The sequence below is a fragment of the Emys orbicularis genome, chromosome 20 (genome assembly GCF_028017835.1).
Source record: "Emys orbicularis isolate rEmyOrb1 chromosome 20, rEmyOrb1.hap1, whole genome shotgun sequence".
In the NCBI taxonomy this organism is placed as follows: Eukaryota; Metazoa; Chordata; order Testudines; family Emydidae; genus Emys; species Emys orbicularis.
The window spans coordinates 13,497,015-13,569,103 of record NC_088702.1 but is presented as its reverse complement, the minus strand read 5'-3'; the positions used below and the strand labels follow the sequence as shown (position 1 = coordinate 13,569,103).

At 46.6% G+C, this 72,089-nt stretch overlaps 1 protein-coding gene and 1 pseudogene across 1 annotated transcript; both read right to left on the bottom strand.

Moving 5' to 3' along the window:
• Positions 1-32,401: 32,401 nt before the first annotated feature.
• Positions 32,402-33,271, bottom strand: LOC135892766 (olfactory receptor 6N2-like; annotated as a pseudogene).
• Positions 33,272-44,492: 11,221 nt separating this feature from the next.
• LOC135892654 (olfactory receptor 6N2-like) lies at positions 44,493-45,446 on the bottom strand. Its single transcript, XM_065420449.1, has one exon. The coding sequence runs from the start codon at positions 45,444-45,446 to the stop codon at positions 44,493-44,495; it is 954 nt and encodes a 317-aa protein (XP_065276521.1).
• Between the last annotated feature and the right edge of the window lie 26,643 nt (positions 45,447-72,089).

The following is a 72,089-nucleotide window of genomic DNA, read 5'->3' as shown; positions in this document are numbered from 1 at the left end:
AATTCTGCTGCTCGAACCTGCGTCTGTGATCTCTAACACCAAAGCCACAGGCACTCAATATTAAGATGCAAAATGTGACCTTGTACCGAAATCACATGTGCTATGTAATGTGAATAGTGTTGTTCACCGTGAAAGAGTATAAGCATTGTTCTGTAAAATGTATCTTTTAAAATACTTCTCTCCCTTTTTTCCCCTCCCTCCCGCAGCTGCAAATTGTTCAAGCATCCCTCCTCCGTCCCGAAGGCTATCTCAGATAAGGCGTCGAAAAAAGAGGACGCGAGACGAAATTTTCTTGGAATTCATGGAATCCACCTGCAATGAAAGAGCTCATCTGAATGAGTGGATGGACACGGTAGCAAAGTACAGGAAAGATGCCAGTGAACTTGAGGCCATGAGGGACGCTCGATATGAGAGGTGGCAGGCTGCAACGCTGGGGCTGCTGCGTGATCAAACGGACATGCTCCGGCGTCTGGTGGAGCTTCAGGAACGGCAGCACGAGCACAGAGTGCTGCTGCAGCCGCTGTATAACCTCCCTCCCCCTCACCATGTTCCATAGCCTCCTCACCCAGACGTCTAAGAACGTGGGGGGGGGGGGAGGCTCCGTGCACCCTCCCACTCCACCCCAGTGGACAGCCCAACCAAAAGGCTGTCATTACTTTGAACTTTTTAATGGCCTTTTCCTTCCCTCCTATCCTCCTCCCAAACCCTACGCGGGCTACCTTGTCAGTTCTCTCCCTCTTTTTATAATCAATTAATAAAGGATGCATGATTTTTAAACTATAGTGACTTTATTTCATTTGAAAGCAAGCTGGGATCGAAGGGGGAGGGTAGGTTGCTTTCAGAGAACGAGTCAATCAACCTCCCACCCCTCCATAAAGGTCTCCCCCTTACTCTCACAGAGATTGTGGAGCACACAGCAAGCAGCAATAACAATGGGAATATTGGTTTGGCTGAGGTCTGAGCGAGTCAGTAAAAAGCGCCAGTGACGTTTTAAACGTCCAAATGCACATTTTACCACCATTCTGCACTTGCTCAGCCTGTAGTTGAACAGGTCCTGACTACTGTCCAGGCTGCCTGTGTATGGCTTCATGAGCCATGGCATTAAGGGGTAGGCTGGGTCCCCAAGAATAACTATAGGCATTTCAACAGCCCCAACTATTACTTTCTGGTCTGGGAAGTAAGTCCCTTGCTGCAGCCGTTTAAAGAGTAGTGTTCCTGAAGACGCGAGCGTCATGAACCCTTCCCGGCCATCCCAAGTTGATGTTGGTGAAACGTCCCTTGTGATCCACCAGTGAAAAGTACCATTGAAAAGTACCCCTTTCGGTTTATGTACTGGCTGCCCTGGTGGTCCGGTGCCAAGATAGGGATATGGGATCCATCTCTCGCCCCACCACAGTTAGGAAATCCCATTGCAGCAAAGCCATCCACTATGACCTGCACGTTTCCCAGAGTCACTATCTTTGGTAGCAGCAGCTCAGTGATTGCTTTGACTACTTGCATCACAGCAGCCCCCACAGTAGATTTGCCCTCTCCAAATTGTTTCCCGACTGACCTGGAAGCTTGCAAAGCTGTCTGGCTTTGCAAGCTTCCACAGGGCTATCGCCACTCGCTTCTTAACTGTGAGGGCTGCTCTCATCTTGGTATTCTGGTGCTTCAGGGCAGGGGAAAGCAAGTCACAAAGGTGCCCTTACGCATGCGAAAGTTTTGCAGCCACTGGGAATCGTCCCACACCTGCAACACTATGCGGTCCCACCAGTCTGTGCTTGTTTCTCGGGGCCAGAATCGGCGTTCCACGGCATGAACCAGCCCCAGTAACACCAAAGCGCCGGGGCCCGCGGTTTGAGAGAATTCTGTGTCCATGTCCTCATTGCTCTCGTCGCCGCGCTGCAGTCGCTGCCTCCTCCTCCCCTGGTTTTGCAAGTTGTGGTTCAGCGTATACTGCACGATAACGCGCGAGGTGTTTACAATGTTCATGACTGCTGTCTGGAGCTGAGCGGGCTCCATGCTTGCCGTCGTATGGCGTCTGCACTGTTCACCCACGAAAATGGCGGGAAACAGTTGTCTGCCATTGCTTTCCCGGAGGAAGGGGGAGGATGTACCCAGAACCACCGGCGACAATGTTTTTGGCCCCATCAGGCATTGTGATGTCAAACCAGAATCCCGGTACATGGACGCACACCGCCGAATTAATGTGCTTAGTGTGGCCGCATACGTTCGACTTTATACCAAAACCGGTTTCTTTAAAATCGCAATAATCCCGTAGTATAGACATACCCGTGTCAATAAAGGAGGTTGTGATAAACTAAACAGTACCAGGACCAGATGGGATTCACCTAAGAGTTCTGAAAGAACTCAAATGTGAAATTGCAGCATTACTATCTGTAGTTTGTAACTTATCGTTTAAATCAGCTTCTGTACCAATAACATAATACAAATTTTTGAAAAAGGCTCCAGAGGTACTCCTGGCAATTTCAGGGCAGTAAGATTAATTTTACTACCAGGCAGATTGGTTTAGACTATAGTAAAGAAAAGATCCTCTCATAGATCAATAACTTGTTAAAAGGTAGGAAACAAAAGGGCAGACTGAGCTGTCAGTGAAGCGAGGTAAATTAAGGTGCCCCCAGGAAGCTGTCCTGAGGTCAGTGCTGTTCAAAGCAGACTGTGAAGACATGAAAAGGAATCTGAACAAAAATTGAGTGACTGGGCAACAAAATGGCAGACGAAATTCAATGTTGATAAATGCAAAGGAAAGCACATTAGAAAACAATCCCACATACCAAACGATATGGTCTAAATTAGCTGTTACCACTCAAGAAAGAGAGTTTGGTCATTGTAGCTGACTGTAAATATGCCCTCAATCTGCAGTGACAGTAAAAAAAGCTAGAATGTTAAGCACCATTAGGAAAGGTAATAAAATAGAAACTATCATAATACTACTGTATAAGGCCACGGTATAACCAGACCTTGAATACTGCACAATTCTGGTTGCCCCATCTCAAAAAAGATATATTAGAATTGGAAAAGGTGGAAATAAGGGCAACAAAAATGATTGGGGTACAAACTTCTTCTATATGGGGAGAGATTAAAGAGATTCGGACGGTTCAGCATGGAAAAGAGACAACTAAAGGGGATATGACAGAGGTCTATGAAATCATGAACAATCTTGAAAAAGTGCATAAGGATCTTTTATTTATTTCATCACATAACACAAGAAGGAGGGGGGGGGGTCACCTGATGAATTTAATAGGCCTCAGGTTTGAAACAAACCTTCTTCACACAATATAAAATATACCTGTAGCATTCATTGCCTGGGGACGTTGTGAAAACCATAAGTATAACTGGGTTCAAAAAATAATTAGATAAATTCATGGAGGTTAGGTCCATCAATGGATATTACCTAAGATGGTCAGAGATGCACCCCCCCAAATGCTCTGGGTGTCCCTAAGTCTCTGATTGCATGATGCTGGGACTGGGCAACAGGGGTGGCTCACTCAATAATTACCCCATCGATTTCCTATGAAGCGCCTGGCTATTGTCAGAAGACAGGATATTGGGCTAGATCAACTAATGACCTGACCCAGGGTGGTCATTCATACATTCTACTCTTATCAGTTTAGCTATTGTTGATCTGAACTTCCCAACTCTACAGTTATTCATTTTGTTCATACACCAACTGAGCTAAATGCCAAGTGACTGAAATTAGTTGGTGGACAAGCTGAACCATAGTTTGATCTCCGTGTTTATAAAATTTGCAGATGACACCAAGCTGTGAGGGGCTGCAAGCATTTTTCTGGACAGGATTAGAATTCAAAATGACATTTACAAATTGGAAAACTGGTCTGAATTAAGACAATTAGTTCAAGAAAGGCAAATGTAAAGTACTTCACGTCAGAAGGAAAATCAAATCAACAACTACAAAATGGGGAACAACTAGCTCAGCAGTAGTACTGCAGAAAAGGATCTGGGGTTATTGTGTATTACAAAACAATAAGCGTCAACAATGTGATGCGGCTGCAAAAAAGGTTCTATTAACAGGAATTTAATATGTAAGATACTGGAGGTAATTGCACCACTCTACTCAGCACTCATGAGGCCTCAGCTGGAGTACTGTGTCCAACTACTAGGTATCACACTTTAGGAAAGATGTGGAGAAATTCAAGATAGTCCAAAGGAGAGCAACAAAAATGATGAACGGATTGGAGAACCTAACCTTTGAGGAAAGTAAAAAAAAAACAGAACATGTTTAATCTTTAAATAGAAGACTTTGGGGGGGGGGGGGCACCTGAAAACAGTCTAATTGTTCTCCATGTCCACTGAAGGTAGGAGAATAAATAATCATATAAATGTAGGCCTGGAAGAGGTCCTGGATAGCTCATCTAGTTCATGCCCCTGTACTGTAGTGGGACTAAGGCTAGGTCTACACTGGGGGGGATCGATTTAAGATAAGCAAATTCAGCTATTCGACTTACCCCGCTGTGAGGACGGCGGCAAATCGAGCGCCGCGGCTCCCCCGTCGATGGCGCTTACTCCTCCTGGCTACATCTAGACTACGGGGGGATCGATTTCAGATATGCAAATTCAGCTCCGGGAATAGCGTAGCTGAATTCAACGTATATGATCTGACTTACCCCGCTGTGAGGATGGCAGCAAATCGACCGCCATGGCTCCCCTGTCCGCCTACCTGGGCTGGTGGAGTACGCGTGTCAATTAGGGGATCGATTATCGCGTCCCGACGAGACGCGATAAATCGATCCCCGAGAGATCGATTTCTACCAGCCGAGCCAGGCGGGTAGTGAAGACTAGCCCCCTGATGAGGTGGGAGTACGCGCGTCGATTCGGGGATCGATTAATCTGTCTAGATGAGACGCGATAAATTGATCCCCGAGCAATCGATTTCTATGAGCCGATCCGGGCGGGTAGTGTAGACTAGACCTAAGTATTACTAGACCATCCCTGACAGGTGTTTTTCCCAACTGTTATTAAAAAACCTCCAATGACGGATATTCCACAACTACCCTAGGTAATTTGTTCCAGTGCTTAACTACCCTTATAATTAGGCAGTTTTTTCTAATGTCTCACCTAAATATCTCTTCCTGAAATTTAAGCCCATTACTGCTTGCCATGTCTTTAGTGAATAAGTGGGGGCAATGGGAAGCGGTGGGAAATGCCATGAATCAGCTATTGTACGTAATTGGGTGCTGTGGCTGGCTGGAAGAACAAGAACTCAAGGATCGGGAAGAGTTGCTGCTGGCCAGAGTAAAGGGAGCATGAGTGCTTGGTAGCGAGTGCTCCAGGTAATGGCGTTGCTGGCAACGGAAGAGAGTGAAGGGACACATTTTTGGCAGATACTCTTGAGAATAAAGACCAAGGAACACTTGGGACAGTGGGCTGATGGGGTGGAAGTGGTTGGAGAACAGGCAACTTGGGAGAAGTGGTAGCGAGGAGGGCTGTGGGCAATGCGAGGGAAGACTAGAATACAAGGAGTGGTTGCTCCTCTGGTCCGAGGGGAAGAGGAGGGCTGACCTGTGAGAGGAAGTGATGTGGGCATTATGTGATTGACAGGCCTACCTGCATCTATGTGCATTTCTTAGTCTCTCTGAGTGCCCCAACCCCCTCAGCTTCAGGACGCATGCCTTTCCCTCTCCCGCAGTGTGTCTGGGCTTCTATCTCTCAGTAAGAAGCAGTTCCAGGGGGTTGTCCCCTTAGACTAGAGTCTCCCCTTTCTGGGATATGGAATTACCTGTTCTGGGTTTTAGAAGCCCTCGAGTGTCTGGCTGTGTGTGTGTTCCCAGGAGAGATAGGGATAGTTAAATCCCTCATAAGAAGAGTGTCCTGCACCATTGTGCACCTGGGGCTCTGGCCCCTGTATTTTACTGCTGGTATTAAAGGAAATTCTGTGTGTGACAAATGTCCCATGAATTCACCTGAGCTCACTTGTCTTCTTTCCCCTGAGCAGGGTTTCCAGCTTCCAAACCCAATGTCATCTCCTACCTGGAATGAGGGGAAGAGCCCAGGGCTCAGAGAAAAGAGACAACCTGTGAGGTAGCTGCACAACAGCTAGGCTTGTGAGACCTTGTGAGGGCTCTGAGCGCAGGATTATCCCCAGCAGGTGTCATATCCTCAGGCTAGATATTGCTCATGGCTTCCTACCATAGGAGGTGACTTTTGGTTTTGCCCGTGGGTTCCCCATCCTGCTCCTGCCCCTCTCCCAAGGCACCCCCCCACTCCACCTCTTTCTGCCCTCGCTCTACCCCCTCCCCCTTCCTGAGCACCTTCATTTGCAGCTCACTGCTTTCTGCCTCCTCCTCCCTTAAGGGGTGTGTGCGTTGGGGGCGGGTGCTCTAACAGTTTTGGGGAGAGGCTATTTTCATATTCTAGTTATTGAATCTGTGCCTATCATTGGTATCGCCCCTTCCTGCTCCCCACCTCCCATCTCGCTCTGATCCCCTCTGCTCTCCATCTCCTGCTGGCGCTGTACGCCTGCTTCCACCCACGCACTCAAAGTGGCTCTCTCCCAACAGCCCCATCCCCCGAGGCCAGCCTAGAACCTGCCCAAGCTGACACAGAGAGAGACATTAAAGTCAACCACGCAGCATAGAAACGGCCCATTCATTCATGCTGCTGTGCTGGCTGCTGTGTAGCTCAAGCTCCTCCCAGCCCCAAGGCTGCACCCGCCCCCTTCCCCAGTTTTGAAGCTCACTTGCTGATTCCCTCACACACTCTGCAACTTTTTTGGGAGGGAAGCAGCTGGTGGGACCATGGCCAAAGGTGATTGGGGGGGCTGCTTCCTCTACCCGGCTGCTGCAGCCGAGCATCCTGTAGCAATACGAGCTCAGGCATCTCAAGGTGAAGCAAGGCAGCATCTCCTGGCTTGAAGCTGACCCCGGGGTGGTGGTGGATGGAATCCCCTGGGAGCGGAGGGTAGGTGTGGATCCAGGGGAAGGCAGTCAATCCTTCCTGATGCATGAAGGAGGGAGCGCTGATCTGAGGGGAAGTAGAAACTTCATAAGAACATACGAATGGCCGTACTGGGTCATACCAAAGGTCCATCCAGCCCAGTATCCTGTTTACCGACAGTGGCCAATGCCAGGTGCCCCAGAGGGAGTGAACCTAACAGGTTCACTAACAAGTGATCTCTCTCCTGCCGTCCATCTCCACCCTCTGACAAACAGGCTATGGACACCATTCCTTACCCATCCTGGCTAATAGCATTAATGGCCTTAACCTCCATGAATTTATCCAGTTCTCTTTTAAACCCTGTTATAGTCCTAGCCTTCACAACTGCCTCAGACAAGGAGTTCCACAGCTTGTGCGCTGATTATGAAGAACTTCCTTTTATTTGTTTTAAACCTGTTGCCCATTAATTTCATTTGGTGGCCCCTAATTCTTATATTGTGGGAACAAGTAAATAACATTTCTTTATGCACTTTCTCCACACCACTCATGATTTTATATACCTCTATCATACCCCCCCTTAGGGTATGTCTACACTACAGGATTAATCCGAATTTATATAATTCGAATTTAGGAAACCGATTTTATAAATTCGAATGTATTCGGCCACACTAGGCACCATTAATTCGGTGGTGTGCATCCAAGCTACCATAGTAGCATCGATTTCCAGAGCGTTGCATTGTGGGTAGCTTTTACATAGCTATCCCATAGTTCCCGCAGTCTCCACCCCCCTTGGAATTCTGGGTTGAGACCCCAGTGCATGATGGGGCAAAAAACATTGTGGCAGGTAGTTCTGGGTACAGCCTCCCCCTCCCTCCCTGAAAGCAACGGCAGACAACCATTTCGCGCCTTTTTTCCTGAGTGAACTCTGCAGACTCCATTCTGCATCAAGCATGGATCCCGTTGTGCTCCAGAACGCAGTCTTGAACATTATAAACACCTTGCGCTTTCTCGTGGAGTTTATGCTTACACAGGACCAGAAAAAAGAGGCGAGGAGGAGGAGGCGGCGATTGCAGCGCAGCGACCAGCGTGATGAGGACATGGACACGGACACAGAATTCTCTGAGACCGCGGGCCCCGGTGCTTTGGAGATTATGATGTTAATGGGCCAGGTTATAGGCTTTGAACGCCGATTCTGGGCCCGGGAAACAAGCACAGACTGGTGGGACCGCATAGTGTTGCAGGTGTGGGACGATTCCCAGTGGCTGAGAAACTTTCGCATGCGTAAGGGCACTTTCATGGAACTTTGTGACTTGCTTTCCCCTGCCCTGAAGCGCCAGAATACCAAGATGAGAGCAGCCCTCACAGTTGAGAAGCGAGTGGCGATAGCCCTGTGGAAGCTTGCAACGCCAGACAGCTACCGGTCAGTCGGGAATCAATTTGGAGTGGGCAAATCTACTGTGGGGGCTGCTGTGATGCAAGTAGCCAAAGCAATCACGGAGGTGCTGCTACGAAAGGTAGTGACTCTGGGAAATGTGCAGGTCATAGTGGATGGCTTTGCTGCAATGGGATTCCCTAACTGTGGTGGGGCAATAGATGGAACCCATATTCCTATCTTGGCACCGGAGCACCAGGGTACCCAGTACATAAACCGCAAGGGGTACTTCTCAATGGTGCTGCAAGCACTTGTGGATCACAAGGGACGTTTCACCAACATCCATGTGGGCTGGCCGGGAAGGGTTCATGACGCTCGCGTCTTCAGGAACACCAATCTGTTTAAACGGCTGCAGCAAGGGACTTACTTTCCGGACCAGAAAATAACCGTGGGGGATGTTGAAATGCCAATTGTTATTCTTGGGGACCCAGCCTACCCCTTAATGCCATGGCTCATGAAGCCATACACAGGCAGCCTGGACAGGAGTCAGGAGTTGTTCAACTACAGGCTGAGCAAGTGCAGAATGGTGGTAGAATGTGCATTTGGCCGTTTAAAAGGTCGCTGGCGATCCTTATTGACTCGCTCAGACCTCAGCCAAACCAATATCCCCATTGTTATTACTGCTTGCTGTGTGCTTCACAATCTCTGTGAGAGCAAGGGGGAGACCTTTATGGCAGGGTGGGAGGCTGAGGCAAATCGCCTGGCTGCTGATTACTCGCAGCCAGACACCAGGGCGATTAGAAGAGCACACGATGAAGCGCTGCGCATTAGGGAAGCTTTGAAAACCAGTTTCATGACTGGCCAGGCTACAGTGTGAAATTTATGTTTGTTTATCCTTCCTGAAAACCCGCCCCCTTTATTGACTCATTCTCTGTAAGGAACCCACCCTCCCCCTTCCCCCAGCTTGCTTTCAAAGGAAATAAAGTCACCATTGTTTAAAAATCATTTATTGTTTATTAATTGATTATAAAAAGAGGGAGAGAACCTGAGTGGGGTTTGGGAGGAGGATCAGCGGGAAGGAAAAGCCCAGTAAAAAAAGGTTAAGAAAATGCCAGCCTTTTGCTTGGGCTGTCCACTGGGGTGGAATGGGAGGGTGTACGGAGCCTCCCCCCCCCCCGTGTTCTTAAACGTCTGGGTGAGGAGGCTATGGAACATGGTGAGGAGGTAGGGGGGTTATACAGGGGCTGTAGCGGCACAGAACCTGAGTGGGGTTTGGGAGGAGGATCTGCGGGAAGGAAAAGCCCAGTAAAAAAAGGTTAAAAAAATGGCAGCCTTTTGCTTGGGCTGTCCACTGGGGTGGAATGGGAGGGTGTACGGAGCCTCCCCCCCCCCCCGTGTTCTTACACGTCTGGGTGTGGAGGCTATGGAACATGGTGAGGAGGTAGGGGGGTTATACAGGGGCTGTAGCGGCCCTCTGTTCTCCAGCAGCCGTTCCTGAAGCTCCACCAGACGCCGGAGCATGTCTGTTTGCTCACGCAGCAGCCCCAGCGTTGCTTCCCGACTCCTCTGATCTTCCTGCCGCCACCTCTCATCTCGAGCGTCTCTCCTCTCCTCACGTTGGTCCCTTCTGTCCTCACGTTGGTCCCTCATGTCCTCACGTTGGTCCCTCCTGTCCTCACGGTCACTGGCTTCTTTCCTATACTTGCAAACCGTCTCCTTCCACTCATTCAGATGAGCTCTTTCATTCCTGGTGGATTGCATGATTTCGGCAAACATCTCTTCTCTCGTCTTTTTTTTTACGACGCCTTATCTGGGATAGCCTTCGGGAAGGAGGAGGGAGGCTTGAAACATTTGCACCTGCTGGAGGGAGTGAAAAAAGGAGAGAATTTTTTTAAAAGACACATTTTTCAGAACAATGCTTATACTCTTTCACGGTGTATACTATTCACATTACATAGCACATGTGATTTCTGTGCAAGGTCGCATTTTGCCTCTTAATATTGAGTGCCTGTGGCTTTGCTGCTAGAGATCACAGACGCAGGTCCGGGCAACAGAATTCACCTTGCATGCTGCCATGGTAAGCCACTGTCTTTAGGCTTCTGCGCCCTGCTTTCCCACATACCAAGCAAAGCCCGTTGTGCTGCAGTTTTCCTGTTAGCTTGTTTTCTGCTGCTGAAGGTTAACACCCCCCCCCCCATCCAATTCTCTGGGATGAGTGCTTTCTCCCTCCCCCCACCGCGTGGCTGGTATCAGGGAACATCCCTGCAGGAACCAAACTAACAACCCCCCCCCACCCGCCATGAATTCTCTGGGATGAGTGCTTTCTCCCTCCCCCCCATCGCGTGGCTGGTATCAGGGAAGATCCCTGCAGGAACCAAACTAACACCCCCCCCCCCGCCATGAATTCTCTGGGATGAGTGCTTTCTCCCTCCCCCCACCGCGTGGCTGGTATCAGGGAAGATCCCTGCAGGAACCAAACTAACACCCCCCCCCCCCACCCGCCATGAATTCTCTGGGATGAGTGCTTTCTCCCTCCCCCCACCGCGTGGCTGGTATCAGGGAAGATCCCTGCTAGCAAAACGCGAAAAGCTCTGGGCCAATCCTCCCCCCCCCCCTTTGCACTTGGCTAAATGCAGGGAAGGATTTCTTTTCAGCCACAGGCAAACAGCCCAGTAGGAACGGCCACCTCTGTCCCCTTAATTAAATTCCCTTATTTCAACCAGGTTACCCTAAGCGATATCACTCTCCTGAGGATTACACAGCAAGATAAAGAACGGATGTTGCTTGAATGCCAGCAAACACCGGGACCATACGCTGCCAGGCTCTGTCAGGCAATGATACCAGATTACTTGCTACTAGCATGGCGTGGTCAAGTGTCCTACCATGGAGGACGGAATAAGGCTGCACTGCCCAGAAACCTTGTGGCAAGGCTTTTGGAGTACCTCCAGGAGAGCTTCATGGAGATGTCCCTGGAGGATTTCCGCTCCATCCCCAGACATGTTAACAGACTTTTCCAGTAGCTGTACTGGCTGCGAATGCATCCCAAGTGCTCAGGGCAAATTAATCATTAAAAATGCTTGCTTTTAAACCATGTTTTATATTTTAAAAGGTAAACTCACCTGAGGTCCCTTCCATGGGGTCATGGTCTTGGGTGCTGGCTTGGGAGGCTTGGGAGGGTACTTCAGTCAGGGTGAGAAACAGATCCTGGCTGTTGGGGAGAACGGAGAGCTGGGTGCTCTCTGCCAGCTCGTCCTCCTCCTCCTCCTCTTCTTCCCCTTCCACGGAATCATCAGGTGTACCTGATGAGATTATCCCCAGCTCGGAATCCACAGTCAGAGGTGGGGTAGTGGTGGCGGCCCCCCCTAGAAATGCATTTAGCTCAGCGTAGAAGCGGCATGTCCGCGGCTCTGACCCGGAGCGACCGTTTGCCTCCTTTGCTTTTTGATAGGCTTGTCTGAGCTCCTTGACTTTCACGCGGCACTGATCTGTGTCCCTATTGTGGCCTCTCTCCATCATGCCCTTGGAAATTTTTTCATAAGTTTTGGCATTTCGTCTTTTCAAACGCAGTTCTGCTAGCACTGAATCCTCTCCCCATATAGAGATCAAATCCAGTACCTCCTTTACGGTCCATGCTGGTGCTCTTTTTCGATTATCAGCCTGCATGGTTACCTGTGCTGATGAGCTCTCTGTGGTCACCTGTGCTCTCCACGCTGTGCAAACAGGAAATGAAATTCAAATGTTCCCGGGGCTTTTCCTGTCCACCTGGCCAGTGCATGCGAGTTCAGATTGCTGGCCAGAGCGGTCACAATGGTGCACTGTGGGATAGCTCCTGGAGGCCAATAACATCGAATTGCGGCCACACTAACCTTAATTCGGATTAACAATACCGATTTTGACGCTACTCCTCTCGTCGAGGAGGAGTACAGAAATCGAATTAAAGGGCCCTTTAATTCGAATTAACTGGCTTCGTTGTGTGGACGGGTCAAGCGTTAATTCGAATTAAGGCAGCTAAATCCGAATTAAAGTCGTAGTGTAGACCAGGCCTTAGTCTCCTCTTTTCCAAGCTGAAAAGTCCTAGCCTCTTTAATCTCTCCTCATATGGGATACGTTAAAAGCCCTAATAAATTTAATTGCCCTTCTTTGAACCTTTTCAAATGCCAGTATATCTTTTTTGAGATGAGGAGACCACATCTGTATGCAGTATTCAAGATGTGGGCGTATTGAGGATTTATATAAGGGCAATAAGATTCTCTTCGCCTTATTTTCTATCCCCGTTTTAATGATTTTTAACATCCTGTTTGCTTTTTTAATTACCGCTGCACACTGCGTGGACGTCTTCAGAGCATTACCAAGCTGACTCCAAGCTCTTTTTCCTGATTAGTTCTAGCTAAATTAGCCCCCATCATATTGTATGTATAGTTGGGGTTTTTCCCCCCCAATGTGCATTACTTTACATTTATCCACATTAAATTTCTTTTGCCATTTTGTTGCCCAATCACTTAGTTTTGTGAGATCTTTTTGAAGTTCTTCACTGTCTGCTTTGGTCTTAACTATCTTGAGCAGTTTAGTATCATCTGCAAACTTTGCCACCTCACTTTTTACTCGTTTCTCCGGATCACTTATGAATAAGTTGAATAGGATTGGCCCTAGGATTGACCTTTGGGGAACACCACTAGTTACCCCTCTCCATTCTGAAAATTTATCATTTATTGCTACCCTTTGTTCCCTGTCTTTTAACCAGTTCTCAATCCATGAAAGGATCTTCCCTCTCATCCCATGACAACTTAATTTACGTTGTCTTAATTTACGTTGCCTTTGGTGAGGGACCTTGTCAAAGGCTTTCTGGAAAGCCAAGTACACTATATCCACTGGATCCCCTTTGTCCACATGTTTGCTGACTCCTTCAAAGAACTCTAATAGACTAGTAAGGCATGATTTCCCTTTACAGAAACCATGTTGACTGTTGCCCAACAATTTATGTTTTTCTATGTGTCTGACAATTTTATTCTTTACGATTGTTTCAACTAATTTGCCCGGTACTGATATTAGTCTGTAATTGCTGGGATCACCTCTAGAGCCCCTTTTCAATATTGGCTTTACATTAGCTATCTTTCCGTCTTTGGGTACAGAAGCCGAGTTAAAGGACAGGTTACAAAATAGTAAATAGTTCCGTAATTTCTCATTTGAGTTATTTCAGAACACTTGGGTGAATGCAATTTGGTCCCGGGGACTTGTTACTGTTACGTTTATCAATTAATTCCCAAACCTCCTCTAGTGACATTTCAATCCGTGACAATTCCTCAGATTTGTCACCTACAAAAGCCCGCTCAGGTTTGGGAATTTCCCTAACATTCTCAGCCGTGAAGACTGAAGCACAGAATTCATTTAGTTTCTCCGCAATGACTTTATCGTCTTAAGTGCTGCTTTTGTATCTCGATCATCAAGGGGCCCCACTGGTTGTTTAGCAGGCTTCCTGCTTCTGATATACTTAAAAATATTTTATTACCTTTTGAGTTTTTGGCTAGCTGTTCGTCCAACTCCTTTTTGGCTTTTCTTATTAAATTTTTACACTTCATTTGGCAGTGTTTATGCTCCTTTCTATTTAGCTCACTAGGATTTGACTTCCACTTTTTAAACGTTTACTTTTTAATCTCTCACTGCTTCTTTAATTTGGGACTCTGTGATGGTCCATGCAGCTTGCAGGGATTTCACTCTAGTCACTATACGTTTTAACTACCTCTCTGGGAGTGGGCGGAAAAGCCCCTCAGGCAGGCTTGATTTGGGTGGGGTGGGGGAAGAGGGATGGCTCTGAGATGGGCAAGTGTTACTTTCCCAGGCATGAGCGCTGGCCGTGGGGGAGAGCCCGCAGGGAGGATGGGGATAGAAGTACTGGCAGTGTGTAGCCCCCTCCTGTCCTCCCACACATGAGGGAAGAGATGGGGAGTCCCAGGTCCCAATCCGAACTGGAACCATAGGGAATGGGATCGGGTGAGGGTTGGGAGCTCCCAGAGCCCGCATGGGAGGGGTCCGGGCAGGGTCGGGGCTGGGGAAGGTGGTACGGTGTGACTGTTTGCACCAGGGGCCGGGACTGCAGTGAGGCCCCGCTCGCTTTTGACCCGGGCCAGGTTCAACCAGCTGGCTGGAGTACAGGTGTGTGTGTGTGGGGGGGGGGTGCATCACTGGCCCCAGCCAAAGTTCACTCATCAGACGCAAGGGGACATTTTTTTAAAGGAGCCGCATCCTTTGGTTACCCCCTCCTCTGGCCAGCACTAAGTGGGTCTGCAGCTAGTTCCTCCTGGCTGGAGGAGAGCAAGGGTCCTGGGGGAGACACCAGTGTGGTATGAGAATGGCTGGCTTGGTCCTCCAGAAACTCCCAGGCCGGTATTCCCCCCTCAACCTCGTGCGGCCAGCTCATAAACTGCCCACCTGTCTCCGCGCAGCCCATGTGGCCAGTGGAGAAGGTGCCTCCCTAGCTGCAGGGCTGGATTAGCTCTCCTGTGGGTATGGGGCTATTAGATTTTGTGGGGCCCCTGTATACACGCCTTTTTCCTGGGAGGGAGTTTGGTGCACTAAGGGGTGCGGGGCTGGGAGGGAGTGTGGCGCAGCAGACTGGGGCAAGGGATTGGGTTTCAGGATGGGGTTTAGGGTTTGGGAAGGAGTTTGGTGCAGAAGGGGATTCTGACCTGGTGAAGGGGAGTGGGGTGCAGGAGGTGGTGAGGGCTCTGGGAGGGAGTTTGTTTCAGGAGGGGATTTTGACCTGGGGCAGGCGGTTGGGGTGCGGGAGGGGGTGGAAGGTGTAGGCTCCAGCAGGAAGGTGCTTACCACACAGGCAGCTCCCAGCCAGTGTAACAGCAGGGCTCAGGCAGGCAGGCTGCCTGCCAGCCATAGCTCCATGCCGCTCCCAGAAGCGGCCGTCTGCTGGCACATCTCTGCGGCATCTTGGGAGCCGGGGCAGCGCGCAGAGCCGCCCCATCCCTGCCAGGGGACATAGAGATGTGCCAGCAGCCATCCACTTCCGGGAGCGGCGTGCGGCCAGAGGGAGGCAGGCAGCCTGAGCGCCTCTTTTGGCTGCCCGGAGATCGCTGCCTGCGGTTTATTTTTTCGGGTCTCCCATTGAGCCAGGGCCCTGAGTTGCAGCCCCTAAAGCCCCTGTGCCTTAATCCGTCCCTGCCTATCTCCCCCACCCAGCTCCCTGCAGCTAGCTCAGAAGCTGCCAAGTCCTGGCTGCTTGTCCCCCTAGCCCAGCACCCTCTCTTCTGAAAAATTAAATGGACTCACCTGCTTGGGAGCTTCAGCAGCAGCCACACACACTGGGAAACAGCTGATAGGCAGCGACTTGATGCCAAACAGCTGATTGGCCACAGCCAGCCAAAAAGCTGATGGGAGCTGCTGCACATGCCAAATAGTTGTTTGGCAGTTGCCCACAGCTGATCTCCCCAGTCAGTGCTGAACACCCACTAATTTTTTTCCATGGGTACGCCAGCCCCAGAGCACCCACGGAGTTGGCGCCTATGCTGCCTACCTATCCAGACTGACCCCTGGCAATAGCTCTCTTCCCAAACTCCCTTCTTCCTGATTGTATGGACGGCTGGGGGGGTGGGGTGAAGGGCAGAGCCCCTTAGTGCCAGGCGGGGGAAATGGGGCATGTACGGACACAGAACTGATTCCCCCTATCTCCCATATTAGGAAGTGTTTGGGGGAAATTAGTCCCTGATGTTTTTCCATGTTTCCAGCTTTCCCTGGGAATGCTTTTACACCCCACTCTGCCCCACCGCACCTCTTCCCGATCCATTCTGCATTCTCCCCAAGTGTGCCCAACCCTTGCTCCTCTCCCTTCTTGCAGGCTGCTAAACAGGTAATCCACGGCATGTGGGAGGTGCTGGGAGGGAGGAGGCACTGATAGGCCAGGCCTCCGGCAGGCAGCAAGGTTGGGAGGATGGAGAGGAGCCTATCAGTGGGGCTTCCGGTAGGTGCTCCAGCGTCAGAGCACCCATGAAGTCGGCGCCTATGTCTCCAGCTGTTCTTTTGGTTTGTTCTCCCCTTTTCCATCCCTGCTCCAAGTGTGGGACATGTGTGATTAGAGATTATCCCTCCAAGTGTGAGTAGAGATCATCCTGTAAAATGTATCATAACGGAAGCTGCAAGGGCGATATATCATAAAAACCTTGCTTAGGGCTGAGAAAAGATTTCCCCCCCGAATTTCCATATAATGAACCTTAAGGCAGCATTTCTGTCACTCTGGTTGCTCAGCTGCCCCAGGTGAGATGTGTGTGGGCTTGTCTACATTACCCACGGGGTCGAAGGGCAGCGATCACTCCAGCGGGTCGATTTAGCGTGTCTAGTCTAGACTAGTCTAGATACGACAAATCAACCACCGAATGCTCTCCCGTCGACTCCGGTACTCCACCAGTATGAGCCACGCAGGCGGAGTCGATGGGAGAGCGTCAGCCATCATCCTACCACACTGAAGACACCACAGTAAGTAGCTCTAAGTACGTCAACTTCAGCTACGTTATTCACAGTGTAGACCAGGCCTGTGTTTCCCTTTTGTAGCTCACCCTTCCTTGGGGTGAATCCCATGGTCTTTTTCATCAATTTCTTTGTTCTTTGTCATGGAAGTGTGCGGCATGTCCATAAGTCACAGGTGGAGGAATCAGGGGTGGCCTCAGTTAGCTACATAGAGGTGAAGTCTACCTGGGCCTTGTCTCCAGTAGGATTTTCCATAAAGTTAGCTAGCTTGAATTAGCTATCCTGCTGTAAAAACACACCTCTGCTTACTCTAAAATATAACCAGTTTTTTTTTTTTTTTTTTTTTATGGAGATAGCCTGTCTCCTAGAACTGGAAGGGACCTTGAAAGGTCATCGAGTCCAGCCCCCTGCCTTCACTAGCAGGACCAAGTACTGATTTTGCCCCAGATCCCTAAGTGGCCCCCTCAAGGATTGAACTCACAACCCTGGGTTTAGCAGGCCAATGCTCAAACCACTGAGCTATCCCTCCCCCCAGTTATAGTGCCCAGGGTAATCTAACAAGTTTCCTCATGATCTGACATCCCCTCCAGCACTTTTTCTAGACAATAAACATCTGGATCATCAAATTATACTTTTCCTCCCACTGCAAATTCCCCAAATTCCCCCACTGGGAACAGATTGTCTCATTCCCAGTTCTTCTCACATTGCACTGGGTTGTGCTGAATACTAGCTGTGTTTTGAACCATTTTTTTCATTTTTTCATTTTAAATATAACAAAGAGGAGGAGCAGGATTGGGAGGTTGGGGGGGTGTGGGAGGTGGTTTTTCAGCCTCTGTGACACCTGAAGCCGATGTGGTGATTCGGAGAGATTCCCAACTCCCAAATTACCCGAGTAGTGTTTCCTCTGTTTGAGCCATTCTGTTTGAGCCATTCCTCTGAGCCATTCTCCACATTCTACACCTCCACCTCACAATGTGTCTTGTGATTCACTGTGCTCAGCCCTCTGCTTGGGAATAACACTTTGTTTTCTTTGGTCCTAAAACATAATAATTTAGCACCTGAGATGAAAGTGCCACAGTCCTGGGAGGGGAATGTGAATGGATCTCAAATACAGTATGATCATTCAGAATTTAAATCCCAATTTCCAACAGTTGGCAAAGCCTCTTCTAGGCTTTTTCCTGCTGAGTTGGGATTGTTTTATGGGTGGAAAGGTTGGCTGGATTTTCCTCCAATGATGCTGATTCGGAGTCAGAAAATTTAACCTATTCTGGAATTTCTGGTTATATGAAGCTGGAAGTATGTTATATGCATACTGTGATATGGATTTTTCCTCTTTCTTGAGGCCATTTGGTCATTTAGATTTTAAGATCAGAAGGTAAAATCATAATCATATAGTCTGACCTCCTGCACATTGCAGGTCACAGAACCTCACCCAGCCATTCCTGTAATAGACCCCCCCCCAACCTCTGGCTGAATTATTGACGTCCTCAAATCATAGTTTAAAGACAAAGTTACCAAGCATCCACCATTTACACCAGTTTAAACCTGCAAGTGACCTGTGTCCCGTGCTGCAGAGGAAGACGAAACCCTCCCAGGGTGTCTGCCAATCTGACCAGGGAAAAAAATTCTTTCCAGACCCCAAATATGGTGATCAGTTAGACCCTGAATGTGTGGGCAAGCCCAACCAGACAGGCACCTGGGAAAGACTTTTCTGTAGTAACTCAGATCCCTTCCCATCTAATGTCCCATCACTGGCCATTGAAGATATTTGCTGCTAGGAGTCACACATTGGGTACAAATCACTGTCGGCAGTCTCATCATACCATCCCCTCCATAAACTTATGAAGCTCAGTCTTGAAGCCAGGTAGGTTTTTGCCCCACTGCTTCCCTTGCAAGGATGTTCCAGGACTTCACTCCTCTGATGGTTCGAAACCTTCACCTAATTTCAAGGCTAAACTTGTTGGTAGCCAGTTTATATCCTTTTGTTCTTGTGTCCACATTGATGCTTAACCTAAATAACGCCTCTCCTTCCCTAGTATTTATCCCTCTGATGTATTTATAGCGCGCAGTCACATCCCCTCAGCCGTCTTTGGTTAAGCTAAGCAAACCAAATTTTTTGAATCATAAGGTAGGTTTTCCATTCCTCTGATTATCCTAGCAGCCCTTTTCTGCACCTGCTCCAGTTTGAATTCAACTTTTTTAAACATGGGAGACCAGAATTGCACACAGCATTCCAGATGAGGTCGCACCAGTGCCTAGTATGGTACTAACACGTCCCAGTTTTTACTGGAAATACTTTGCCTGATACATCCTAGGACTGCATTAGACTTTTTCGCAGTCATATCAAATTGGCAGTTCATAGTAATCCTGTGATCAACCAATACACCCAGGTCTCTCTCCTCCTCTGTCACTTCCAAATGCTATGTCCCCAGCAAAAATTCTTTTTGTTAATCCTTAAATGCATGACCTTGAACTTTGTACTATTAAATTTCATCCCATTTCTATTACTTCAGTTTACAAGATCATCTAGATCTTGTATAATATTCTGGTCCTCCTCTGTACAGGCAATACCGTCCAACTTTTTGTGCAAAGGTCAGTAATAAAAATGTTAAATAAGATCGGTCCCAAGACCGATCCCTGAGGAACTCCACTAGCAATCTCCCTCAAGCCTGTCAGTTCACCTTTCAGTATGACCTGTTGTAGTCTCCCCTTTAACCTATTCCTTATCTAGCTTTCAGTTCTCATATTACTCCACATTGTTTCCAATTTAACTAATAATTTCCCAATGGAACTATATAAAAAGCCTTATTGAAATCCAGGTAGATTAGATCTACTGCGCTTCCTTTGTCAAAAAAGTTGTTATCTTCTCAAAGAGGGCCGATCAGGTTGGTCTGCCTTTTGTAAAATTATGTTGTATTTTATCCCAATTACCTTTAACCTCCATGTTCGTAATAACTTTCTCTTTCAAAATTTGTTCCAACATCTTGCATACAATTGACGTCAAACTAAGAGGCCTGCAATTTCCTGGATCCCTTTTGTTCCCTTTCTTAAAAATAGGAACTATATTAGTCATTCTCCAGTCATAAGGTATGACCCCGCAAGTTTACAGATTCATTAAAAATCCCTTGCTCTTGATCTTGTAATTTCAAGTTCCAGTTCCTTTAATATTCTTGGATTTTTCCAAGCACCCCACCCCCGCCCGAATTTGGTCCCATTAAGCTGTTTGAGTTTGACTTCCTCCTCGGAGGTGGTAATTTCTGCCTCCATATCCTCATTTCCATCCTGCCACTACCTCTAAGCTCTTCATTAACCTAATCAAAAACTGAAGCAAAGTATTCATTTAGGCATTGGGCCATACCTAGATTATTTTTAATCTCCACCCCATCCTTACTTGTTTAGCTGTCTCACTTCTTTCCCTGTTTTCTTTTTATTTATATGGCTATAGTACCTTTTCCTATTGGTTTTAATTCCCTTTACAAGGTCCACACTTCTCGGCTTTTGGCAGGTTGTCTGAGAATAACAGAGTTCTCACTTTTTGTTTGGGTACAGCAAATCAGATACTTTATTTTCTTTCTCTCTATCAATTGCGTAGAGGGAGAGAGCTAAGCAGGTCTCTCAACAGGTAAACAATTACAGCAAGCATTTATACCTTTTGTTACAGACAATAATGAGCAACAGCTGCATTTTGTTTATACATAGGTCATTCTGATATCTTGTTTTGCTCACTAATGTAGACTCTTAGTCTACATTCCATATTATCTACACATTATCTACACAAGGTCGCAACAACTTCTCACACAGTTCTTTCCCACTCGCCTCATACATTCCTCGCTTCTACAAATCTCACGTTATTAGGGTTACAGTTAGCCTAACTCTTGCTAACGAACTGTCATGCATTGCAATCCCCTTCCTGTCAGTTCTTTCTCTGCTTCCACAAGGTCTTACTTTATCCCTACACTTTCTGACTTCGAAGAGGTAGCTTTCCTTGCTGATCCTTGCCATTTTCCATTCCAAATAGTCTTTCTGCTTGCCCTTAATCACCTATTTGAGATGCTGCTTGTCCAGCTTGGTCTGCAACCCTTCCATACATTTTTTTTAACCCCTTGCTTGTGATGCACATTCAGAACCTTGAATTCTTCAGTCAAGTCCACTTCCCTAACTCAGTCCCTTCTTTTTTTAAAGTTAGCCCTTTTGAAATCAAGGACCCTAGTTGCAGAACTATTTTGTTTATTTTTCCATTTATTTCTTCTATGAGGTGGTCACTACTCACCAATACCAAATCTAAAATGGCATCAAATCTTTTTGCTTCAGCAAATATTGGTGAAGCAATCTGGCAGCTATTACAGCCAGGAAAATCTGAGTCCTGATTGTAGTAGTAGTAGTAGCACTTGTCCGCCAATCTCTATCTGGAAAATTAAAATCTCTCATAACCATACAATTCCCAATAGTATTTGTTTCATTAAAATAATTAACGAGTTCTTCATCCGTATGCAAATCGGATCCTGATGGTATGTAGCACATCCCATAGGATTTCTTCCCCAACGTGATTTTTGACCCAAACAGACTCTGTCTTATCCAGTCCATCACTTATAATTGCTTTACAGTGTGTTTAAACTCAAGTTTATGACTATTTGAAATACTAATCTGGCATATTATTATTTTCAAGCAATATTGGACCTAAAATGTTTTGTATTGTCCAGGAGAGGCCTGGGTAGTACAGGAAATACATTTCTGGGGGAAATCTGGGATTGAGGGTGTGTTGGGGGGGGGGGGTGAATCACCCTGCAGTATAACCAAGGCTATCGAGTGCCAGAGTGTAACTCATGTGTGGCTGCAGACTGCAGTTATACAGAGACACTCAGGACGTGGCTTGCATGCTGACAGGCTGTTTGTGCGTGGCCCAGGTGTGAGCTACTTCAGCAAGGCATTATAAGGCACCCAAGGCTGCAGGGCAGGCGTGATACAGCTGCTCATTAGTCTGTCTTGTACCCTGGTATGTCACAGCTCCACAGGAGGTTACTCCTGAAGTCATCTCCTAGCTAATTCTATGGTTTGGGAAATATGGAGGAAATAGAAATGTGTTTTTGTTTTGTTACAGCCCCAAAGACCAAAGTGGGAAACAATTGTCCTTTACCATTTGGATCCAAAGAGTCAGGAGGCAAAGAGAGTGTAGGGGAGAGAGTCTGGAGAACTTGGCCTGGTGCAAAGCCTGCTCCCAGTTTCAGTGGTGGTGGTGGTCTTGGGTCTTGGGGATTTAGCTACAGAGTGGAGCGCTGGGGTAGAAAGCTGCACTTCCCTTGTAGTTAGAGCCCTGAGCCCCAGCGCCTTCCGCGGGGCTGAAGCTGGGAACAGAGCCGTGGGGCTGAAGCCCCCAGCCCTGGTTTCCCCCCACAGGGCTGAAGCCTCGAGCCACAGGGCTCCCACCAGATCTAAAGCCCTGAGCCCTGGTGCTCCCAGGCGTCAGAAACCCTGACACCCTCCTCTTCCTGGAGCCCTAACACCCTCCCTCCCCGCAGCTGCAGCCTCCCCTAGGTGTGTGTAATTCTGAAATTAGTGTATAAAATTTGCAGAAAATAAAAAGGTGGGAGGGGGTTGCACCTCTTTCCATTCTGAAAACAGACCATGTATTCCTACCCTTTATTGTCTGTCATTTAACCAGTTACTGATTCATGAGCGGACCTACCCTCTTATCCCATGACTGCTTAATTAGCTGAATAGCCTTTGGTAAGTAATCTTGTCAAAGGCTTTTTCAAAAGCCAAGAACATTGAATCACCCTTGTCCACATGCATGTTGATCTAGAATTCTAATAGATTGGTGAGGCATGATTTCCCTTTACAAAAGCCATGTTGAGTCTTCCCCAACAAATTGTGTACAGCTATTTGTCTGATCATTCTGTTTTTACTATAATTTCTACCAGTTTGCATGGTACTGAAATTAGGCTTACCGGCTGTAATTGCCAGGATTGCCTGTGGATCCTTTTTGAAAGCGTGGCGTCGCATTAGCTATCCTCCAGTCATCTGAAAGAGGCTGATTTAAGAGAAAGATTAATTGTGCAGGAGGGTAGGAGAGATCCCAAGGCCAGGGAGACAAAATGAGAAGGAAACTCCTGTTTTTTTTCACTGTCAGAGACCGCTTTCAGTGAAAGGCCCCAGTTTGGGACCCAATTCAGGTCCCCGATCTACCCCAGCTTTGTGGATGTCTCTTTGGACAGGTCGCTTCAGTGGTCTTAGTTCCGTGCCTGTAGAATGGGGATAATAATTCCTACCCTTCCGGGGTGATGGCAGGACAATCCCATGGTCCGTGAGGGGCTCAGACACTCTGGGGACAGATTGTACCAGGTGAAGGAAGGGCTGTGGAGTTTGGTCCTACAGCTAGGGTAGAAGGATGGGAACAGAAGGACAAGGAAAGGGGGTAGGGTAGGAACTCCTGCCACAGAGGGTGGCTCAGGATATGGGTCAGTGCCAAGGGCTCTGCATCTGCGTTTACCACGTCATTTCCCACCCGCTCACCATTGGCTAATTTGCAATGAGACAGGCAGGATCTGCAGCAGGGAGTACAGGCTGAGCGGCAGACATGACTTAGCTGGTATCCTCCACACACACAGGCACATCATCCATCATTTGAAATCGTAACGTAAGGTGTGATGGGGAGCTGTCAAGTGGTGCTGTTACCATAGAAACAAGCAATTATACCATCAAAATTACCAGGTTAAATTACCACTGAAATATTTGCATTCCTGTCTCCTAGTGTAATGTATGATTTGAGACATCTAATTGGATTTCTTTGTGAGCTCAAAGCATCAGAACAATAATGTAGAGTGTAAAACAAAATCTAATAATAAATGTGTGTCGGTCAGATTGAAATGTAATAGTTCACGTGACATTGTTAGTCAACATCATTAGCCACAAACCATAGGCAAATTCCCCAGGTTCAACGGTACCATGGAGATTTAATAGATTAGATTGGCATAGCTGGGTCTCTTTGCATCAAAGAAGTATGGATGCATGGCTACAAATGTAGCTGGCATCTGTAAACAGCAGGGTCCTGGCTTTGGATACTATTTAGAGGCTTTTATTTTGGCTATTTCAGACCAAAGGGTTGAAGCAGCGTTATAAGAAAACTATTTCTCCATTTGCAAGCTGGTCATCAGCCTGACTTGCCAGAACAACATCCACAAAACATTTGGATGACTTAAATTCCTGCTTTAAATTACCAGCAGCTTGGATATAATCAAAGTTCTAGTGCTGCATAGAACAATGGTAGACTTGCCTTGTCCATGCTGTGCATGGTATGAAATTTAAAAGCCATAATGTTTTTTCTAATCTTGCCTGTAGTTTGCTACTGGAATAGCCTGCAGTGTCTACATCTGAGGGGAGTCTGGTGTCACCGTGCCTCAGTGGGTCACGGCTGAGGAGCCCAGATTCAGGATAAATTGCTGCGAAATAAGGCAGACTTACCACTAAACTGGTGGTTATTCTTCCATAAGCTATACCAAACCACTATCAAAAGTAAACGTCTGTCTCACTACACTGGCTAAAAGGAATCCAGAAATGCAGCCTCCTTAGGTATTCCAGCCCGTATTACACCACCCAGACACAAGACTTAATGATGAGTGGTTATTTAAAACCAACTTTGTCAACCAAAGGATTCTTCTGATCCCAAAGGACCAGCCACATACCCAGATCAATAATTCAGCTCTGACCCAACAATCATGCTGTTGCCAATCCTTTAGCATCTTATATCTGAAGGTTTATTTATAAGACAAAAGAAAGAGGAAAGAGTTTAAATGGTCAAAGGAATCAAATACATTCACTCATTACAAAGTTCTTTTATCAGATTTGAAGCAGGGATGGAATAAATTGCTGGCTTTAGAGTCTCTGGTTACTTCCAAAAGACTGGAAGGTCCCCGATTCCTTGTTTAGAATGGTCCCTTTAGTATAAATCCATAGATCAGAGCAGGAAAGAGGCCAATGGAAATGCTTCCAGGGCCCTTTAAACGTTCTCTCATATGAAGGGAAAACTCTCAGTCTTAGTTTTTGAAAAGTGCAAGCACAAGAGTTCAGGGTCACATGAGCAAGTCACGTGTCTTTGCATGGTTTCCATAACTCAGGAGACGCCATTACCCATATTCTGGCTGACGTGTCCTCAAGAAGGCCTATTGTGCAGGAATACGTTTCTTCTATGGCCTATTGTGTTTGTTCACAATGTGCTGGCTAGACTAGTTGTAAACTAGCTTCCTTGTGAGTGTTACCATAGGAGCAAATATATTTGAAATACAGGTATATGGTCAATATCCATAACTTCAGATACAAAAATGACATACAAATACAAACAGATTAGTCATAGTCAGCAGATCATAACTTTTCCATTGACATCTTACATGACATATTTTGCACAAGATTTGTTGCAATTGTATAACAATCGTAGCAACAATGACATACATAGTCATATTTTAATCATATAACATCACACAAGGCTTTATTGTTTTGTATACGCTTGGACAGGAGAAGAGTCTTCTTGTTATACATAAGAAGGGCCGGCTCTAGGCACCAGCAAATCAAGCAGGTGCTTGGGGCAGCACATTTGCAGGGGGCGGCATTCTGGCCATCCTTTTTTTTTTTTTTAACTCACTTCCTCCCCTCTCGCAACGCTGCAGAAGTGGAGAACCCATGGGACCCTGGGAGCTGTAGTTCCTTGCCTAGCTCCCTGCCTATAGAGCCAGCCCTGGAGCAGGGAAAGAACTACATTTCCCAGCAATCCCTTGGCAGCTATCAACAGGAAAGGGAGGGGGAGGGAGTGAGGTAGCTGAGCCATGCTGCAGCTTGCTGTGAATGGAGAGCTGGCTGCTAGAACGGGGTGGCACTGTGAGTGGGGGACAAGTGTGCCCAGCCCAAGGAGTAGAAGGCTTTGCCCCAGATAGCCCCTTCAGAAGACTTCCCCAGACTGGATTAGGGATACTGGTGTGACCTCACCTTGCAGCCCCCAAAGAAGGAATTGGGTGGACTAAAGGGACAGTGCACCTCTCTATCTGAAGCCTAGCAAGGGAGGTACGTGGATCCCACTAGAATTTAAAATGAAAAGTAAGGGAGGGGAGGCTCTGCTAGAGGACCTGGGCAGCTTTAGATACAGTACCAGGCACGTAGGAGGATTTCCACTTCTGAGCCATGGAAGCAGAAATTGACTTTTCCTTTCCAGATATAGCTAATATTCAGAAAGGGAATCTAGCACCTGCCTTCCAGCTTTGAACACCCTCAAAATTCAGGAGTGCTCAAGCTCAATTTGGGCAGCTGTTACTTCATTTCTCCCAAATCAAATATACTGATCCACTGTAACTTGCTGTAGAAAAGGTAGGATAAAATTGAGCAAGCAATGCTTCCCAGTGATTTTTAGGACTGGAATTGCTAGTTTCAACAGCCATTGCTTTTTTTTTTTTTTTTTTTTTTTAGTTTTATTTGTTTTAAAGGAAGTCAGTGATCGCACTGGCAAATTCCCTATAGAAACAAAGAGTGGAACAAAAGAATAATAAAGGCACCTCAACTTTTCCTCATTTATGTAGGACAGTCTTATATGCATCCTCCAATCACACAAGCTGAAAGTTGTTCCACTTTACTGCAGTTCTGTAACCATATGGGAACCAATCCTGTCTGTGTTCTGTGCACATCCAAAATTCCTGCTGAATGACCCGCCCTGGGAGCGAGTTACCAGTGACCCAGGGCTGGGACAGCAGGAGGGTGCAGGTTGGGGGGGAGAGCCCAGGGCTGGGGCAGCAAGGAGCGGGGGGGGAGCCCAGGCCTGGGGTGGGGGGGCAGCCAAAAAATGTTTTGCTTGGGGCGGCAAAAAACCTAGAGCAGGCCCTGTACATAAGCTCATTGTCTGTCTCGTTAAAGTGCTGATAAGTGCAATATCATCAGATTACAGTATTATTGCAGTGCACCTAAATGGATTTGCTTTAATTTTGGATTTACTTAAGTAGGAAGAAAGCCATGCGGAGTGATAACCAGTCTCCTTAACAGTCAAATCTTCTACAGAAATTCTGTGCATGGCAACATCTCAATTTTTAACTGCTGCCTCCCTTAGATTGGTTGCTCTCTCAAATGTTTTGTTTTTATGAAGTTTCTTGTCTTTCTTGTGTGTTTTTCTCAAGGAAACCAGTTGCTGTAGGACGTGCTTGCTCTGGTGTCTATAGAAGCAGGTGAAGTTGCTCTGATGAGATTCATAGTCTGCTTTCATTCCTGTCTTCAATACAACTCTGATATGTGCCACATTAGACTTGCTTGTGTATTTCTGAATGCAAACCCTTGGCGCGAGTATTGGTGACACACCATCTAAAGAAGACTCATCCCACAGCTGACAGTACAGTTCATCTCTCCAGCCAGCTGCTTCCAGCAGCACAGAATTCAGTCCATCACTCGTGGCTTGTGACAGTTTTACATTCTTTTGACTTTCTTAACAACATATTTTTAAAAGTTTCTCTTTGATGCAAGCTTTAATGAGCTTGTATCCACCATGTCTCCATGTACTGTAACTGCCTTGTAGAGATACACTTCCCAAAATATATTGTTACCATTACTACTACACTATCATTTTTCTTTTTGGACAAGTACACAGATCTTGGCTAACTCAGATACAAATTCAATCTATATGTTAAGAACAAAACTGCCATTTTTGTTTAGGACCCTTTAAAGCCAGATGCTGATTCACCTTGCCTTTTTCTTCTGGCTGGGGTCACCAACCCACCTTTTTGAGTTTTTCCAATGCCTCTTCTAATTTGGGGTGTCCCCCTACAACAGAACCATGTATTCATCCTAGGATTCAATAATGCATTTGATGAGATATGACTAGGACCTATTCATGGTCTGGTTTTGCCAAATTAAATTTTATTCCTTTTATAAGGGCGAGTCATTTCGAGGGCGAGTCTATAATTCTTTGTTGAATCAGTTCATATTTTCCTTCCATGTCCTGTAACAGTTTCAAACCCTGCTTGATCCCCTTTACTTATTTTTTGATCTTCCATAGCTTGTTGCCACTGCTACGTGCATAACCTACCACAGTACACCAGAAATTGGTGCCTCTTTTCCCAATTTATCCACCTTTCCATTGGCCTTCTTTCTTGGTCCTTTTTTTCTTTATGACTTTATTTTAACCATTCTGAGCTTTTTACAAATCACGGCCAAAGGACTTTTTATTTAATTTCAGACACATCTGTTACTGTAAAATTCATAGCATCCACTATGGAAGCGAAATAGTGGTACCATCGTAGACATAATCTGAATGGGGTCCAATAATTATTTGAGTCTGTTTTTCATTCATATGTTCTACTAACCTACACTTCTGTTACTACCGCTGAGAATTGAGTCCCTGCTTTTCCTAGTTTGTACTGAAAATATTCTTTTATATGCATGTCTTAGGATCATAGAATCATAGAAGATTAGGGTTGGAAGAGACCTCAAGAGATCATCTAGTCCAACCTCTTCTCAAGGCAGGACCAACACCAACTAAATCATCCCAGCCAGGGCTTTGTCAAGCTGGGCCTTAAAAACCTCTAAGGAAGGGGATTCCACCACCTCCCTAGGTAACGCATTCCAGTGCTTCACCACCCTTTTAGTGAAATAGTGTTTCCTAATATCCAACCTAGACCTCCTCCATTACAACTTGAGACCATTGCTCCTTGTTTTGTCATCTGCCACCACTGAGAACAGCCTCTTTGGACCCCCCTTCAGGTAGCTGAAGGCTGCTATCCAATCTCCCCTCACTCTTCTCTTCTGCAGACTCAACAAGCCAAGTTCCCTCAACCTCTCCTCGTAAGTCATGTGCCCTAGAGCCCGGATAATTTTTGTTGCCCTCTGCTGGACTCTCTCCAATTTGGCCACATCCTTTTGTAGTGGGCGGGGGGGGGGGGGGCAAAAACTGGATGCAATGCTCCAGATGTGGCCTCACCAGTGCCGAATAGAGGGGAATAATCAGATCCCTCAGTTTGCTGGCAATGCGCCTACTAATGCAGCCCAATATGCCGTTAGCCTTGGCAACAAGGGCACACTGCTGACTCATTTCCAGCTTCTCATCCACTGTGACCCCCAGGTCCTTTTCTGCAGAACTGCTACTTAGCCATTCCGTCCCTAGCCTGTAGCAGTGCCTGGGATTTTTCCATCCTAAGTGCAGGACTCTGCACTTGTCCTTGTTGAACCTCATCAGATTTCTTTTGGCCCAATCCTCTAATTTATGTCACACTGGACCCTAGCCACTACCTCTCCCGCCAGCTTACTGTCTGCAAACTTGCTGAGCATGCAATCCATCCCATCATCCAGCTCATGAATGAAGATGTTGAACAGAACCGGGCCCAGGACCGACTCATGGGGCACTCTGCTTGAAACTGGCTGCCAACTAGCCATCGAGCCGTTGATCACTACCTGTTGAGCCCGACAATCTAGCCAGCTATCTATTCACCTTATAGTCCATTGATCCAATCCATATTTTTTTTAACTTGCTGGCAAGAATACTGTGAGAGACCGTATCAAAAGCTTTGCTAAAGTTTTCTGGCAGGCATATCCCTGAGTATCCTGTGACTCACTTTACTGCCTCATAGTATGAGATACCAGCTACAAATAAGATTGTTTTCCCAGCTTGTTAGCCATAAAGAATCACCACTGACTACACTACCACTTTACAGCACTGCAACTGTCTCGCACAGTGGTGTAAAAAACCAACCCCGTGAGCGCTGTATGTTTCAGCACTGTAAAGTGGCAGTGTAGACAGTTCACCAGCACTGGGAGCCAGTTTCAAGCAGAGTGCCCTTTCCCCACCTACCTGTCTGGCTCGCTCCTTCTCTCCACCACCCACTATTGAATTCCCCTCCCTGCTTCTGCCCCCATGTTTTTAGATGTGTTTTGTTTGAGCCACAACCATCCCTTTCACTGAAGTGCTGCCAGGAGGGACAGAGTCCTGGTGAATTCCCCTTGTTTGTTTTTGTTACTCCCTTTTGGTTTGAGCCCCTTCCTAAGAGGGGGTTGGTGTATAGTGTTTGCCTAGCGGCATCCCAGCCCCTTTCTTTCGTTCACCAGGATGGCAGGTCCTCAGTCCCCTCTCGGTGGGGCTTCGTGCCCAGAGGCCTCGCTTGCTGTGGGGGCTGGGGAAGGAGAGAAGGGGCAGGGGTTTCCCAGGCACCATTCTTGCTCCACCTCTGAATAGGGCAGCATCACTTGCCTTAGGTTCGCAGAGCAAGGGATCCTCCTCCTACAAGGCAAAGGCAAAGGGTCCTGCCAAGAACAAGGCCTCTGTGAGCTCTTCCATTCCTCCTCCCCCAACTAGGCCTTCTACCAGAACTGAGGGCCTCGCTCCCGAAGGCACTTGGGCATATGCCCGAGTGGCTGTGGCGAATTTGTCACCTACATCGGTCGCAGCCACAGCATCAACCACCTCCATTTCTACCCTTGGGGCGGTGTCAGGACCTTTTTTTGGGTGAGAGGTGGCCCCCAAGGTGATCTGGCCCCTGGGTTGGGGTCCCCGTGTGCCTGATATCTGTCTCCCCAGTTACTGCTCAGGTCAAGATTTCTCCCTTGGATGCTGGACGGGTGGTCTTTGCAATCGAGGGCCTCCTGGACAGATTGGGGGGGTCGGGGCCAACCGTCTCCCAAAAGCTTTTCTCTGGGCTCTGAGTTTATTTTGCTACCCCCATTCGCCTTCTATCCTTGACCTTGCCCGTATCTTGGAGACACCCCTTTGCCCTGGTCCCGGCCCAGCATGTGATGCTGCTGAGGACAAGGTCAAGGGTGGAAGGAGCACTAGGGCCGAGGTAGTTGAGGCCATCAGTTCTGCTGTGCCTGCCATGGTGCCCCCCCCCCCCCCTCCCCAGAAGGTCTTACCTGGGGGACTCGGAATATTGCTCTCATCCATAACGCCTGGGGAAACCATCTGGGGGGTGAGTCTCGGCAGGCAGTATTTGTTATTCCTCCCCCTTCCCTCCCTCTGAGGCTGCTTAGTCCCTCCTCCCATGTAGGGGCTGTTGCGGCCCGGATAGTCCAGGAGATTTCATGCTGGGCCTGCACATCGGTCCATGTGGAAGGGGCAGAGGAGTTGTCCCTCCTAGGGAGTCAGATCACATATAATGTCAAGGGCCTGACTGAGGATGGGCTCTATCGTGTGCTCTGATTTCTTGGGCCTCCATTTCACTGCAGGATGAGCTGTGCCAGTTTCTGGAGGCCGTATGCGGCTCTGGGAGAAAGGTGCAACTCGCTCTCAATCCTTTAACTCTGTAATGACCTTTTTTAGGAGCGAGCAAAGGGACAGCAAGTTAAACAGCACCAGTGGGCCTGCACCTTCCCCAATGCTCTACCCAGTTACAGAGTTGTTGTGCAGTGCTGCTGGTGTCAGGTGCGTGTCTGACACTCTTCAAACCAAACGCACTGCTTCAGGTAGAATAAACAAACAGATTTATTAACCACAAAGGTAGATTTTTAAGTGATTATAAGTGATAGGCAAAAAGTCAGAGTTAGTTACCAAAATAAATAAAATATAAACTCAACCCTATTAGACTGGGCAGCAACTAGATTAAGTAGTTTTTCTCACCCCCACTGGATATTGCAGTTCTTAATATACACGTTTATTCCTTAAACCTGAGGCAATCTCCTGTGTGGAGTCTTGTCTTGTCTTGACTTTTTCTCAGTGTCTTTGTTGCTTGCATAAGTGGGGGCAGGAGACGGGCCCAATATGTGTCCACTCTGTCTGTTTTATACCCTCAGTCCATGTGCTTCGGGAGCAGAAGTCTGGGGGAGCATTGGTGAGTGGTTCCAAGCAAAGTTGAGCAATTCCCCTGGTGTGGCCTCATGCAGGTGAGTCATTGCATTGTAGCTCCCTTGCTGGACAATGGCTGTTGATGGGCTCTTGGTTACTTTCCTTGCTGTTGCCTCTGGGGGGCTAATAGCTGGCTGATTGCCCAATTTACAGCATGTTTTAGTGACCACCATATGACACAATTCTCATAACTTCATATGCATTAATGATACACATATATGGATAGAGCAATGTCTTTCAGCAGATCATAACCTTTCCCCTGACAAGGCTTGCTTTACATGTATGATCACGATTATAAGAAAATGAGGACTAGGGGGGTTACAGTACGCCCCCCTAAGGTATAGACTGTCACAGAGGGGTCACCCAATTAAATTGATAGATAGTAGGTTTAAAACAAACCTAAGGAAGTTCTCCACACAATGTACAATCAACCTGTGGAACTCATTGCTCGGGCCAAAACTATAACTGAGTTCAAAAAAGAATTAGATAAATTCATGGGAGAGAGATCCATCAATAGTTATTAGCCAAGGTGGTCAGAAACTCACCCCTATGCTTTTGGTGTCCCTATATGTCTGCCAGAACCTGGGACTGGACAACCAGGTCATGGATCACTTGAAAGTACACTGTTCTGTTCATTCCCTCGGAAGCATCTGGATTGGTCTGACCCACTTATGGCTGTTATTCTGTTCTTATGCCTGGACTCTTCATTACCTGGTTAAGAGAGTTAAGTTTCACCATCCCTCAAAGGGGGCAGTAACTCGGCATTAATGAATTTTTAGTCAGTAATTTAAAGAATAAATTAATTCGTGTCATTGGCTCGCCTGCATCACTGGTGAAGATTTTCAGATTTTGAATCATTCTCTTTAATGCTGTCTTTATTTCTTTTTTCGGAGACTATAAATAATTGGATTTAGGAAAGGAGTTAAAACTGCATACACTACGGCTAGTACCCGATCATAACTTTTCGTTAGTCGCACCTACATTAATAAAATACTCCCAAAAATATCAGCACCACTGTCAGGTGAATAGTACAGGGAGAAAAGGCCATTCTTCGCCCTGTGGATATATGGATTTTCAGAATCGCTTTGATAATCCTAATGTAAGACCCCACAATTAATAGGAAAGTCACCAGGATTATAAATGCATTGACTATAAAATCAACCAGGACATTGATGGAGATGTCTGTGCAGGCCAAGCTCAGCAGAGGGGGGAAGTCACAGAAGATATGCTGGAATTCATTGGGCTGTAGAAAGGAAGTTTGGAGACCAAAATTATCTCAGCCACTGGTCCTATTAAGCCACAAATCCAACAGCCAACTGAGTGCATATTTTCGTGGTCATGATGGCAGGATAGCGCAGTGGATTACAGATAGCTAAATGCCTGTCATAAGCCATTGCTGTCAGCAAGTAACATTCAGTGGCGCCTAGGGAATGGAAGAAATATGTTTGTAAGAGGCACCCAGTGAAGGAAATGCTTGTCCTCTTGCTGACTAAGCTTGAAAGCATTTTGGGGATAGTAGCTGTTGTATACCAGATTTCCAAGAAAGATAAAGTGCTGATAAAAAAGTACATGGGTGTATGAAATCGCGTGTCTGACCTGATGACTGTGAAAATCACCACATTCCCGAAAATGGCGAAGAGGTAGATGAGAAACAGCATGACAAAGAGGAGAGTGTGGAAGCCCTGAAGGTTTGGGAATCCCACGCTTATGAATTCGGTTACACTGCTCTGGTTGTTGATTTCCATTTTATCCTGGAGCTGACCTGTAAAAGTGAATAAATACAGATACGGGCTTGCCTATTGGACAAAATATTCAGAGTTATCAATGTTTTATTTAATATGCCAATTGATTTAGTTTATGCTGCGAGCTATATGCGAGAAAAACGTAATGGTCAACAGTATACAAAATACCCAATAGCTGTGTCAGAAATGCCCCAAGCCAGTGAAAGGCATTGTCCAAAAAATGCCCCTCTCTCCCCTGCTGTATTAATTTTGATGGAATATATGCGTCCAAATAATCAAAGGTGTTAACATGACCTTGTCACTGTTCATCATTAAACAGCTTTAAAGCTTAATACAATGGCAAACACAATTAAAATTCTTTAAAATCTTTATTAAAGATGCAGAAAAAGATGTAAAACCAGTTAAAGCATTTTAAAGGCTTTACTTTTAACCACTGCCCTTGTGGGGGGGAGGGCTAGCTCAGTGGATTGAGCAGTGACCTGCTAAACCCAGGGTTGTGAGCTCAATCCTTGAGGGGGCCATTTGAGGATTTAGCTCGGGATTGCTTTGAGCAGGGGCTTGAACTAGATGAGCTCCTGAGGTCTCTTCCAACCCTGATATTCTATGATCCCCTTCCCCTTAGCTGGAGACAGTTAAAATAAAAAGCCACTCCCCCATCTGACACTCCCTTGGGGCATGTCTATAGTACAGCCGTAAATCGACCTATGTTAGGTCGCCTTACAGCCACTACTGTTATGGTTGATATCCTGCTTCTGTCAGCAGTGAGCGCTTTCACCAATTGAAGAGGGGACGGGGAGAGAGCCAGGGCTGTCAGCTCCACACAGCTCCCGGCCAGGAGGCTCTTGCCTCTCCACTCCCGGCTGGGATCGGGGGTAGGGGGGTAGGGGAGAGACTCCCTGAGCTGGGAGTGGGGAGCCAGCCGGGCATAGCTCGACTCGGAATGAGGAGCTGGGGACAGATGGGCTCTAGCTGCATGACTTTCTTGTCAATTTCAGGAGCCGTGAAATTGACAAGAGAGACAACAGCCAATGTAAGTAACACAGTGTCTACACAGACACTGTATCACCCTAACTATATTGACATAAGCGCTACACCTCTGATGGAAGTGGATTTATTATGCCCTACTACACTTACATCAGCACAAGGTTGTAGTGTGTACACTGACGTAATCAGGTTGATCTCCCTAGTCATCTGTCCAAATTTCCACTTCTCGTAAGCTTCCTTCCTGTTTTAAGCTCACGAAAGAATTCTCTGTTAAGCCAAGCTGATCGCCTGCCATATTTATGATTTTTTCTGCACTTCGCGATGGTTTTTTCCTGCGCTCTCAATAAGGCTTCTTTAAAATACAGCCAGCTCTCCTGGACTCCTTACCCCCTCCCAGGGGATCCTGCCCATCAGTTTCCTAAGGGAGTCTAGTCCAGTGTCCTGTGTCGGTCTGTCTGGTACCAGGTGTTTCAGATAAAAATACAAGAAACCCCAGAATGGACAGTTATGGAATAAACTGAACTCCAGAGACATTTTTTCTTAATCTCTATAATTTAGAGGTTGGTTTATGCCCTGAAGCATCTGGACCTATAGCTAATTCTTTTTTAAAAAGTCCTAGCTAATGGCGTTTATGAATGTTCTCACATTTCGTGCTTCTGAAAGCAGAGGAAGGGACCAAAAAGGATTTCGAGTTCATTGTATCTCCAAGTGTGATGCTTCGCAAAAAGTGCTAAAACAATCTCTGAATGTATAAACGGAGGAATACTGAATAAGGGTAGGGCGGGGATATTACTTCGGCAAATACTTTTAGTGTGGGCTTGTCTAGACTGAGAGTTGGTGCATGGCAAACTGGGGTGTTACCTGCAGCACACTATCCCGCTGTGCACTAATTGGCCATGAGGACCTTTCTACCACACATTAAAAGTTCCCTACAGCAGCAGCTGGAAGGATTACACCTCCCAGCTGCTGTGAGGCCATCTCACTAGGCAGAAGTTATCTGTAGGTGGCAATGCCTCCCAGAATTATTACAACCTCCAATCCTACCCCCCCCCCCAGTCCCGCCATACCCCATACGATGGGGATTATATGGGAAATGAACTCATAATTCAGCATGCAACATAATTGTGGGGTCCAACTTTGCCCCCTCCCCCAAGAGTGCAGTAGGATTCAGAAAAGGATTAGACATTTATATACATTAAAACAAAATCCACAATTACATTAGGTAGACAGCTGGCAAAAAACCTAATTTGGCACACATGCACACAGAAAGATTTCAAAGTTTCATTTTAAAAATGAAAACCTGGTTTTTGGTAAGTGAAAAATTCCTGTAACAACTTTGATACAGTTTTCAATAAAAAATGTTTAGGGAAAAGATTGAACAAAGGACACAACATTTTTGCACTAGTGTAAAATCATTATTCTATTGTAATTATTATTAGCTAACGTTTGTATAATCAGCCAAAAACCATAGAAATAATAAGTATATCGTTCGCTGCTGGAAATCAAGCACTCACCAGTCGTCAATTGTTATTTTTAAAGAAATCTGGCTTGTACACACCTAAGAACTTTATGAATCTTGGGCTTTGCTAAGCGAGTCTCCTCTAACTTATGAGTCAAATATGGATTTGTTTTTCTTGTAACAAGAATGACTTGTAGGTTGATGCCCAAATCTTTAGGGACCTATTATAAATAAACAAGTGTATTAGTGGTTAGGATTTTAGAAAACATGCCCCATTACAGAAATCCTCTTGATTACTCATTATGGAAAATACGTTGTTTTTAATACTAGTACATCATAATGCCAGAGCATGGATTAGACATTGACTGAGGGCCAGAAAGATGGAGCATGTAGGTACTGGAAGAGTCATGATTAGAATCCACTTTTGTGGGTGATATTTTCATATTAATTAATAGCTCTCAATATATATTATTTGCAGTGGACAATTCATTTATCAAATGTAGACCTTTTTCTGTTTGAGAACTGGATGTGAGCAGATCATTATTTCAATGAATTTGTTTGTATTTCACATTTATTCAATAAATGCTTTTGTGCAAATGTTCTTCAGCCTGTGGACTGCTTGAAAACTGTTCATTGGATATGTTACTTTGCATATTCAGTGTTTTAGGCTCTAAAGTTTAGCATGGCTATAACTTCCAGTAACAGGGCTTACTGGCCCCCTTTAAGAGGGCTTGCTGCCTCCCAACCTGTTACTGGGGCTTTGCCATTTAAGGTAAGGGAATGATTGGACTGTAGGTCCCCAAGGGGGGTGCTGAAAATCCAGGCATCAGGTGACCAACAGGGAAAGCAGTGACTGCTGGGGGGGCTATAGACCTGGCAGTCTTTCCTCAGGATGGATGGAGCTCTGTATGAGGTAATTGATGCTTGTGGTCCATGACTGGGGCTCCTGGGTGCTATGATTGCACAGATAATAGTACTTGTGGGGCTGTCCATGGAGGCGTTGAAGACATGGAAGACATGGAGTCTCAGACTTATGCTGAAGCTGGAGTCTAAGATGGGTGAACAATGGCTGAAGTGTGCTTCAGGGAAAGGCTTAGAGATGCCCGGAATAGAGTGGCATGGTGAGAAAGAGCCCTAAGAGAAACCAGGACTGAGGGGAAGTCTCAGGATGGGAGGGTCTCCTGTATACCTCTGGGGATATCTTGTAGTCTTACTGAACCAGACACTGGGTCTGCTTTTTGAGACTTTATTAAACCAGAATGGACTTCTTTTGAAACACGTCTGGTCAAACCCCTAACTGAGAAGGAGAAACTGAGCCATGGCTGTGCTCAGGGCCGGCTCTAGGTTTTTTGCCGCCCCAAGCAAAAAAAATTTTGGCTGCCCCCCCCCCCCACCCCAGCCCTGGGCTCCCCCCCCCGCTCCTTGCTGCCCCAGCCCTGGGCTCTCCCCCCCAACCTGCACCCTCCTGCTGTCCCAGCCCTGGGTCACTGGTAACTCGCTCCCAGGGCGGGTCATTCAGCAGGAATTTTGGATGTGCACAGAACACAGACAGGATTGGTTCCCATATGGTTACAGAACTGCAGTAAAGTGGAACAACTTTCAGCTTGTGTGATTGGAGGATGTCTGGATGCATATAGACTGTCCTACATAAATGAGGAAAAGTTGAGGTGCCTTTATTATTCTTTTGTTCCACTCTTTGTTTCTATAGGGAATTTGCCAATGCAATCACTGTCTTCCTTTTAAACAAATAAAACTAAAAAAAAAAAAAAAAAAAAAAAAAAAAAGCTATGGCTGTTGAAACTAGCAATTCCAGTCCTAAAAATCACTGGGAAGCATTGCTTGCTCAATTTTATCCTACCTTTTCTACAGCAAGTTACAGTGGATCAGTATATTTGATTTGGGAGAAATGAAGTAACAGCTGCCCAAATTGAGCTTGAGCACTCCTGAATTATGAGGGTGTTCAAATCTGGAAGGCAGGTGCTAGATTCCCTTTCTGAATATTAGCTATATCTGGAAAGGAAAAGTCAATTTCTGCTTCCATGGCTCAGAAGTGGAAATCCTCCTACGTGCTTGGTACTGTATCTAAAGCTGCCCAGGTCCTCTAGCAGAGCCTCCCCTCCCTTACTTTTCATTTTAAATTCTAGTGGGATCCACGTACCTCCCTTGCTAGGCTTCAGATAGAGAGGTACTGTCCCTTTAGTCCACCCAATTCCTTCTTTGGGGGCTGCAAGGTGAGGTCACACCAGTATCCCTAATCCAGTCTGGGGAAGTCTTCTGAAGGGGCTATCTGGGGCAAAGCCTTCTACTCCTTGGGCTGGGCACACTTGTCCCCCACTCACAGTGCCACCCCGTTCTAGCAGCCAGCTCTCCATTCACAGCAAGCTGCAGCATGGCTCAGCTACCTCACCCCCTCCCCCCCCCTTTCCTGTTGATAGCTGCCAAGGGATTGCTGGGAAATGTAGTTCTTTTCCTGCTCCAGGGCTGGCTCTATAGGCAGGGAGCTAGGCAAGGAACTACAGCGCCCAGGGTCCCATGGGTTCTCCACTTCTGCAGCGTTGCGAGAGGGGAGGAAGTGAGTTTAAAAAAAAAAAAAAAAAAAGGAAGGCCAGAATGCTGCCCCCTGCAAATGTGCTGCCCCAAGCACCTGCTTGATTTGCTGGTGGCTAGAGCCGGCCCTGGCTGTGCTGCCTCCTGGGATGGCACTAAGCTGACTATCGCTCTTCCACGACACTTACATAGGACAAGGGATGCTGGGCTTTGATCTCTGCGGGACAAGATGGGAGCTGGCTCAGTAGCAAAAGTGCAGAAGAGCAGACTTAGAGAATCCTAGTGAAAGCTCAACTTTTTACTTACTTCTCTTCCACCAAGCATTCAATTCTAGCTATATACACGGGACCCAAACTTAAAACACCTTGGTTCCTGTCCAAGGGACACTAAAAGACAAACCACCATCAGTCAGGTTTGTTGACTGCCTGTAGCAGACTTTATATTCAGCTCTTTTGCCATATTCAGACAAAAAGGCACAATCATAGCTCTATTTAGGTATCCCCCATCAACATTGTACCCAAACAATAGATTAATGACCATGAATGCATTTATCACTGTTGTCAGGGAAAGAAGTGTCATTTCTCCCATTTTTGCTATCTTGTTTGATTAAATATTTTAGCGTCATGTCTCTGGTCAGCAGTTTCAGAACGCTATCTGACTGCTGTGTTAAACAAAATATCGTATGTCATATCGTCCCAGAACAGTTCACTTACCGCTCAGTGATGGAACTTGGCCTGTGCCTCAGCTTTCCTCTTCTGGCAAGCAGACATAACCCTTTGGCTATAACAAAGCTCCACCTTTTACACCATAATAAAAGTTCAACATTAACAGATTTTGACAAATCTTGGGACACTGGGGAAATCCCAGAGTACTGGAGAAAAAACAATTTTGTGCCAATAGTTAAAAAGGATAAATGCAATGACCCAAGTAACTATAAGCCAGTTAGCCTGATAGCCAGCCCTGCCAAAAGAATGGAAAGGATAATACACAATGAAGTCAGTGAAGAATTAAAGGATACCGATATAGCTAATGTTCATTGTTAATATGTTATGGAAAATTGGTCTTGTAGAATAAACCTGGTAGCTTTCATTACGAGACTACAAGGTAATCGTGATTGATAAAGGAAATGGTGTTCACATAATAGACTATGGGTACGTCTTCACTACCCGCCGTATCGGCGGGTAGCAATCGATTTATCCGAACGTGCTCACCGTCGACTCCGGAACTCCACCAGAGCGAGCGGCGCTAGTGCAGTCGACGGGGGAGCCGCGGCCGTCAATCCTGCGCCGTATGGACCCCAGGTAATTCGATCCAAGATACTTCGACTTGGATCTTGGATCGATCCCCCCCAGTGTAGACCAGCCCAAGGCCTGGTCTACACTATGACTTTAATTCGGATTTAGCAGCGTTAAATCGAATTAACCCTGCACCCGTCCACACAACGGAGCCATTTATTTCGAAATAAAGGGCTCTTAAAATCGATTTCTGTACTCCACCCCGACGAGCGGAGTAGCGCCAAAATCGATTTTGTCATTTCGAATTAGGGTTAGTGTGGCCGCAATTCGATGGTATTGGCCTCTGGGAGCTGTCCCAGAGTGCACCATTGTGACCGCTCTGGACAGCAATCTGAACTCGCATGCACTGGCCAGGTAGACAGGAAAAGCCCCAGGAAAATTTGAATTTCATTTCCTGTTTGCCCAGCGTGGAGAGCACAGGTGACCACAGATAGCTCAGCTCCTCAGCACAGGTAACCATGCAGGCTGATAATCAAAAAAGAGCACCAGCATGGACCGTACGGGAGGTACTGGATCTGATCGCTATATGGGGAGAGGATTCAGTGCTAGCAGAACTTCGTTCGAAAAGACGAAATGCCAAAACTTTTGAAAAAATCTCCAAGGGCATGATGGAGAAAGGCCACAATAGGGACTCAGATCAGTGCCGCGTGAAAGTCAAGGAGCTCAGACAAGCCTATCAAAAAACAAAGGAGGCAAACGGTCGCTCCGGGTCAGAGCCGCAGACATGCTGCTTCTACGCCGAGCTGCATGCAATTCTAGGGGGGGCCGCCACCACTACCCCACCTGTGACCGTGGATTCCGGGTCGGGGATAGTCTCATCAGCTACACCTGAGGATTCTGCGGATGGGGAAGAGGAGGAGGAGGAGGAGGACGAGCTGGCAGAGAGCACCCAGCACTCTGTTCTCCCCAACAGCCAGGATCTTTTTCTCAGCCTGACTGACGTACCCTCCCAACCCTCCCAAGCCAGTATCCAAGACCATGACCCCATGGAAGGGACCTCAGGTGAGTTTACCTTTTAAAATACAAAACTTGTTTTAAAAGCAAGCGTTTTTTAATGATTACTTTGCCCTGAGGACTTGGGATGCATTCGCGGCCAGTACAGCTACTGGAAAAGTCTGTTAACGTGTCTGGGGATGGAGCGGAAATCCTCCAGGGACATCTCCATGAAGCTCTCCTGGAGGTACTCCAAAAGCCTTGCCACAAGGTTTCTGGGCAGTGCAGCCTTATTCCGTCCTCCATGGTAGGACACTTGACCACGCCATGCTTGCAGCAAGTAATCTGGTATCATTGCCTGACAAAGCCTGGCAGCGTATGGTCCCAGTGTTTGCTGGCATTCAAGCAACATCCGTTCTTTATCTTGCTGTGTAATCCTCAGGAGAGTGATATCGCTCATGGTAACCTGGTTGAAATACAGGAACTTAATTAAGGGGACAGAGGTGGCCGTTCCTACTGGGCTGTTTGCCTGTGGCTGAAAAGAAATCCTTCCCTGCAGTTAGCCAATCACGGGGGGGGGGAATTGGCCCTGAGCTTTTCGCGTTTGGCTAGCAGGGATCTTCCCTGTTACCAGCCACGCGGTCGGGGGAGGGGTACATTGATCATCCCAGAGAATTCATGGCGGGAGGGGAGGGGCGGGGGGGTTAGTTTGGTTTCTGCAGGGATCTTCCCTGATACCTGCCACGCGGTGGGGGGAGTGATAAAGCGATCATCCCAGAGAACTGGATGGGGGGGCGGGGTTAGTTTGTTTTCTGCTGCTGAAGGTTAACAGGAAAACCGCAGCAGTCAACAGGCTTTGCTTGGTATGTGGGAAAGGAGGGTGCAGAAGCCGAAAGACAATGGCTTACCATGGCTGCCTGCAAGCTGAATTCTGTTGCCCGGACCTGCGTCTGTGATCTCTAACACCAAAGCCACAGGCACTCAATATTAAGATGGAAAATGCGACCTTGTACTGAAATCACATGTGCTATGTAATGTGAATAGTGTTTTTCACCATGAAAGAGTATAAGCATTGTTCTGTAAAATGTATCATTTTAAAAACTTCTCTCCTTTTTTTCAACCCTCCCTCCAGCAGCTGCAAATTTTTCAAGCCTCCCTCCTCCGTCCCGAAGGCTATCTCAGATAAGGCGGCGTAGAAAGAGGACACGAGACGACATGTTCACAGAAATAATGGAATCCACCCGCAATGAAAGAGCTCATTTGAATGAGTGGAAGGACACTGTATCTAAATTTAGGAAAGCTGCCAGTGAACGTGAGGTCATGAGGGACGCTCGAGATGAGAGGTGGCAGGCTGCAACGCTGGGGCTGCTGCGTGAGCAAACGGACATGCTCCGGCGTCTGGTGGAGCTTCAGGAACGGCAGCAGGATGACAGAGTGCCGCTGCAGCCGCTGTATAACCTCCCTCCCCCCTCACCATGTTCCATATCCTCCTCACCCAGACGTGTAAGAACGCGGGGGTGGGGAGGCTCCGTGCACCCTCCCACTCTACCCCAGTGGACAGCCCAACCAAAAGGCTGTCATTATATTGAATTTGTTCAGTGGCCTTTTACTTCCCTCCTATCCTCCTCCCAAACCTCACCCAGATTACCTTCTTGGTTCTCTCCCTATGTTTATAATCACTTAATAAAGAATACATGATTTTTAAACGATAGTGACTTTATTTCCTTTGAAAGAAAGCTGGGGGAACGGGGAGGGTGGGTTCCTTACAGTCAATAAAGGGGGCGGGTTTTCATGAAGGGAGAAACAAACAGAAATTTCACACTGTAGCCTGGCCAGTCATGAAACTGGTTTTCAAAGCTTCTCTGATGCACAGCACTTCCTGGTGTGCTCTTCTAATCGCCATGGTGTCTGGCTGCGCGTAATCAGCAGCCAGGCGATTTGCCTCAGCCTCCCACCCTGCCATAAAGGTCTCCCCCTTACTTTCACAGAGATTGTGGAGCCCACAGCAAGCAGAAATAACAATGGGGAGATTTCTTTGGCTGAGGTCAGAGCGAGTCAGTAGTGATCGCCAGCGACCTTTTAAACGGCCAAATGCACATTCTACCACCATTCTGCACTTGCTCAGCCTGTAGTTAAACAGCTCCTGACTCCTGTCCAGGCTGCCTGTGTATGGCTTCATGAGCCATGGCATTAAGGGGTAGGCTGGGTCTCCAAGAATAACTATTGGCATTTCAACATCCCCAACGGTTATTTTCTGGTCCGGGAAGTAAGTCCCTTGCTGCAGCCCTTTAAACATAGTAGTGTTCCTGAAGATGCGAGCATTATGAACCCTTCCCGGCCAGCCCGCGTTGATGTTGGTGAAACGTCCCTTGTGATCCACAAGTGCTTGCAGCACCATTGAAAAGTACCCCTTGCGGTTTATGTACTGGGTACCCTGGTGCTCCGGTGCCAAGATAGGGATGTGGGTTCCATCTATCGCCCCACCACAGTTAGGGAATCCCATTGCAGCAAAGCCATCCACTATGACCTGCACATCTCCCAGAGTCACTAGCTTTTGTAGAAATAACAGGAGTACTTGTGGCACCTTAGAGACTAACAAATTTATTAGAGCATAAGCTTTCGTGGGCTACAACCCACTTCTTCGGATGCCCACGAAAGCTTATGCTCTAATAAATTTGTTAGTCTCTAAGGTGCCACAAGTACTCCTGTTATTTTTGCGGATACAGACTAACACGGCTGCTACTCTGAAACCTAGCTTTTGTAGCAGCACCTCAGTGATTGCTTTGGCTACTTGCATCACAGCAGCCCCCACAGTAGATTTGCCCACTCCAAATTGATTCCCGACTGACCGGTAGCTGTCTGGCGTTGCAAGCTTCCACAGGGCTATTGCCACTCGCTTCTCAACTGTGAGGGCTGCTCTCATCTTGGTATTCTGGCGCTTCAGGGCAGGGGAAAGCAAGTCACAAAGTTCCAAGAAAGTGCCCTTACGCATGCAAAAGTTTCGCAGCCACTGGGAATCGTCCCACACCTGCAACACTATGCGGTCCCACCAGTCTGTGCTTGTTTCCCGGGCCCAGAATCGGTGTTCCACGGCTATAACCTGCCCCATTAACAGCATGATCTCCAAAGCACCGGGTCCCGCGGTTCGATAGAATTCCATGTCCATATCCTCATCACTCTCGTCGCCGCGCTGCTGTAGCCTGCTCCTTGCCGCCTGGTTTTCCAGGTTCTTGTTCAGCATAAACTGCACGTTAAGGCGCGAGGTATTTACAATGTTCATGACTGCTGTCTTGAGCTGAGCGGGCTCCATGCTTGCCGTGGTATGGCATCTGCACTGTTCACCCAGGAAAAAGGCACGAAACGGTTGTCTGCCGTTGCTTCTTGGAGAGGGGGGAGGATATACCCAGAACCACCCGCGACAATGTTTTTGGCCCCATCAGGCATTGGGATCTCAACCCAGAATTCCAATGGGTGGAGGAGACTGCGGGAACTATGGGATAGCTATGGGATAGCTACCCACAGTGCAACGCTCCAGAAATCGACGCTAGCCCCGGTACATGGATGCACACCGCCGAATTAATGTGCTTAGTGTGGTTGCATACATTTGACTTTATACAATCTGTTTTACAAATTCGAATTATATAAATTCGGATTAATCCCGTAGTGTAGACAAAAACAGATCAAAATAAACAAGAGAAAAAAAAACGAAAATATTGATGGTGAAAAGAAGAAGAAAGTTGGAAGGAAGGGCCAGGGGTAGGCAAAGAGGGATCAAAATGCCCTGGAAATAAAGTAGATTTAAAAAGATTTAAAAATTACAATAGATTTTAAAAGTATCTGAGAGACAGTGAGGGAGTGCCCAGTCATTCTAGCGAGCCACCAGAATTGAAAGTATAGGCCGGGGCCTGGCCAGATTATAAACCAGAAAGAAAACCACATGCACAGAATGTTCCTCCATAGAGACTGCTTGATCAGCTGCTTTGAAGGAGGAGCGCTCACACAGGAGTCAGGGCTGTGCACTGCTGTTGATTACACCTTTTTGCGGGATTTTCCTTTTTATTGCATTCAGTATTTCTTTGTTCCGTAAACTATAGATGACTGGATTAACTAAAGGAGTCAAGACAGCGTAAATCACAGCGAATGCCCTATCATAATCCAAGGAATAGCTTTTCTTTAATCGTACATACATAAATATAATACTCCCAAAAAATAGAAGAACCACACTCAGGTGAGCAGCACAGGTGGAAAAGGCTTTTTTTCGCCCCTCAGCGGTGCGTATTTTCAATATGGCTTTTATAATCTTTATGTACGAGACCATGATGAACAAAAATGTCACCAGGATTATAAATGCATTGACTATAAAATCAACCAGGACATTCATGGAGGTGTCTGTGCAGGCCAAGCTCAGCAGAGGGGGGAAGTCACAGAAGATATGCTGGATTTCATTGGGGCCACAGAAAGGCAATTTGGAGACCAAGATTACCTCAATGACAGGACACATGAAGCCACAAATCCAACAGCCAGCAGCCAACTGAGTGCACATTTTCGGGGTCATGATGGCAGGATAGCGCAGTGAATTACAGATAGCTAAATATCTGTCATAAGCCATTGCTGTCAGCAGGTAACATTCAGTGGCTCCTAGAGAATGGAAGAAATATGTTTGTAAGAGGCACCCAGTGAAGGAAATGCTTTTCCTCTTGCTGAGTAAATTTGAAAGCATTTTGGGGATACTAGCTGCTGTATACCAGATTTCCAAGAAAGATAAAATGCTGATAAAAAAGTACATGGGTGTATGAAGTCGAGCATCTGACCTGATGACTGTGAAAATCACCACATTCCCGAAAATGGCGAAGAGGTAGATGAGAAGCAGCAGGGTAAAGAGGAGAGTGTGGAAGCCCTGAAGGTTTGGGAATCCCACGATTATGAATTCGGTTACACTGCTCCAGTTGCTGGTTCCCATGCTGTCAATGGAGTAGCTTGCAAACACTTAGACATTCAAAGCTCCACCAAAATCAAAAGACCTCTCAGATGATGGATCAATAAAGTAAAATGCTGAAAGTAATCCAAAGAAACCATTAGTATATTTTGCTGACTCAGTTTGCGCCCATTAATGCCCCATCACCCTCCATTCCTCCTCACCCTTCACTTGCTTTTCTGTGACACTTCGCAATAAATGGAGCTTCATTGATAGATTCTAAGGTCAGAGGGACCATTGTGACCATCAAGTCTGACCTGGATAACACAGATCACAGAACTTCCCCACAGTAATAGAACCTCCCCAAAATTAGAACTTCAAAGTGACCTATAGAAACACCAACAGCAGCCATCACCCTGTTCCCACTTATCCCTCCATAAAGTCCCCCAAACTGAATCCCATCACTTCTCCCCAGTCCTCACACCCAACACACCTTCCCCCTCCCTCCACAAACAGGGATCCTGTCACCCCTCCTCCACGTCCACAGACAGAGATCCCAGCAGCACCTCCCCCACCTCCACAAACAGAGATCACACCAGCCTGCCCAGAGTTCACCCTCTTAACTCCCTGGGATGGATGAGGGGCTTAAACCCTACGTTTCTTCCTGGCATTTCCTATTTGCTAGATCACTGGGTCGCAACCTTTCCAGACCACCGTATCTCTTTCGGCAGGGCCGGCTCTAGGCACCAGCAAAACAAGCAGGTGCTTGGGGCAGCACATTTGCAGGGGGCGGCGTTCTGGCCATCCTTTTTTTTTTTTTTTTAAACTCACTTCCTCCCCTCTCGCAACCTGCAGAAGCGGAGAACCCATGGGACCCTGGGAGCTGTAGTTCCTTGCCTAGCTCCCTGCCTATAGAGCCAGCCCTGGAGCAGGGAAAGAACTACATTTCCCAGCAATCCCTTGGCAGCTATCAACAGGAAAGGGAGGGAGGTAGCTGAGCCATGCTGCAGCTTGCTGTGAATGGAGAGCTGGCTGCTAGAACGGGGTGGCACTGTGAGTGGGGGACAAGTGTGCCCAGCCCAAGGAGTAGAAGGCTTTGCCCCAGATATCCCCTTCAGAAGACTTCCCCAGACTGGATTAGGGATACTGGTGTGACCTCACCTTACAGCCCCCAAAGAAGGAATTGGGTGGACTAAAGGGACATATCTGAAGCCTAGCAAGGGAGGTACGTGGATCCCACTAGAATTTAAAATGAAAAGTAAGGGAGGGGAGACTCTGCTAGAGGACCTGGGCAGCTTTAGATACAGTACCAGGCACGTAGGAGGATTTCCACTTCTGAGCCATGGAAGCAGAAATTGACTTTTCCTTTCCAGATATAGCTAATATTCAGAAAGGGAATCTAGCACCTGCCTTCCAGCTTTGAACACCCTCAAAATTCAGGAGTGCTCAAGCTCAATTTGGGCAGCTGTTACTTCATTTCTCCCAAATCAAATATACTGATCCACTGTAACTTGCTGTAGAAAAGGTAGGATAAAATTGAGCAAGCAATGCTTCCCAGTGATTTTTAGGACTGGAATTGCTAGTTTCAACAGCCATTGCTTTTTTTTTTTTTTATTTGTTTAAAAGGAAGACAGTGATTGCACTGGCAAATTCCCTATAGAAACAAAGAGTGGAACAAAAGAATAATAAAGGCACCTCAACTTTTCCTCATTTATGTAGGACAGTCTTATAATATGCATCCAGACATCCTCCAATCACACAAGCTGAAAATTGTTCCGCTTTACTGCAGTTCTGTAACCATATGGGAACCAATCCTGTCTGTGTTCTGTGCACATCCAAAATTCCTGCTGAATGACCCGCCCTGGGAGCGAGTTACCAGTGACCCAGGGCTGGGGTGGGGGACAGCCAAAATTTTTTTTGCTTGGGGAGGCAAAAAACCGAGAGCCGGCCCTGTCTTTCGGGAGTCTGATTTGTTTTGCGTACTCCCAAGTTTCACCAAGTAGTTGCTTACAAAATCAGACATAAAAATACAAAAGTGTCACAGCCCACTACTATTGAAAACATAGTTTGTACTGACTTCGCTAGTGCTTTTTATGTAGCCAGTTGTAAAACTAGGCAAATATCTAGCTGAGTTGATGTACCCTTGGAAGACCTTTGTATATCCCCAGGGGTACACATACCCCTGGTTGAAAACCACTGGTCTAGATCAGGCAGGTCCCCACTCAGCATGCTGGCTTCTGTGAATCTCATCCGTAGGCACCTAGCTTTCCTCATGCATTGTACAGAGTACCTGGGTGCCTACCTCAGATCTGGGATCTACTGGGTGGCAGGACATATTAAAGTCTATGAGTCTAGAAACCACTTTGTCCTTCTTCAAGTCCCTTCTCAAAACTCACCTCTTCCCTAACGAATCCGTCAACCTGTGTCCTGAAAACGGATGGGCAGGTGGAGAGTTGTGATAACTCTCATCACTGTCTCTGAACCATGCACCTCCTATTAAATTTATCTCATGTCCCTACCCTCTTGTTTATCTCATCCAAACAGATTGCATGGTCCCTGGGGGGAGGGATAGCTCAGTGGTTTGTGTATTGGCCTGCTAAACCTAGGGTTGTGAGTTCAATCCTTGAGGGGGGCCATTTAGGGATCAGGACAAAAATCTGTCTGGGGATTGGTCCTGCTTTGAGCAGGGGGTTGGACTAGATGACCTCCTGAGGTCCCTTCCAAGCCTGATATTCTATGATTCTAAGCATCCAAGTATTGTAGATTGTGAACACTTTGGGGCAGGGACTGTCATGTAATACATGCACACATAGTTACAACCTACATTCTTCAACTATAGCCAGCACATGGGTTTTCAAAGAGGGTTAACTATAGGGATAGTTCAGAGGTAATAATTAGCCATTCCTAGCTCAGGGAATAGGGGAGGCAAAGGAACACTTAACAAAAGTCAAAATTTCAAATAACAGTATATTTTTTAGGCTTAGATTTTCCAAAGAGTTTAACATACAACTTCTATTTAGAAACCAGTCTTCAGCAGTGCTTGGAGTGCTGAACAGTCATGCAAATCTGTCTGTTAGCGCCCTGCAACTCAAAAATGATTTGACCAATTTTCTTCAAACTCTTTTTCAGGCTGAACTCATTTTCAAAGCCAAAGTTACAGGGGGCTAAACTAGGCCTTGGCAATGAAAGTAGGGTGCACTCTTAACTAGAGAGGATAATATCTCTCCATAATAAGATGTCTCAGACAGCTGCATTCTTTTAGGAAATTTCCCAAGTCCTTCTGTAATTCAATACACTGTGGTACTGTAAACATTGTCTCCCTTAGCCTGCAATAAACCTGTGTCACAGGGGTGCATGAGCTTTTCTGTGTTCACGCTTCAGTAAAATAAAATCCTGATTGCCTAATATCCTAGAGCAAAACATGAATCATTCTGCATGCAACAAATCCCAGAAACCTAGAAAATAAACTCACTTCTATACTTTCTCCTGAAGTCTTCAGTCTCAGGAAGTAGTCTCAGAAACACAGGATCAACATCCATCAAGAGATAGCACTTCTAATTTATTAGAATTTACTTTTACCCAATATTTACTGCAGTGCATTCCAAATATGTCAATAAAATTGCACATTTAAATATAGTTTTCACGGGTGTTACATTTTACTTGCTTTGGAGAGATTTATTTATTAGAGGAAAAGGCTTAGATTATTCATAACCCAAAAAATGTGATGGCTTTATAGACGAATATTGGCCTAACGTGCCATGTGTCTCCACCAAAGACTTGCCAGCCCTTCTCTCACTGGAAAGAGGAACTAGGGTAGCAAGATACTGCCATGTGCTGCACATATGCAGGTTATATTTGGGCTGGGTGCTAAACTGGCAGTTTACCTTGGCGCTGGAGCCCTGGGCATGTGCTGCATGAGAAAGAGACTGAAAGGGAATTTGTCTCTTTGATGAGAACTTCAATAGAAAAAGCAAGTCATGCTCATTGCTTGGGTACTAACCAGTGTAATGGCCACTTTTTCAGATCCCTCCTCTGGCTGTCCTGATGCAATGTTTCTCTGGTAGGAATGAGGAGCCCTTTCCTAGATTTATGCCCTGCCCCAGAAGAGAGAGTTTTGTTTACCTGGGCTTGTTTGCACATCTAGCAGAGATCTAGAAGAAAATAAGCACTCCCTTGGCTCAATACCTGGGAGGAAATCACAGCAAAGCTCCCAGGAGCTCTCTATCCCAGGTGGATAAACACAACAACTGGAATCTTTGCATACAACATCCTCACATCTGAACAATTAGCCACAGTCACCTAATCCATTGTGCTCCTCTCAGCCTATGAAAGGCAGTGCCATGCAATATTTTTCTGTAGTGTTTTGTCCAGTTTAAAGTGTCTCAAGGGATGGAAGTTCCCCCACTTCCCTTGGGAGATAATTCACAATTGAATATGTCTATGCTATGGGTACCCCTTTTTGAACCGAGCAGCTAGTCAAAGTTCAGGGCCCTGGGGATGTCCCAGGTGGGAGTAGAAATTGACAATGCAGTCTGGTATTTTCTTTGTTTATTTACAGAATTGTACAAAGCCTGCTCTCTAAACGCAGGAGGAACCAAAAACAGGGGATAGCTTCTTTGTTTACAGTCCCACGTCTCTTTAACAACCAGCACCAGACCCAGAAGTGCTTGCTCTAGTTTCTTCCAGGGCCACACCATGTTTACAGGCTTCTGCCTGGATTTCTTCAGGCTGTCTCTGTCTCACTTTGGTATTCTGCTTTCAGTCACACACACACACAGAGCCCCTACCCAAAGTAATACACAGCAAAACCCCTCTGCACATACACTTGAAAACTCCTGGGCAGGTTCACAAAACCCTTGTGTTTTAGGTGAGGGTTTGCGATTAATTTATATTTACAATTTAAGTTAATTGAAGAATGTGTTCACACCAATCAATCTCAACAAGATTTTAACTCTCCCGATAACAGGGTTTAATCTAGCTCATAACACGATAAAAAATCTGTAAAGTCACAGTCCAATCACTGACTTGCCTGGGAGCTGCATGTCCATTTACTAAGAAGATCAGATAGCAGGAATCTGAGAATATGATGAGTGAACTGTGGACTGAGGCTTCCTGGTGTACACCATCCTTCCTCTGCATGTCCACGATTGTGAGTGAGCCAGTTGAGTAACTGAGGCTAGAGCACTGTGGTCACTCACGAGAAGCAGAGGAAGCCTTTGCTCTCACCGCTGCAGCAGGAGCTCTGATCCACAGATGAGATTTAGTTAATTAAGTACTGCACATGGTGCCCTATGACAGGGAATCAGGGTGGAGGGAGCAGGGACACATAAGCTGGAATCAGGAGTTCAGAGGCTCATGCAGGATGGCAGAGGCGAGGGTGTGTGTGTGTGTCAGAGTTACGTAGGGGATTCAGGGGTGCATGCATGTGGGGGGGTCAGAGGTACATGAGTGGGGATGTGTCCCACAGGCACAGGGGGATTAGGGGAGCAGACAATAAGATGTGGCAGAGGCGTGTGGGGGCACTGGAGAGGTCAGAGACAAATTAATAGGCCTGGGGGTCACCCAGAAGCAGTAATTTCAGGAGAATTGAGGACTTGTGCGGGGGGGGGGGGGGGGGGGCTCATTGGCAAAGTCCAGGGCTCTCCAGTGGGAGGTGGGGCTGGGAGCCATGTTCCTGAAAAAGCTAGAAGTTCAGGTGGGTTGGCCGGGGATTTTGGGGAACCAGGCTGAATATAATGGGGAGCAGGGCTTTGGAGGGGTGATATTTCTAGCTTGGGAAAGGGGAGCTGGGCATCAGAATTGGGGAACCATTGTGGGAGAGCTGGCCCCATGGGGTCTAGGGCTGGGGAAGCAACTGGCCCAGGGAAAAGGGGCCCAAGACGAAGCAGAGAGTCAGGAGCCTGCAGTGTTTACTGGGAGGGATGGGACTTCCATCAAATACATGGAAACCCCACAATTCCCCTGGACTTTGCTGATAAACAATATGGTCTATGGTGATGCTTGCCTTCCCTTCATGTAGCTTGGAGGTGGCTTAGAGGAGGCAACGGCTGACCTGTGATAGAATGCGTGTCCACAGTGAATATGTGTGACCCAGTGTCTGCTAAAACTTGCTGTGCCAAGGAGCTAGCAGGACTACAGTCTCAGCCAAGGCACCACTCATGGGAGCCTGCATTGGAGGAGCGCTTGGATCCACCGATTGGTCCAGCCAGGCTATTTAAGTCAGGAAAAGGAACATGAAGTTGTCTGAGTAAGCAGGTGAATCTCTGTTGCAATGGACTGTGCTTGTGTCTGCTTCCCGCATTCTTCACCCAACTCTGGTCCTGATTCCTGCCTTGCCCCTGCCTTTGCTCATAGTTCCCACCATGCTCCTGCTCTGTGCCTGATCCTTGCCTCACCTCTGGTTCCTGCCCTTACTCCTTGTTTCTGACCATCAGTTACCAGTCCTGGCTCTGACTTCTGATTCCAGCTCTGGCTTGGCCCTTGGCTCAGGCATTTGGTATCTGCTCCCAGTTCTGTCCCTCAGCTTTGATTCCTGACTCTGGCTCAACCCCGGGCTCTCATAATGGGCAGCTGACTCTGGTTCTGACCCTCAACTCTGATCCGTGACCTGGATGTCTGCTCCACCTACTGGACCTGACTCCTGCTCTGACCCACTACGGAAGATTCCCTGTGTTTTGATCCCTAACAGGCACCTTTCAAGGTCTGGGAATTTGGAGAAAAAAATATTTTCAGAAATTCTCTAGTGATTGGGCAGTTGCTTTTTCAGTTCTGTAAAGCAATGAAGCTTGGCCCGTGCTCTCTGGAAGTGAGCCTTCTCTGGGAGTCCCAGTGTCTGGAGTTTACTGTTCTTCAGTTCTATGGAATAAGCTATCCTGATATCTGCATATCTATACTGATATAACTGCATCCACACTGGGAGGTAGTACTGCTTGGACTAATCAGTTTCTAAATCAATATAGTCATAGCTGTACAAAAACTATGCATAGAGCAGCCCTAAGGGCATCTGTTTTCTCTGCTATGGAAGAGATGGCCACTCCTTTTCTGTTCGTAGGGTCACTGCAGTAGCTCTTAATGGAGTTTATTTTTCTCCATCAGGAGAGAGGACTCCCAGTTGCAGGCCTCTTTCTAGGAGTAGCCTTAGCCTCTCCTACCCCCACCTGAAGTGCAAGAGCTGGAATGGGTGGAACAAGTATAGGGGACACTTGCAAAGCAGATAGAGCCTGCCTGTCTGCAGCCTGAGCTACCTGTACAACCCTCGTTTCTGGTGCCCCCATTCTGGGAGCAATGGAGCCCATGCCTTGCCTTCCTTGGCATTAACAAATCCTAAGAGGCTGCTGCCTCAATGGGAGTTGGGACCAGGGCCCAGATCATGAAAGGGACTTAGGTGCCTCTCTGCCTTTGTAGGTGCCTAAGTCCACCATTTAGGAGCCAGTGCTCCTCAACTGCTGCCTAATCCCACACGCAGCTACATTTTGATTGGGTCTCATTCACAAAGCCACCTAAGCCCTAATGCCACTCCACACGTAACGAGCTGCTCAGAGTCGTAGCATGAGCCAAAGCCCCAGAGGCCTGGAACTGGTGCTTTCAAACTAGGGGGTGGTGCCTATCTTACCAGTGAGGCCAAATCCTGTAGGTGTGCTCTGAGCATGCCTGGTACCTCTCAGTCCTCACAGCAGAAGGGCCAGAGTCAGGCCACTGGTAAGTGGGGGTAACAGACTGTCTGCATAAAAGATACCTGGAGGCACAGGGAAACAGGGTGAGCATGAGAGAGGTAACAAGCAGTCCAGTTCTCCTGCAGCCTCAGAGGGAGCGATGCTTCACCCGAGTTATCAGCATTTGGATGCACACTATCTGTGTGGTAAAACTTGCCAACTTTATGAAGGAATAATGGGCCTGCTGAACAGCAAGGTGTTGGAACCCCAGTGGTCCCTTGTCCCTAGCAACCTCAGCTTCTGCAAAGTAAAGGCCAAGGATTCATTAGTGCTTCAATTCTTGATACATAGGGAGACCATTGGATTCTCACAGACTGTGCAGAGATGCATTTAGCAGGACATGTGCTGGCCATGTTCTTTAGGCTAAGAGTAAGAGTACAAACATTCTGCCCTCCTGGTCCAACCAGCTCATCCAAGTGAAGATCAAAGTCTTCCATTTGTCCCACCAGGGAAACAAACTTTTATGGATGGTTAGGGTCACCATATTTCAAGTTCAGAAATAAAGGACATTCCCATGGGGGTATGGGGGGAGGAGCTAGAGGGGGAGCTGGAGGAGGGTACAGTTGAGGGGTACTAGAGGGGGGTATTTGAAGGGTGCTGGAGGATTGTGTGTGTACTGGGAGGTGGCATTTGGGGAGCTTTTGGGGTTGCTGGAGTGGTGTGTGTGGCATACATCCCAACATAAATCCACTTACAAGAACAAAAAAACCAAACAAACCAAACCACTTCTTCACCACAGTGAGGAGCAGATTTCCAAAACAGCTCAGCTCCCATTTAAGCACCAAACAAAGGGGACAAATTTTCAGAAGTGCTCAGCAGAACCCTGCGATTCCCATTATTGTGCATGAGGGTGGGCATTCGCTTTCTCTTAATGGGAGCTGTTGCTGGCTGAACGCTTTTGAAAATCCAGTCTGATTATGGAACCCCACCTGGGGGAAGGGGGGAAATGGGAGAATGTGGCACCCAAACTACAACTCCCATGGGACATCATAGCAGTAACTGTAAGATTGCTTGGTAAACTGGGGACAAGCAATGTGCATTTTAATATGGCTAAATGTAAATGTATACCTCTAGGGCAGCCATACTTACAGGATGGAGGATGCTATCCTGGGAAGCAGTGATTCTGAAAAAGGTTTCGGGGTTGTGGCGGATAAGTAGCTGAACATGAACTGCCAGTGTGATCAAAAGAGTTAATGAAATTCTGGGATGTGTAAACAGGGGAATGGTGAGTAGGAGTTATATGTTTGGTTCTGGAATCCTGTGTCCAGTTCTGGTGCCCACATTTCAAGAAGGATGTTGATAAATTGGAGAGGATTCAGAGAAGAGCCATAAGAATTATTAAAGAGTTAGAATACGTAGCTTACAGTGATAGGCTCTGTCAGGGTTCCTTCCCCACTCTGAACTCTAGGGTACAGATGTGGGGACCCGCATGAAAACCCCCTAAGCTTATTTCTACCAGTTTAGGTTAAAACCTGGTATGCTGCCACCACCAAGTGATTTAACAAGAAACAGGGAAAGGACTTGGAGTTCCTCTTCCCCCAAAATATCCCCCCAAGCCCTCACACCCCCTTTCCTGGGGAGGCTTGAGAATAATATCCTAACCAATTGGTTACAAAGTGATCAAAGACCCAAACCCCTGGGTCTTTGGACAATGGAAAAATCAGTCAGGTTCTTAAAAGAAGGATTTTATTAAAAAGAAAAGGTAAAAATCATCTCTGTAAAATCAGGATGGAAAATAACTTTACAGGGTAATGAGATTCAAAGAGCCCAGAGGAACCCCCTCTAGCCTTAGTTTCAAAGTTACAACAAAACAGGGATAAACTTCCCTTTAGCAAAGGTAAAATTCACAAGTTGAGAAAACAAAGATAAACTAATATGCCTTGCCTGGCTATTACTTACAAGTTTGAAATATGAGAGACTTGTTCAGAAAGATTTGGAGAACATGGGTTGATGTCTGGTCCCTCTTAGTCCCAAGAGCGAACACCACCAAAACAAAGAGCACAAACAAAAGCCTTCCCCCACCCCAAAATTTGAAAGTATCTTGTCCCCTTATTGGTCCTTTGGGTCAGGTGTCAGCCAGGTTACCCGAGCTTCTTAACCCTTTACAGGTAAAAGGATTTTGGTGCCTCTGGCCAGGAGGGATTTTATAGTATTGTATACAGGAGGGTTGTTACCCTTCCCTTTATAGTTATGACAGGCTCAAATACCTCAATGTAGTTAACTTAACAAAGAGAAAGTTACGGTGTAAGTTGATTACAGACTGAGAATCTACATGGGGAACAAATATTTGATAATGGGCTCTTCAGTCTACCAGAGAAAGGTAGAGCACGAGCCAACGGCTGGAAACTGAAACTAGACAAATTCAGACTGGACGTAAGGTGAACATTTTTGAAAGGGAGGGTAATTAACCATTAGAACAATTTACCAGGGGCCATGGTGGAGTCTCCGAGACTGAGGATTTTTGTAAAAGATCTGCTCTAGGAAATATTTTGGGGAAGTTCTCTGGCCTCTGTTATACAGGAGGTCAGACTAGACAATCACAATGGTCCCTTCTCACCTTGGAATCTCTAGATTTCCAAAACAAAATATTTTGGTTTTCAGCCCAAGTTTTTCAGTATTTGAATTTTTCACTGAAAAATCAAAATGTTCTCTGGAAAATTTAGATGAAAATGAATTTTTGTTGGTTTTGATCAAAACGTTCCACGGAAAGCAAACCCATTTTCTGAGGAGTTCTGGTAAGCAGATACAAGAACAAAGGACAAGTGGTTCCTAACTCTGCCCCAGTACAGCAGAACCCCATTGATCTGATCTAACTGGGATCCTGGCCAGATCGGATAATCAAAAATCCAGATAAACCAGGTAATGGGAAAGTGCAATGCTGCATCGCCATCTAGAGGCCAGAGGGGAGATCGCCCCCAACTGGATCTGTGTGCACTGGCTGTCTGGTTAATATGGAGAGCCAGATAATTTGGCGGGTCAGATAAACGCGGTTCTATTGTAGATGGATACAAGGATAACTGTGTCCAATGGGCCATTTTAACACTAGTATCTGGGTTGCCCTTTCTAATCCCTTCCTGTCTTGGAGGTCAATCTGATATTAACTTATAGATCCCAAAGGCCAGAGTTAAGTGTTTTTGTCTGTGGTCTCATTGGGGAGCCCTCTGCATTCCTCTTTTGTCCAGATGTGCAATTGCCTCAGACCTCCTGCTTATAAGCTGTATCCTTTACCCCCTGCCAGACACAAACTACTTTCCTGATTAGCGCTCTCAGCTTCTCAGGCCCATCTCTCAAGCTACCTGGTACTTGCCCTTCCCTTCACAGCCAGCCCTGTCCCTGAACCTGAGTCCCTTTGCACTCTGCCACTGAACATCATGGATCCCTCTACAGACTATAGCCTGAAATGCGTTCCTGCACCACACCCAGTAACGAGCCAATAGGTTCATTACAGTACATCCTGAGGCTATCCTAGAATTGCTCTGCTTTGTTATTTAGTTAATGGAATGTGATGGGGGAACCCAAGTTCTTTAGAACTCCCAGTAGTGATGGCAGAAGCGGCAGCAGCTTGGTGCCTCTATGGTTCCAGTCCCCCACGTGAATACATTGGCCAGAGACAGGGCCGGCTCTAGGTTTTTTGCCGCCCCAAGCAAAAAAAATTTTGGCTGGCCCCCCCACCCCAGCCCTGGGCTCCCCCCCCCCCGCTCCTTGCTGCCCCAGCCCTGGGCTCTCCCCCCAACCTGCACCCTCCTGCTGTCCCAGCCCTGGGTCACTGGTAACTCGCTCCCAGGGCGGGTCATTCAGCAGGAATTTTGGATGTGCACAGAACACAGACAGGATTGGTTCCCATATGGTTACAGAACTGCAGTAAAGTGGAACAATTTTCAGCTTGTGTGATTGGAGGATATCTGGATGCATATTATAAGACTGTCCTACATAAATGAGGAAAAGTTGAGGTGCCTTTATTATTCTTTTGTTCCACTCTTTGTTTCTATAGGGAATTTGCCAATGCAATCACTGTCTTCCTTTTAAACAAATAAAACTAAAAAAAAAAAAAAAAAAAAGCAATGGCTGTTGAAACTAGCAATTCCAGTCCTAAAAATCACTGGGAAGCATTGCTTGCTCAATTTTATCCTACTTTTTCTACAGCAAGTTACAGTGGATCAGTATATTTGATTTGGGAGAAATGAAGTAACAGCTGCCCAAATTGAGCTTGAGCACTCCTGAATTTTGAGGGTATTCAAATCTGGAAGGCAGGTGCTAGATTCCCTTTCTGAATATTAGCTATATCTGGAAAGGAAAAGTCAATTTCTGCTTCCATGGCTCAGAAGTGGAAATCCTCCTACGTGCCTGGTACTGTATCTAAAGCTGCCCAGGTCCTCTAGCAGAGCCTCCCCTCCCTTACTTTTCATTTTAAATTCTAGTGGGATCCACATACCTCCCTTGCTAGGCTTCAGATAGAGAGGTGCACTGTCCCTTTAGTCCACCCAATTCCTTCTTTGGGGGCTGCAAGGTGAGGTCACACCAGTATCCCTAATCCAGTCTGGGGAAGTCTTCTGAAGGGGATATGTGGGGCAAAGCCTTCTACTCCTTGGGCTGGGCACACTTGTCCCCCACTCACAGTGCAACCCTGTTCTAGCAGCCAGCTCTCCATTCACAGCAAGCTGCAGCATGGCTCAGCTACCTCACTCCCTCCCCCTCCCTTTCCTGTTGATAGCTGCCAAGGGATTGCTGGGAAATGTAGTTCTTTCTCTGCTCCAGGGCTGGCTCTATAGGCAGGGAGTTAGGCAAGGAACTACAGCTCCCAGGGTCCCAGGGGTTCTCCACTTCTGCAGCGTTGCGAGAGGGGAGGAAGTGAGTTCAAAAAAAAAGGATGGCCAGAATGCCGCCCCCTGCAAATGTGCTGCCCCAAGCACCTGCTTGATTTGCTGGTGCCTAGAGCCGGCCCTGGCCAGAGAAGGCCTGATGATGACTACTGGCCATTTTCAATCCCACACCACAGAGGGTACATGTCCATCTACCATGTCCCCCTCTGGTTCTCTGATTTTTAACTTTTGACCTCACTCCTGTTCCTGTTTTGTCATTTGTTGTCCCCAGTATTCAGCTGTAGCCTGGGTCCAACGGCTCCTCCCACTTGGTTGAGGGGGCGGGCTTCTAGCTTTGGCCTAGACCCACCTATCTCAGTACTTGCAAATAGTACAGCCTTTCTGCTTCTGGCTTCCATGTTCCTTGAGTTAACCCTTCTTGATCTATTAAAGAATGACAGCTGTCAACACCATCTTCTCTGGTGCCAGCCCACCCCCCCATCCTCTGCCCTCCCTGACCACTGCATCAGGGGAAGATAAAGATTGGGAATGACTCTGTAGTCTAGTGTTTAGGGCACATCCCAAGGCTATGGAAGGCCCAAGTTCGTCTCTGCTCCGAGGACTGTTCAATTAGTTAAACCAAATGGAATAGTGTCAACTGGAGAGACTGAGAGAGCCCTACCCCAGAGTAACCCAGGGTTTGAGGCACTCACTTGGGGTGTGGGAGACCTGGGTTCAAACCTGAGGCACATCAGGCAGTGGGTGGGACTGAGCATATGTTTCCCACCTTCTTGGTAAATGCTCTACCCATTGGGCTAAAGGCTGTAAGGAGAGCACCATTAATTCCTCCTTCACTGGCTGTGTTTTGTGGGGCAAGCTAGGTGGCCTCTGAACACAGACATGGGATTGGGTCCCACAGGTGAGATAGGCTTGGGGCGCTCACCAGGGCCTAGCTGTGAGCGAGGCGACCAGGCATGAGGGCTGAAGCTCTGTGCATGTCCAGTGCCAGATTTTTAGGTGTCTGCAAGATTAGGTGATGGCTGAGTCAGGGTTTTGAAGATCTAAATTTTGAACTTTGGCATCTAAAAAGGCAGTTAGATGCCTAAATCTGTTTATGGATCTAGCCCCCAGTGACTTCCATTGTCTGTGTCCAGGTGGGGGCAGGGCATCTTTGCCTGGCCTGTTCCTATCACCCCCAGCTGGGGCTATTGGTGGTCCCTGTCTACATCTGGGGGTCAGTGCACCTCTGGAGAGTGTCAACACCCGTCTTAAAGCAGGCAGCCACTAGGTAATGGATGAACCTTTTCCTCTTGAATGCAAGTTTCTAGGCAGTAGATGATACCTGGTGATGTTTTAGCAGAGGGTGCCCTCTGTAATTAATATGCACCTTTTCAAAGGGTGTCAAGTTGTTTCTGGAGCACGGGGTGGTCACCACTTCTGCACCTGAAGATCTCTTTCATATTATCACTTTCATTTAAAATCTCTATTTTCAATCTGCTTTCCAGTGGGTACTGTGTGAAAAGAGGAAATGTCAGGTCTTTGCAAGAAGAGGTCTGTATACAGTTTTATTTGAAGTTTCTGTTTATTCTTACAAGAGTAAGAGCTCTGGGAATGGCATCTTAATTAGTTTGTTTTTGTAATAAATCAACCCCTCTCTGGGCAAGGCAGAGTAGCGCTCATTAGTCCTGGAGAACTCCCAAGGGTTCGGTGTAACTAGCTTGTTTATAGGGAGCAAAGTTGGCTCATTCTTGATCTGTGTGTGGGATGGGATCTAGTGGTAGCTCTTCTCCTGGAGGGTTAATTAGCCTAACACAATCGTCAGCAGCACAGAGAAGTTCCACTCATGAGGAAATAAATGATAAAGTGAGGAGCCCAACACTTCCATCCCAATGGCCCATGTCTCTCCCAAATGAACAGTGCTGCAAGGCAGGGAGAAGTCTTCCTCAGTACCCAGGGTGCTGAGATTTTTGGAAAATTAGGTCCTGATGGAAAAGCCATTGACATTGATAGAAGCCTTCCCGTTAAGTTCAGTGGAAACTGATTAAGGCCCTTAATACCACAGAATAATAAAAGACTCTTTGCGTAAACTTTTTATTAATGCCTCAGGGGGAGAGTTTCAAAAGGACGAAGGTGCCCAACTCCCACTGACTTTTGGTGAGAATTGGGTGCCAGTTTTTCAAAGGTGTTTAGGTGCCTAAAGATGCAGAGAGAAGCCTAGTGGGATTTTCAAAAGTGCCTAGGCAGGTTCGGCGCCTGACTCCCATCTGCACCTTTAGACATCTAAATAGTTTTAAAGATCTGTCCCTGGGAGCCAACGTCCTATTGGAAATCAAAATGAGGCTCCTAAGTGGCTTAGGTACTTCTGACAATTGCACTCGCACCTATCACAGTGAGAGATGGTTTAGAACTATGCTACAGCCAGATGAGCTCTTCACCGATAAACCTGGGCTGCAGTTCTGGGCCCCATCATTAAACTCAGTAAGTGGACACTGTACCCATCCTACTCCAAACATATCCAGAGTGGCCCTCCTACATCAGTGTCTTTCTCAGATCTGGATTGGTTCCCAAATTGTTCTTGCAGTTGGTCCAGACATATCACATATATGGTCCCTTTCAGTAAATCCAGAAAGTCTCTCTTATTGGCTCCAGTCCCCTGACTCCCCTAAGTGTCAAATGTGCCCAACATCGAGCCATTCGCTGTGTTCAGGTAAGGTGTCTGGTACCATGGGTCTTTACTAATGAAGTGGGGTCTGGCACTGCATGGGAGAAGCCCCCTCCAGGGGTCAAGAAAGAGCCTCCTCATTGCTCCATTCCACTTTTTTAATCTGAGAATGGTCTCTGGCATCAGCTCCCATATCCTTCAATGGACTCTGGAAATTCAGAGATCTTTGATATAATCTCTGCGGGCTGTGGAATCTTCTCCCAGGCCCTGGATGAAACCAAGACTGGGATTATCTCTGACATCAGCCTTGATCCTGGAACAATCTTCAGGATCAACTTCTGTGATCTAAACTGGAATCAGTATTGTCCTCTGAACTGGGATGGCCCCTGATGTTGACCATGCACGTGAGGACTATCTCAGGTATCTCCTCCTATGCCCTTGGATGGACCCTGGCATTACCTCTAAACAGGAATGACATGAACCTAGTACCCCTGAGTAGTGGGGGGGCGGGAGGGGGAGGACGGGATGACCAAGAGGCTCTATTTTGAAATGGGATGATCCCTAGTTTCAGAGAGACAAGGGCAAAGGCAGTGTGTGAGTGTGGAGAGTGTTTCAGGCCCTAGGATATGATGAGAAACTTACCAGTTGGAGTAGTTGATCTTCAGTTCTATTTTGATCGGGATCAGGCTAAGATACCACAATGCATTCAGGAGTGAAGGCAGGCATCTGATAGCATTCTGGGTTCAATTTGGTCTCATGGAACAAGTGATTACAGAGACCACCCCGATCAGACTCTTTTCATGGTAGGAGCAGGAAGCTCTTCTGGAACCTCTGAATGATGGTTGGGGGCATGCCACAGACTAGGGAAGAGCAACTGGTGAAAGAGGAAGAGGTGAAGAGACAGTAAACAGAGAAAGAATGAAGCCCCTCTTTCTGGCAAGCAGAGAAGAAATTCCCACCTTGGGACCACCAGGGGATAAGCACCTGTAGTCCCATCTCCCTCCCAGCAGTTAATCCTCCCATACAGTTTGAATGACAAGTGCACCAACTCATCACTGTAGCTTTGGAGAGTGAGTACCAAAGAAGGTTTTATGGTATTGCCTGGGTAGTGGAGTAGAGAAGGGGTGGGAAACTCTGGAAAATTAGCTGTCTATCTGAATTTTGTTCAGATATAAAATGCGTGCACACGTAATTAGATTCCCTTCCATTAATGCGTATGCAAAAGGTTCTGGTTTGCTGCATCACTGGGCCTGGCATGGACTCTTCACAGACTCCTCTCACCTGTGTGTATGGATGTCATGCCTAAAGGGCACTCTGTTGTCTAGCTAGCTTCCCTCTGCCCTCCTCCTGAACTTGGTAGTGAAAGGCTGTGCTCTAGGAAGAGGGACAGCAGTGCTGAGTGAAGCGCTGGGTGAGCGATGAGCTACTTTTCGCATCCTCTCAGCTACTGCAGAGGGAAAGCAAGGAAAGGGATAGTGCGGGAGTGAAACTTGCATGATGAAAGCAGGAAATGTTGCATCAGAACACAGGTTCATAATCTGGTGCTCACAAGCAGGTGTTGGGGGTTGCAACCTGAACCACCACGTTCTTTTTATGGCTAGAGAGGAGTGAGGTCTTGAAACTTTTTTCTGTTGTAACTGAGTTATGGTCTGGAAAAGGCTAGGAATCCCTGCCTTAGATGGAGTGTGAGGAAAGGCTAGCTGGGTGGCTCGAGGCTGGGCAGATGGTTCTCAGGAAGCTGTGAGGAGAGCTCTTGATGCTCCTTGGACACCAGTTAATTATTATAACTTCCTTTTAATGAGCCTTGTTGTGACACCAGGCTGTCTTCCTGTGGGGCCTGGTCACAATGGAGGTAGAAGACCCATTCACAAACAACATCATTAGAAGCACAGGGATCATTACCTTCCCCTTGAAGTTACAGAGATAGACTGAGCATCCCCAGCTGAGGGCACATGCGGCTAAAACTACAAACACATAAAAATCTGCAGTTACCATCCCTGGGCACAGACAAATAACTGCAGGAGGTCCCTGCCTGCTTTAAAAATCATTCTGAAGCTGCCAAAAGTGCTTGAAAATATTCAATAACTTTAGCATTGATTTGGAAGAAATTATAAATTCATTGCTGGTGAATTTTTTAGATCAGACAAAAATTGGTGGAGTGATAAATAATGATGGGGACCGATCAGTTTTATGAAGCTATTTGGATCACTGGGTCAACTGGGCTCATTTGAATACCACGTGTTTTAACACAGCCAAACACAAGGTCTCACATCTAGGGACAAAGAATATGGGTCACACTTACAAAAGGGGGGACTGTATCCTGGATAGCAGTAATTGTAAAGGGTTTAGAGATCATGGTGGAAACAGATCATGGTGCTCCCGGTGCAATGTAGTAGCTTAACGAGATAATGCAATCCTTGGGTGTATGAGCAGTAGAATATTGAGGAGTAGGAAAGGGAAATACCTCTGTATATAGTATTAGTGAGACCATTACTAGAATACTGTGTCCAGTTCTGGTGTCCACACTTCAAAAATAATGTTGAAAATTTGGAAAGGGTTTAGAAAAAAAGACAAGAACATAAGAGGTTGAAGAACATTACTGAATCAGACGAATGGTCCATCTAGGCCAGTATCCTGTCTTCAACAGTGTCCAGTACCAGAGCTTCAGGGAGATTGTACAGAAGAGCGCAATTTTGGATTGATCCATTCCGTTTTCCACTCCTGGCTTCTGATAGTCAGAGGTTTAGGGTTGCCCCAAGCATGTGGTTATAGTCATCGTTGGACCTATCTTCCATGAACTCATCTAGTTCTTTTTTGAACCCAGTTATACTTTGGCTTTCACAACATCCCATGGCAATGTGTTCCACAGGTTGACTGTGCGTTGTGTGACAAAAATACTTCCTCTTGTTTGTATTAAACTTGCTGTCTATTAATTTCATCAGGTGACCTCTGGGTTTTGTATTGTGGGAAAAGGTAAATAACACTTATTTATTCACTTTTCCCACACTGTTCATAATTTTATAGACCTATATCATATGACCCTTTTGTCATCTCTTTTCTAAGCTGAACAGCCCTAATCTTTTTAGTCTCTCCTTGTACTGAAGCCATTCCATACCCTTGATCATCTTTGTTGCCCTTCTCTGAACCTTTTCCAGTTCCACTATATCCTTTTTGAGATGGGCAACAGGAACTGTATTCAAGATATGGGGGCACCATGGATTTATATAGTGGCATAATGATATTTTCTGTCTTATTTTCCATCCCTTTCTTAATAGCTCCCAAAATACTGTTAGCCTTTTTGATTGCTGCCACACACCGAGTTGATGTTTTCTGAGAACTTACCACGGTGACTCCAAGATCACTTTCTCGGGTGATAACAATTAATTTAGAACCCATCATGATATACACAGAGCTGGGAAAATGTTGAATTTAAACTGCCATTTGTTGCCCAATCATCCAGTTTTGTGCAATCCCCCTATAATGCTTTGCAGTCAGCTTTGGACTTCACTATCTTGAATAATGTTGTGAGCAGTGTTGTTGTAGCCATGTTGATCCCAGGCTACTAGAGAGACAAGGTGAATGAGTTAATACCGATTATTGGACCAACTCCTGCTGGTGAAAGACAAAAGCTTTTGAGCTACACAGAGCCCCACCTTGTCTCTTGAATAATTTTGTATTGTCTACAAACTTTGCCACTTTACTGTTCACTTCCTTTTCCAGATCATTTATGAATATGTTGAACTGCACAGGTTCTAGTACAGTTTTGAGGGGAGGAAGTGAGTTTAAAAAAAAAAAAAAGGATGGCCAGAATGCCAATGCCGCCCCCTGCAAATGTGCTGCCCCAAGCACCTGCTTGTTTTGCTGGTGCCTAGAGCCGGCCCTGCTCCCCTTAGACTCTCAAATCTATCTTGCCACCCAGACAATCTGAATTTTGTGATAAAAGGTCACTTAAAACAAAAATCACACCATGCCAGGTTGCTCCCAGTCCCAAGAGACCAGTCACCTACCTAGATCAATGGGTACTCTAGATCTTACACCAAAGACAATGCTGGTAGCCAATTCTATAGTAAACTAACTAAAGATTTATTAGCTAAGAAAAGGAAATGAGAGTTATTGAGACATTAAAACAGGTAAAATATATGCACAAGTGAGTCACAGTTTGTAATTCCTAATTGTGGCAGTGATGTAATAAACTGTCAGTTTCCCCAAAGTCTTTTCTGGGTACCCAGATTGTCTCTGGGGGTCTCCGCTTTGCATCTGGTACACTTCCCTGTAAGACTCCAAACAGTCCAGAGATGAAGAATCTTTCCTTAAATCCATATTTATAACCTCTTCTGATGGAAAACAAGCTGACAGTGTCTCTACCCATGTGGACTTTTCCTTTGATGATAGTGAGTGAGGAACACACTTTGAGTCTTTGACCTCTAGTCATCACACACAGTGGCCACTTGCTTTGAAATTAGCAGTTTTCTGTTAAAGTTCTTCATTAGCATTCTACAAGACTTACAAAGGAGTATACATAATGTAAATGTTTGCTGCTGCATTATAACAGGATACAGATAAGTGAAAATAATGCAAGACATTTCCCATTAGTTTTCATAGAATCATAGAATATCAGGGTTGGAAGGGACCTCAGGAGGTCATCTACTCCAACCCCCTGCTCAAGGCAGGACTAATCCCCAACTAAATCATCCCAGCCAGGGCTTTGTCAATCCTGACCTTAAAAACCTCTAAGGAAGGAGATTCCACCACCTCCCTCCGTAACCCATTCCAGTTCTTCACCACCTTCCTAGTGAAAAAGCGTTTCCTAATATCCAAACTAAACCTCCCCCACTGCAACTTGAGACCATTACTCCTTGTTCTGTCATCTGGTACCACTGAGAACAGTCTAGATCCATCCTCTTTGGAACCCCCTTTCAGGTAGTTGAAAGCAGCTATCAAATCTCCCCTCAGTCTTCTCTTCTGCAGACTAAACAATCCCAGTTCCCTCAGCCTCTCCTCATAAGTGATGTGCTCCAGCCCCCTAATCATTTTTGTTGCCCTCCGCTGGACTCTTTCCAATTTTTCCACATCCTTCTTGTAGGGTGGGGCCCAAAACTGGACACAGTACTCCAGATGAGGCCTCACCAATGCCGAATAGAGGGGAATGATCACGTCCCTCGATCTGCTGGCAATGCCCCTACTTATACAGCCCAAAATGCCGTTAGCCTTCTTGGCAACAAGGGCACACTGTTGACTCATATCCAGCTTTTTGTCCACTGTAACCCATAGGTCCTTTTCTGCATAACTGCTGCCTAGCCACTCGGTCCCTAGTCTGTAACAGTGCATGGGATTCTTTCATCCTAACTGCAGGACTCCGCACTTGTCCTTGTTGAACCTCATCAGATTTCTTTTGGCCCAATCCTCTAATTTGTCTAGGTCCCTCTGTGTCCTATCCCTACCCTCCAGTGTATCTACCACTCCTCCCAGTTTAGTGTCATGTGCAAACTTGCTGAGGGTGCAGTCCACGCCATCCTCTGGATCATTAATGAAAATATTGAACAAAACCGGCCCCAGGACTGACCCTTGGGGCACTCCGCTTGATACCTGCTGCCAACTAGACATGGAGCCATTGATCACTACCCGTTGAGCCCGACGATCTAGCCAGCTTTCTATCCACCTTACAGTCCATTCATCCAGCCCATACTTCTTTAACTTGCTGGCAAGAATACTGTGGGAGAACGTATCAAAAGCTTTGCTAAAGTCAAGGAATAACACGTCCACTGCTTTCACCTCATCCACAGAGCCAATTATCTCATCATAGAAGGCAATTAGGTTAGTCAGGCATGGCTTGGCCTTGGTGAATCCATGCTGACTGTTCCTGATCATTTTCCTCTCCTCTCAGTGCATCAGAATTGATTCCTTGAGGACCTGCTTCGTGATTTTTCCAGGGACTGAGGTGAGGCTGACTGGCCTGTGGTTCCCCGGATCCTCTTTCTTCCCATGCCATTAGCCTTCTTGGCAACAAGGGCACACTATTGACTTATATCCAGCTTCTCATCCACTGTAATCCCCAGGTCCTTTTTCGCAGAACTGCCGCTTAGCCAGTCGGTACTCAGCCTGTAGCAGTGCATGGGATTCTTCCGTACTAAGTGCAGGACTCTGCACTTGTCCTTGATGGACCTCAACAGATTTCTTTTGGCCCAATGTAATACCACATTACTAAATTCACTTTAAATACAATAAAAGGCTACACCCCGTCAAGGTTCCTTCCCCACTCTGAATTTAGGGTACAGATGTGGGGACCTGCATGAAAACTTCTAAGCTTAACTACCAGCTTAGATCTGCTTTTGCTGCCACCACTCCCAAGTGCTAACTCCCTTCCCTGGGTAGCCTTGAGAGACTCCTCCACCAATCCCCCGGTGAACACCGATCCAAACCCCTTGGATCTTAAAACAAGGAGGAATTAATCATTCCCCCCTTTCCCTTTCCCCCCACCAATTCCTGGTGAGTCCAGATCCAATCCCCTTGGATCTTAAAACAAGGAAAAATCAATCAGGTTCTTAAAAAGAAGGCTTTTAATTAAAGAAAGAAAGGTAAAAATCATCTCTGTAAAATCAGGATGGAAAATAAATTTACAGGGTAATCAAATTCAAAGAGCCCAGAGGAGCCCCCTCTAGCCTTAGGTTCAAAGTTACAGCAACCAGAGGTAAACACTCTATCAAAAGGAACATTTACAAGTTGAGAAAACAAAGATAAACCTAACACGCCTTGTCTGGCTGTTACTTACAAGTTTGAAATATGAGAGACTTGTTCAGAAAGATTTGGAGAGCCTGGATTGATGTCTGGTCCCTCTTAGTCCCAAGAGCGAACAACCCCCAAAACAAAGAGCACAAAGAAAAGCCTTCCCCCTACCAAGATTTGAAAGTATCTTGTCCCCTTATTGGTCCTTTGGGTCAGGTGTCAGCCAGGTTACCTGAGCTTCTTAACCCTTTACAGGTAAAAGGATTTTGGAGTCTCTGGCCAGGAGGGATTTTATAGTACTGTACACAGGAGGGCTGTTACCCTTCCCTTTATAGTTATGACAACCCCAAATCAGAAAAGACCAAAAGAATGTCACCATGTTTAAACAGCAGAGTAATAGAGGCCATTTCAGGCAAAAAGGTATCCTTTAAAATGGAAATCAAATCCTAACGAAGAAAATAGGAAGGAGCACAAATTCTGCGAGGTTAAGTGTAAAAGTACAATAAGGCAGGCAAGAAAGAATTTTAAAGGAAACTGACTAACGACACAAAAGCTAAAGATAAGATTTTTTAAGTACACCAGAAGAAGGAAGCCTGCCACACAAGCAGTGGGACCATTAGACGACAAAGGTGTTAAAGGAGGAGGAGCACTCAAGAAGACAAAGCCACTGCAGAGACGCTAAATTAATTCTTTGCATTGGTCTTTAGTGTAGAGGTTATGAGGAGATACCCACATCAGAGTCTTTTGGGGTGACAGATCTGAAGTACTGTCCCACATTGATGTGTCAGAACAAGAGGTATTTGAACAAATTGATAAATTAAACAGTAAGAAGTCACCAGGACCAGATGGTATTCATCCTAGAGTTTTGAAGGAACTCAAATATGAAATTGCAAAATAATATATTGTAATATGTAACCTTTCACTGACATCAACCTCTGTACCAGATGACTGGAGGGTAGCTAATGTAACACTGAGTTTTAAAAAGGCTACTGGGGTGATCCTGGCATTTACAGGGCAGTAAGCCTATCTTCAGTACCAGATAAATTAGTAGAAACTATAGTAAAGAATAGAATGATCAGACACACAGATGAACATGAATAGTAGGAAAAGAGTCAATGCAGCTCACCAATTTATTAGAATTCTGTGGATAAGAGTGAGCCAGTCAATACAGTGCACTTGGATTTTCAGAAAGCCTATGACAACGTCCATCACCAAAGGATCAGGAAACTAAGTAGTCAAAGGATAACAGGGAAGTTCCTCTAATGGCTCAGTAACTGGTTCAAAGAAAGCAAACAAAGGGTAAGAATAAATGGTCTGTTTTCACACTGGAGAAAGGTAAACAGTGGGGTGCCCCCAGGGCCGGGTCTAGGCACCAGCAAAACAAGCAGGTGCTTGGGGCAGCACATTTGCAGGGGGCGGCATTCTGGCCATCCTTTTTTTTTTTTTTGAACTCACTTCCTCCCCTCTCGCAACGCTGCAGAAGTGGAGAACCCCTGGGACCCTGGGAGCTGTAGTTCCTTGCCTAGCTCCCTGCCTATAGAGCCATCCCTGGAGCAGGGAAAGAACTACATTTCCCAGCAATCCCTTGGCAGCTATCAACAGGAAAGGGGGGGGGGAGGGAGTGAGGAAGCTGAGCCATGCTGCAGCTTGCTGTGAATGGAGAGCTGTCTGCTAGAACGGGGTGGCACTGTGAGTGGGGGACAAGTGTGCTCAGCCCAAGGAGTAGAAGGCTTTGCCCCAGATATCCCCTTCAGAAGACTTCCCCAGACTGGATTAGGGATACTGGTGTGACCTCACCTTGCAGCCCCAAAGAAGGAATTGGGTGGACTAAAGGGACAGTGCACCTCTCTATCTGAAGCCTAGCAAGGGAGGTACGTGGATCCCACTAGAATTTAAAATGAAAAGTAAGGGAGGGGAGGCTCTGCTAGAGGACCTGGGCAGCTTTAGATACAGTACCAGGCACGTAGGAGGATTTCCACTTCTGAGCCATGGAAGCAGAAATTGACGTTTCCTTTCCAGATATAGCTAATATTCAGAAAGGGAATCTAGCACCTGTCTTCCAGATTTGAACACCCTCAAAATTCAGGAGTGCTCAAGCTCAATTTGGGCAGCTGTTACTTCATTTCTCCCAAATCAAATATACTGATCCACTGTAACTTGCTGTAGAAAAAGTAGGATAAAATTGAGCAAGCAATGCTTCCCAGTGATTTTTAGGACTGGAATTGTTATTTTCAACAGCCATTGCTTTTTTTTTTTTTCCAGCTTTATTTGTTTAAAAGGAAGTCAGTGATTGCATTGGCAAATTCCCTATAGAAACAAAGAGTGGAACAAAAGAATAATAAAGGCACCTCAACTTTTCCTCATTTATGTAGGACAGTCTTATAATATGCATCCAGACATCCTCCAATCACACAAGCTGAAAATTGTTCCACTTTACTGCAGTTCTGTAACCATATGGGAACCAATCCTGTCTGTGTTCTGTGCACATCCAAAATTCATAGAATCATAGAATCATAGAATATCAGGGTTGGAAGGGACCGCAGGAGGTCATCTAGTCCAACCCCCTGCTCAAAGCAGGACCAATTCCCAACTAAATCATCCCAGCCAGGCCTTTGTCAAGCCGGGCCTTAAAAACCTCCAAGGAAGGAGACTCCACCACCTCCCTAGGTAACGCATTCCAGTGCTTCACCACCCTCCTAGTGAAATAGTGTTTCCTAATATCCAACCTAGATCTCCCCCACTGCAACTTGAGACCATTGCTCCTTGTTCTGTCATCTGCCACCATTGAGAACAGCCGAGTTCCATCCTCTTTGGAACCCCCCTTCAGGTAGTTGTAGGCTGCTATCAAATCCCCCCTCATTCTTCTCTTCTGGAGACTAAACAATCCCAGTTCCCTCAGCCTCTCCTCATAAGTCATGCACCCCTAATCATTTTTGTTGCCCTCCAGTCCAGACTCTTTCCAATTTTTCCACATCCTTCTTGTAGTGTGGGGCCCAAAACTGGACACAGTACTCCAGATGAGGCCTCACCAATGTCGAATAAAGGGGAACGATCATGTCCCTCGATCTGCTGGCAATGCCCCTACTTATACAGCCCAAAATGCCGTTAGCCTTCTTGGCAACAAGAGCACACTGTTGACTCATATCCAGCTTCTCGTCCACTGTGACCACTAGGTCCTTTTCTGCAGAACTGCTACCTAGCCATTCGGTCCCTAGTCTGTAACTGTGCATGGGATTCTTCCGTCCTAAGTGCAGGACTCTGCACTTGTCCTTGTTGAACCTCATCAGGTTTCTTTTGGCCCAATCCTCTAATTTGTCTAGGTCCCTCTGTATCCGATCCCTACCCTCTAGTGTATCTACCACGCCTCCTAGTTTAGTGTCATCGGCAAACTTGCTGAGAGTGCAGTCCACTCCATCCTCCAGATCATTAATAAAGATATTAAACAAAACCGGCCCCAGGACCGACCCTTGGGGCACTCCGCTTGAATCCGGCTGCCAACTAGACATGGAGCCATTGATCACTACCCGTTGAGCCCGACGATCTAGCCAGCTTTCTATCCACCTTACAGTCCATTCATCCAGCCCATACTTCTTTAACTTGGCAGCAAGAATACTGTGGGAGACCGTATCAAAAGCTTTGCTAAAGTCAAGGAATAACACGTCCACTGCTTTCCCCTCATCCACAGAGCCAGTTATCTCATCATAGAAGGCAATTAGGTTAGTCAGGCACGACTTCCCCTTGGTGAATCCATGCTGATTGTTCCTGATCACTTTCCTCTCCTCTAAGTGTTTCATAATTGATTCCTTGAGGACCTGCTCCATGATTTTTCCAGGGACTGAGGTGAGGCTGACTGGCCTGTAGTTCCCTGGATCCTCCTTCTTCCCTTTTTTAAAGATGGGCACTACATTAGCCTTTTTCCAGTCATCCGGGACCTCCCCCGATCGCCATGAGTTTTCAAAAATAATGGCTAATGGCTCTGCAATCTCATCCGCCAACTCCTTTAGCACCCTCGGATGCAGCGCATCCGGCTCCATGGACTTGTGCACGTCCAGTGTTTCTAAATAGTCCCGAACCACTTCTTTCTCCACAGAGGGCTGGTCACCGTCTCCCCATATTGTGCTGCCCAGTGCAGCAGTCTGGGAGCTGACCTTGTTTGTGAAGACAGAGGCAAAAAAATCATTGAGTACATTAGCTTTTTCCACATCCTCAGTCACTAGGTTGCCTCCCTCATTCAGTAAGGGTCCCACACTTTCCTTGACTTTCTTCTTGTTGCTAACATACCTGAAGAAACCCTTCTTGTTACTCTTAACATCTCTTGCTAGCTGCAACTCCAAGTGTGATTTGGCCTTCCTGATTTCACTCCTGCATGCAATATTTTTATACTCCTCCCTGGTCATTTGTCCAATCTTCCACTTCTTGTAAGCTTCTTTTTTGCGTTTAAGATCAGCAAGGATTTCACTGTTTAGCCAAGCTGGTCGCCTGCCATATTTACTATTCTTTCTACACATCGGGATGGTTTGTTCCTGCAACCGCAATAAGGATTCTTTAAAACACAGCCAGCTCTCCTGGACCCCTTTGCCCTTCATGTTATTCTCCCAGGGGATCCTGCCCATCTGTTCCCTGAGGGAGTCAAAGTCTGCTTTTCTGAAGTCCAGGGTCCATATTCTGCTGCTCTCCTTTCTTCCTTGTGTCAGGATCCTGAACTCGACCATCTCATGGTCACTGCCTCCCAGGTTCCCATCCACTTTTGCTTCCCCTACTAATTCTTCCCTGTTTGTGAGCAGCAGGTCAA

Coding starts and splice junctions, on each gene's coding strand:
- LOC135892654 (XM_065420449.1), bottom strand. CDS start 45,446: ATGGGAACCAGCAACTGGAGCAGTGTAACCGAATTCATAATCGTGGGA.